General features: G+C 42.0%; 7 protein-coding genes across 10 annotated transcripts; 3 read left to right on the forward strand and 4 right to left on the reverse strand.

The window, feature by feature from the left end:
• Positions 1–1530: 1530 nt before the first annotated feature.
• On the forward strand, positions 1531–2911 carry lhfpl5b (LHFPL tetraspan subfamily member 5b; the record flags this gene model as incomplete). Its single annotated transcript, XM_080534570.1, has 3 exons — positions 1531–1948; positions 2561–2800; positions 2901–2911. 3 exons carry the CDS (start codon positions 1531–1533, stop codon positions 2909–2911), a joined length of 669 nt encoding a protein of 222 aa, XP_080390696.1.
• A 575-nt stretch (positions 2912–3486) lies between these two features.
• srpk1a (SRSF protein kinase 1a) lies at positions 3487–14888 on the reverse strand (the record flags this gene model as incomplete). Of its 2 annotated transcripts, none has more annotated exons than XM_080535195.1 (16): positions 3487–4697; positions 5067–5159; positions 6680–6749; positions 6963–7070; positions 7286–7386; positions 7588–8001; positions 8515–8749; positions 8903–8928; positions 9022–9187; positions 9364–9470; positions 11312–11399; positions 11576–11663; positions 11789–11897; positions 12071–12201; positions 14133–14187; positions 14858–14888. In XM_080535195.1, 16 exons carry the CDS (start codon positions 14868–14870, stop codon positions 4513–4515), a joined length of 1989 nt encoding a protein of 662 aa, XP_080391321.1. In that variant the 3' UTR covers positions 3487–4512. The 2 variants fall into 2 exon arrangements, with proteins under 2 accessions (XP_080391321.1, XP_080391320.1); XM_080535194.1 differs by having other exon boundaries at positions 12071–12273; positions 14858–14870.
• A 2364-nt stretch (positions 14889–17252) lies between these two features.
• On the reverse strand, positions 17253–32093 carry mapk14a (mitogen-activated protein kinase 14a). Of its 3 annotated transcripts, XM_080535203.1 has the most exons (13): positions 31734–32093; positions 29288–29417; positions 29031–29089; positions 23300–23411; positions 23077–23106; positions 22695–22742; positions 22461–22575; positions 22188–22259; positions 21145–21224; positions 19593–19671; positions 19292–19465; positions 19075–19094; positions 17253–18723 (listed from the first exon to the last, which is right to left on the reverse strand). In XM_080535203.1, the coding sequence occupies exons 1-13, from the start codon at positions 31853–31855 to the stop codon at positions 18712–18714; spliced, it is 1053 nt and encodes a 350-aa protein (XP_080391329.1). In that variant the 5' UTR covers positions 31856–32093; the 3' UTR covers positions 17253–18711. The 3 variants fall into 3 exon arrangements, with proteins under 3 accessions (XP_080391329.1, XP_080391328.1, XP_080391327.1); XM_080535202.1 differs by lacking the exon at positions 21145–21224 and adding an exon at positions 20591–20670 and having other exon boundaries at positions 17253–19094; XM_080535201.1 differs by having other exon boundaries at positions 17253–19094.
• Positions 32094–34693: 2600 nt separating this feature from the next.
• Positions 34694–45663, reverse strand: elapor1 (endosome-lysosome associated apoptosis and autophagy regulator 1; the record flags this gene model as incomplete). The annotated part of the gene is made up of 22 exons (XM_080534571.1): positions 34694–34762; positions 36116–36281; positions 36459–36637; positions 36809–36935; positions 37170–37271; positions 37396–37489; positions 37711–37861; positions 38114–38290; positions 38595–38855; positions 39085–39228; positions 39337–39442; positions 39668–39758; positions 39914–40042; positions 40417–40594; positions 40866–40954; positions 41258–41407; positions 41629–41737; positions 41951–42031; positions 42196–42343; positions 42524–42704; positions 42868–42988; positions 45625–45663. The coding sequence occupies 22 exons, from the start codon at positions 45661–45663 to the stop codon at positions 34694–34696; spliced, it is 2892 nt and encodes a 963-aa protein (XP_080390697.1).
• A 741-nt stretch (positions 45664–46404) lies between these two features.
• cfap276 (cilia and flagella associated protein 276) lies at positions 46405–47920 on the forward strand (the record flags this gene model as incomplete). The annotated part of the gene is made up of 5 exons (XM_080534040.1): positions 46405–46482; positions 46682–46798; positions 46927–47042; positions 47147–47256; positions 47850–47920. 5 exons carry the CDS (start codon positions 46405–46407, stop codon positions 47918–47920), a joined length of 492 nt encoding a protein of 163 aa, XP_080390166.1.
• A 1046-nt stretch (positions 47921–48966) lies between these two features.
• LOC308161116 (protein kish-B-like) lies at positions 48967–55651 on the reverse strand. Its single transcript, XM_080535069.1, has 3 exons — positions 55557–55651; positions 49774–49905; positions 48967–49516 (listed from the first exon to the last, which is right to left on the reverse strand). The coding sequence occupies exons 1-3, from the start codon at positions 55564–55566 to the stop codon at positions 49434–49436; spliced, it is 225 nt and encodes a 74-aa protein (XP_080391195.1). The 5' UTR covers positions 55567–55651; the 3' UTR covers positions 48967–49433.
• Positions 55652–58105: 2454 nt separating this feature from the next.
• LOC308160628 (protein FAM107B) lies at positions 58106–60557 on the forward strand (the record flags this gene model as incomplete). The annotated part of the gene is made up of 5 exons (XM_080534572.1): positions 58106–58139; positions 58232–58303; positions 58583–58721; positions 60119–60263; positions 60468–60557. The coding sequence occupies 5 exons, from the start codon at positions 58106–58108 to the stop codon at positions 60555–60557; spliced, it is 480 nt and encodes a 159-aa protein (XP_080390698.1).
• Positions 60558–69317: the final 8760 nt, after the last annotated feature.

The following is a 69317-nucleotide window of genomic DNA, read 5'->3' on the forward strand; positions in this document are numbered from 1 at the left end:
TGCAGAGAACCACCTAGTGGAGCCCTGGGACAACAGTACAACGAGGCATCCCTCCATGCCCTGCTCTATGCCTGGCCCACCCCCCTGTGTGAGGCCCTCCGGCCCCTGACGCACCACACTGATCAGAGGGTGAAAGCTACTGCTGGGTACATGCTCTCCAGGCTGCCATTGCCCACCTCCCCCCATAAGAACCAGGCAAGGGTGTGGCACGGTAGGCTGGATGAGATATGGATGAAGTCTTTCAATGTGGCAGATGATGTTGAGTGATCCCTGTAGTGCATAATTAAATAAACAAATGGGGATTCTAACACATAAGTGAGTACTGTAATGTATGAGTATGTACAATGGGGGAAATAAGTATTTAATATATTCTATATATACAGTATATAAACTCCTGGTATTGTATTTTATATTGTTGGAAAGCCTGATTAGTCACTTTTACAACGAGGTACAACTTGTAAGGATCATGCATTCGTGGAATGAGCAACACAGCTAAACGTGTGGGTAGCGGCCCCCAAAAATTAGCAAAATCATATCTTTATGTCTGACATTCATTGGTCATAGCCTGATCATCTGCTTGCGTCCTTAGGTTGATAATTACACCTTTATCATTAGCAGGACCAGCCAATGCCATCGCCAGAAATCTCAGTGAAAACACCTGTTTAGAGAAACTCAGTCACCTTTTATATCCCTTCTCCCATCATGGACCACTGGTGTGGGAAATTGGCGTAAAGAATTGTAATAGTCTTAAGAACTGGTCTTGGATCAGCAATTATTTTCCTTTTCCCTCAATTCATCAGCCATACCATTGCTCCCAATTCTACATTCAGAGAATGTAAGACACAACTGGTCTGACGTCCAGTGGAAAAGAACAGTCAATAATATTTCAGTGGCTAGTATTGTGGAAAATAATGTGACACAGCATTTGTTCAGTTCTTTATGGTGAACTCTTTCTGACCTTTAAAATGGTCATAATAGAATACAAATGAATACAGTATTCAACAGTAGCAGTAGCATGACAGGACCTGTAGCATGACAGGATATATACTGTACATACATTTAACACATGTATCTTGTATCACAAAGGAGCATTGTCATTACCCTTCTTCACTCTTATCGTCTTACCATTAATAATTCATTCAGTCACACCTTTATTGGTCTCCAGCACCAGGACAAGGAAGGACATCCCGACGTCATCAGGTGTGAAAGGACACTGTCCGTGGTTCTGAAACACTGATCCGCTGTCCCTGACACACATCACATGAGTGACTTCAGCACGAGCTAAGGAAGCCAGAACGTTCTCAGCGCATGCAGCAGATGAGGGGCTTGATTCGAAAGTGTTGTGGATGCAAGATCATGTGAAGTAAAGCGTGACTGACTGCTACATTTAGATATAACGTTTGACAGATGTTTTTGCATTGTAAAGAAGAACTGGCAACATATCAAGAGGAGCATTGAAAAAAAGCTTTAAGACTAAAGAGTTGCTACTACCACATTTATTTTTTCACCGTACGTTCATTTCTGTTCAAGATGGACCAGCCCAAAATGCTACCAGCCCAAGAGGCAGCCAAAATCTACCATACAAATTACGTAAGAAATGCGCGAGCAGTTGGTGTCCTGTGGGCGATATTCACCATTTGTTTTGTCATCATTACCATGGTGGTGTTCATTCAGCCCTACTGGATTGGAGACAGCGTCAACACTCCCCAAGCTGGCTACTTTGGCCTTTTCCACTACTGCATTGGCAACGCGCTGACCTCCGAGTTGACCTGCAAGGGATCTGTCCTTGACTTCAGCTCCATCCCTTCTGGAGCCTTCAGGACTGCCATGTTCTTTGTAGGAACTGCAATGCTGTTGATTGTGGGCACTATGGTCTGCTTTAGTTTGTTCTTTTTCTGCAATGCAGGGAGTGTGTACAAGATTTGTGCTTGGATGCAGCTGGCGTCAGGTAAGATGGGCATTTTTTATGTAGGTGAACCAAAAAAAACTCAGAGCAATCTGGTGTCTAGCTACTTAACACTGCAGCACACACATTTACAGTATAAGACAGAAAAACACAACTCTCTACTTACTGTGTGGTCATCTTCAAACCTTTATTGTTGCGTACATCATGCTTATCACACATCGTAAAGGGCTTGTGGACAGTGATGAGACGACAGAGCACCCCAGCCTTTGGGCCATGCTATACAGAATGTTGAGGTGACAGAATGTTTATCATGCCAAGTGATACCACAACATCTGTGTTTTCAAGGTTGGCATGTGTCCAGTGAGTAAACTGTTGCTCTAGGTGACAATAACACTGTTGACGCCAAAGGATTCAGTTTCAGTCCAGTTTCTGACACCTTCAGGGGAAGATGGGTTACATGTAACATGACACAACTTTATCTAAATTGGTCATGAGACAAATCCTGTAATTGGAAAATAGGCAGGGTATTGTTGTTCTAAGTTATCTGCATGTTAAATAGTTTCTTTTAAATTCTCAGTTTGACAAATAGTTTCTTTTAAATTCTCAGTAACAAAAAAAAGCTTGGACTGTGTTTGTATCCCTCTCCCACCTCAGCTGTCCTGATGGTGATGGGCTGCATGATCTATCCTGACGGCTGGGACGCTCCCGAGGTGAAGCGCATGTGTGGCCAGCGGACAGACAAGTACAGCCTGGGGAACTGCACAGTGCGCTGGGCCTACATCCTGGCTATCATCAGCATCCTGGATGCCCTCATCCTCTCTTTCCTGTCCTTCATCCTGGGAAACCGCCAGGACAAACTGCTGCCAGACGACTTTGAGGTGGAAGGTGGGGCAGGTGAGAGGAGGGGTTTTTGGGTTAATGACCCAAGGGTTTGCAGGTTTGACGTGGTTTCAAACCAACTTTAAAAAATGTATTTCATGCCTTTTCATTTCAGAAAAAAACTGAGCCACCAGAGTAACAAGAGACCACATCTTGAAACAGAAGTATCTTTAGAGAATTCTGGCTCAAAACACTGTCCTCAAGGAAAACAAGCATCCTATGATGTAAGGATGCAGGAACCAAAGCTGGGACATGGCGACGGCGCTATGGCTATTGTTGTTACTGTTTGGGACCAAACTGGTTCGTTCAATATCCTGCTTTCATGTTGTTTTTTGCCTGCTACACCATTATTGTTATACACCATCATTATTATTGTTAATTATTGAGTTATAATACATTTTTGGTATCATAATTTTTGGTATCAATGTAATGTTTCTATACATTATAGTTGTTTAATACACATTGTTTAACATTCATTTGACATTTCTAAGTCTTGGATGTTTTCACAGAAAGAAGCTAGACAGAAACATACCATATTCATAGTATGAACTTCTGTTTTATTGTATGGTGTGTTATACTGTACAAAGTTATATTGTTCTGTAAATTGGCATCTTACATATTAAGTGTGTGACTGACCCTCCCAGTCCCAACAGATCCTAAAAGGATGATACATTTAGGACAGCACTATTTATTTTAATCTTAGGGCTCATTCTAATGAATATAGTGACATTATTGAACAACTTGACATACATACAAATGAGCTTGCACACTTCTTCCAAATGCTTTATTAAAACATTACTATCCAGCTAAATAATTTTAGCTAAGACATAGTAGGATTTGTTAAAAACTGTACATAGCTGTAATATACAGAACAAGGCAAACTCTTTGGCTGACACACACACACCATTTTTTTCTTTTGGATGGCTTTCTTGAAAATATCATGTTGAAATATTTTCAAACATGATGTCTCCTGAATGAATCCATCATGAATCCCACAAAATACATGAGAAAACCAGTCTCCCATGAGAGAATTAATGACCAAAATTCTTCAAATTAAATAAACAAACCAAATACCAGGTGATCCAGATTTTACTGTTGGTTGAATTTGAGCTGCAAGACAGTCTTGGATTTCCTGATAACAACCTAGGAAATCAAACTGACTACAATCCACAAATCTGTTCAAGTTCGTCAGTACAATGAGTGCAACTTCCTAATGCGAAGATAATACCAAAAATGCCTTACATGTGTAACAAGATAATTCTTTGCCTTAATAAACAAAGTCAATAACAAAACGACATTGGATTATTTTACGGAGATAGGGTGGCAAAAGAGGGCAGTAGAGGCTACCTTAGCCTGTTCCAGGTCTTGTATACGGGTGAAATAAAACAAGATTGTAGGAGAGTCACAAGCATTACAAAAAAGGAGTTATAATATGTGGTATATAGGCGAGTGTACAGAGCACAACATCTTCTGCCAACATGACCACAAAGCAACTCAGCCCAGTGAATTGTCAAAACACTTTATCGTTACAATGGAAGAAAAGAAAAAAAGGGGGAAAAAACTAACAAAGCAGACATACAGGAGTATTACTCAATGTTAAATGAATAACATAACAAAACAAAAACAAAACATGAACAAACAGAAATAAATAGTCATCAGATATGCTTGAACTGGAAAGTGATCTGTTGCAGTCTCTTGTAAGGGGTTGCAGTGGGTGGATGACGCCATTAGAGGGCGATCCAGGGGTGGCGAAGGCACTCAGTCGCCGTGGCCCTCTTTTCAGTGACAAGCTCCAGCATGGGGAGCAGGAAGTCAGCGAAGCACTCGGCCTCTTCGCTGGGCCACTCATACTTGTCCACCAGCACCTCCAGCAGGCCCCACGGCTTCAGCTTGGTGATGTGTTTCAGGTCTCCTATACAGACAACAGGCTCAGTCACACAGATCCATATCAAAGTAACAAACAAATATCCAACATAGCTGAGCCAAGCTGAGCTGTACCGGCTTGGTTGCACATTCAACATAGTTGATAGCACTTCTTGAAAGGACAATGTGAAATGCTCGTCAGCCCTGTAATGTATAAACCCCATAGTGACTCCAGAGGGCAATCACTTGGACCAAAGCAACATCACATTTAGATAAAGATCTAATAACATCCTGATCAACATCCTTCAAAAGCCAAACAAACAAGACATTCAAACAACACATAATAGCACTAAGACATGATTGGAGTTTACACTTAAAGGATGTCATAAAGGATGTCATATATGAAAACCTGCTTTACCTTTCTTGGTGAAAAAATCCCTGGAATATTTCCCAGCCGTTATGAGTTTGCGTGGGACATTCCCCAGCAGCTCAATGATCAATGCAATGTGGTCTGCTCAATTAGAGTCGCCCAGTAGACGAGGAAAGCGGTGGTGAGGGGAGGGCGAGACAAACAACAGATTCATCAGACAGTGTTCCAGTCACAGGCCCACCCTGGGGTGTGGACAGGGGGGGGCGGGGGAGAGGTCAGTCTGACAGCACACAGAGCAGAAGCAGTATCCTAAGGCTTATTCTCATGTTCATCCAACTGCAAAGTTGCAGTGTATATGTGGTATACATGCAATGTATGCTGGGCGTGTGCGGTCAGAGAGACCATGTCCCACCCACCCAACCGCCCGCCATCTTTCCCACTGGTTCCAGGGCAGGCCACAGACACAGAATGGCGTACCTTTCCTGGTGAAGTATTCCTGTGAGAATTTCCCACTCAGAGCATAGTGGCGGGGGATTTTACCCAGCAGCTCAATAATGAGAGCAAGGTGGTCTGTTGACGAGGCACATCACACACACACAGGGAGAGAGATGGGGAGGGGGGGGGGGAGAGAGACAGAAATACACAGAGAGAGAGAAGAGAATGGGGAAGAGGAGGAAGAGGAAAGCCAAGAGGCAGCATATTAAGACAAATGGAGGATGATGATCGAGTACACCATGAAGCACTTGAGAATATGAGAAAGCCATAGTGTATTTACTAACTGCTGGGTAATTGTGTCTATTAAACAGAGTTTTAGATGCAGGGTGAGAGGAGTTACGTTTAATATGTGGCAGTAGCAAAGGGATGGTATTAAATGAAAGACTCAGGGTTGAAGAGTTCAGACACTTCTAATGAAAAAACCCATTACCTTGCTGTGCAAGGTGTGCCAGTTAGCCTGAAGCTCAGCACATACCTACCATGCCACTGAATCAAGTTAATACAAAAACGTAAAAAAGGAAGGCAGCTATATTGTGAGCAGCAAAGCATATACGTTCCCCACAGAAGAGGGGGAAAGGAAGGAGAGGTAAAGAGTGAGTGAAGGAGGAGATTGAGGTAGGGAGATGAGATGGGGTTTGGGAAGGTACACTGTTCAATGTTGACAGAAATATGGCTCCAATTGTTAGAGGAGAAATAGACACAGGAATGCAGGTACTCGCATTACATTAGTTAGTTATACGTTAGGCAGTATCCAAAATATTTACTAACATAAATGTACAAGATGGCTAATCAAATTAATCACTGCAATGGAGCACCAGAAAGTACAGTAGTGTTGAGACTGTGAACTCTACTCTAGCACAATATTGTATCAAAGATATTGCTTAATATTGTAACACATACCGGTACATACACGGCCAACTACAAAAGGCTAAAGAGGGTTATATCTTTCATTTTGGTTGTTTATCACAAAACAGATTAAAAAGCAAATATGACATTAAAAAAATACTTTTCAAAGTAGCCAGTAGTGGATGTACCTACTTGTGTAGCTGCTGAAGCAATTTTCAATAGCATTCATGATAAATAATAATAAATAAAAAATAAATAAAAACATGCTACAGAAGAGAGAGCTACAGCCCTAGATCTAGATCAAGCAGAATGTGTGTTACCTTCATCCCTGGAGTAATCTTCTCCAGAATGGGGTTCAAACAAGTAGTCCCCTGTGGCCAGCTCAAATGCCTGCAGAGACAGGATAAACACAGACGGCTTAATCACAGGAAACAGATAATGTTTTGTGCATAGGGACCAATGTGAGGCAGATAAATTCAGCTATTACAAACATTATCCATCTAAAAAGGCTGCCCTACTCTCAGGTCATAGTTTTGTGATCCTTGTACAGATTTTCAATTAATATTATTTTAGATTTCAACATACAAGTGTGAATTTGCTCACCATGCACGCTGTGCTCCATATATCAGCTGGCGTGTTGTACCCAGAGCCTATCAGGACCTCTAGGGAGCGGTACTGCCGCGTCTGGATGTCTTCTGTAAAGTGCTTGTGCTGAGGGGAGAGACAGGTCAGGTTAATCAGACTGCTAACCCCCGTTTGTACTACAACATCTTAAACATGTAAAAATGTGTAAAAGTCATGCATAAGTGAAAATACTATGAAAGTATAGCTTACAAAACTGACAGAACACAGTGAACCTGCATGTAAAACTGTTGTCTCAAAGACATAAGCAGGAAATCCCTGCGGTCATAAGCTAAAGGACTCACCACCCAGCAGGCGTTCCCCAGGTCTGCAATCTTGACCTTGATCTTGTCTGAGTTGAGCGGTTCAAGGGGGTTGACCAGTAGGTTTCCTGCTGCTAGTTTGGCTGCCTCAGCATAGAGAGATAAAAGCAAACTCAGCAACCAAAACTCACAGATGAGGGACCTGCTTCATTTTTATATTAATATTCTAACCCTTCATGAGTCTGATCATGAAGACAAAATCATCCACTGGTTGTCTCACTTCAATAATACATACACATACAGCCATATACACATCCACCGAGGGATCATGGTTGTTGACTGACCGTTCCTCAGGCTTTCCTGCTCTCCATACTGGCAATCAGGCCTCTCCTCTGTGGTCTCCTCCTGACTCCTGTCCTGTTCCTCCTCCTGTAGCTCTCCCTCCTCCCGTCCAGTAGAGGGCCCTGTCTCAGTCTCCGTCAGCCCACTGGTCAGAGCTTCACTCTCCAGGGCCCCAGGCTCCTCAGGCTCAGGAGACACCAGACCGTTGCATACAGGATGGAGGGACTCCTTGTCATGGAGCTCCTGAGTGGAGTGTTCGTCTGTTGGCTCGGCATTGCCATTGTGTTGATCTTCCTCTGTCCACAGAAGAAGAAGAAGCCTTTCTTCTTCTTCTCCCTCCAGGTGGAGACCGTTACAGTTCACCTCTGTCACCACCTCCGGTCCCATTCGCGCCACCTCAGCATTTGCACTGCACCCTGGGAAAACCAGACATGGACACATTAATCTTTTGGGGCAGCTGTGGAACAGGAGGTAGAGCTGCCGTCTAATGATCGCAAGGTTGGCAGATTGGCGGTTCAAGCCCCGAAGTGTCCTTGGGCAAGACACTGAACCCCAAATTGCTCCCAGCGAGCGGGCCGGCGCCTTGCATGGTAGCTTGCCGCCCTTGTGTGTGAATGAGAGGCCGTTGTAATGCGCTTTGGATAAAGGCGCTATATAAGTGGAGTCCATTTACCATATCTTGGAATTTATGGTTAATGCGATCGGAATGATGGTGCTACTTCTATCGGCTACTATGTATTATTGTTATAATTCTCCACCCCTTTTCCTGAAGTGCCCACTTGGGCACTACCCCTCATGGACTCTGGTATAAGCAATGGCTCTTACACCAATCCTATGCTTTTCATTTTGTGTAAGGGAGTGCACAAGTACACGTTTCAGATAAAGGGAGAATTGAGACACAGGGTTTATCTCTAACATCTAAACCTCACCAGCTGTTTCCTTGTTTCCCATCTCCTGTAAGGACACCTGTCTCAAGGGTGCACATGATCGCTCCTTTGGAGACCCTGGAGATGCTGGGTCCTCTTCCTCATCGTCATCGTCCTCGCGTGTCTCTGGTGCCTTTTCCATTTCCTCCAGGTCCAGGATACACTTGTCCAGCAGCTCGGCCTGCCGCTTCTGCTTCTTCTTTAGCTTCTTTTTCTTGTTCTTGGACATTTTTTGTGCCTGAGGAGGAACAGACAGGCACAACACACAATTGTAGGATTTGTTAACAATGGTGGTTCAACCATAACTATTAGAGGTTTGTGGACTACCACTACAACTTTGGATTGATGACATCTTAAGCAAAGGCAATAAATGAAGATGGGGGGGACTCACTGTTTTTGGAGCTGGCGCTGTGCTCACTGAAGAGAGAATAGAGCAAAGAGATCAAAATGCAACGTTAATTTCTGCTGTTTGTAAAGGTAGGTGTGTATATCAGGTAGAACTGGCAGTACCTGCTGATCCTGAGGGAGGGGGAGCGCCAGCTTTCTGCCACTCTGTGGCCTCTGCTGCCAGCCTCCTCACGTAGGGCTCATTCACTGTCAACAGGATGTTCTCTGGCTTGATATCTGTGTGGATGATCTGACATTTCGTGTGCAGGTAATCCAGGCCTTGGAGAACCTGAATAATAGTTACAAATACACACACCTATGAGTGACATTTCACTATAACTCATTAAAATATATATATTTATTACACCAAAATCTGACTATTCATTAAGACCAACAGATGGATTAGCAGAACAGTATACTTTAGTTTGAAAGGCCATGGTATGAGGACGTGTGTCGACAAGTTACCTGTCGAATGATGCTCTTGACACATGGCAGAGGCAACCCCTGATAGTTGGACTTGATGATCCACTTTAGTAGGTGATAGCCCAGGACTTCAAACACCATACACACATCTCAGGAAAACAGCAGTCAAGGAGCAATAAACTGGAATAGAAGTTCGGCCTCGCTGACAACTCAGTAAAGGACCTTGTTCATGTGTCACTCCAAATTCCATTCCACTGTGTCAAATTGAGCCAGACATTTTCCTGTGCTTCTCTGAGACCTACCTTGGAGCTCACCAGAAAGGTTCTCAAAAGCCCCTTTCACACATACAAGCCTTCCCAGTAGATTCTATGAAATTTCCCGTGTCTGCGTATGTCTGAATGCGACTGACCAGGGAAATCAGCCCGGGCAATTACCCTGGTCGAGACCATGTATAATTCCATGGAAAGTCCCAGGTTGCGGTAAGTGTGATGCCTGAAGATTGCCTGGTCAGTCTCCTTTCACAGTTGTCCTGCATCACGCAGTCAGAAGGTCAGAGCGCATAAGAACTGCCCCAGACTCCGAATATCGCTACTACTAAATATAATTCCACAACTGGACACTACTTCATTTCCAATCATAGTGGAGGTATGATATGGCAGATATATATATACAGTACGGTATATATATATATGGTATATGGCCTTTCTACCAAAGAACCGTGGTGCCATGAAGCAAATGTCAAAACAATTTACATATAGAAAATCAATGTTTACATACATGAACGTATGGTGAAACCGTAAGCCTATAATATACAAATACATAGCAATATGTCTACACATCACATCAGCCAAAGTAGTCAATAATATAATTCTACATTGATTGATCATTGTATGACAGCAAACCTCATCCCATGCAGAAAATATAACAGGTTTCCGAAGTTTGCGACCATCCACCACGATGAAACCCCCGTCTTCCCCCGGCGAGTGACCGACCCTCCCGGGCAGCCTGCTTACACGCTGCGGCTCCATGGTTCTTTGGTGGAAAGCCATTTTTAACGAACTCCCAGCGAAGTCAAAACACGAAAATCTGCTCTCACTACCTTTTCCAGTTGAACGTAAACTAAACTATTTCAATGCTGCATTGTTTGCGAAGTTACAAGATCCTTACATCCCGCCATGTTTCAAAGGATGCAAAGTTCTAATGTACTGGAGACACGACAAGCGTGTGAGACTATACCATATATATCTGCCATATATCATACCTCCGTTTTATATCTATTCATCATCATATTTTTCTATATAAAACAGAGGTATGATATGTGGCAGATATGGTATATGGCAGTCTCTGCGTGATTTAAGACCCGGGTCGTAGCCATATGTGTGAAAGGGAGAAACCAGGCAATTGCCAGCTAATTCGGTCATGTGTGAACGGTGAAAATGCCCGGCTGACACGGGTCGGGATTCCATGCCATTTACAGGGAACTGTGTGAAAGGGGCTTAAGAAATGCTGCATTGCTGGAAGTAGTGTCCCAATATCAGAGGCAAGTATGCTATAGGACTGGGGAAACTAAATGTACTTAGGGGAGGATCATCTTTCAACTCCCCATGGTGTCAGGGCAGCTGGAACAGTAGAGGTCTCGTTCAGTGTCATGTCTTCCTAACTAGGTGCAGAGAGTAAGAGGTTAAATGATTATTGGGGTCTGTTTAGGATAATTGATGTTCCATTCAGCCTGCTTCATAACCTGTTGTTTACTTTCAAGAAAGAAGGTTTCCAGCTACAAATCTCTGAATTGAATAGGTTAAATGCTTTGCTCTAGGAAAAACCACATTCAAAATTAATCATAATAATGCATCTATTATTATACTCGAGTCATAGAAATATAATGAATGGAATGGATGTATCCAATGAACATTCTGAACCTACTGAGCAAGGACATTTCAAATAAGTTTCATAGAATGCTTTTGATGATCAATGATCATCTGGAGGATACGAGTTCCATTGACACCAGAGATCTTGAAGTCATCTAACAGCTGGACCACCATCTCCCTATTTGGGTCATCAGGATCTGTGTTTCTTACCTACACACAAATCAAGGTAAGAAATCAGATCAGAATATAATACTTAAATATAATATATAATAAATATAATACTTAAAAATAAAAAAATAAAAAATAAAATCAAAGGGACATTTTATAAATCAGACAGATGGATTAATAGCAAAATATGGACAGACACTCCCTTAACAGCTACTCACAGATCTCAGCAGCTTGATCTCATCCACGGCCGTCTCTGTATAGTGCTCAGCACTCTTCACCACCTTCATGGCCACAAACCGCTTCACCCTGCAAACACAGTCAGACAGTCTAGCTGATACAGGATTTACAGTACACAGAAAACTAAACACATCCATCTATGCAGGTCTAATATCTCAGGCCTTTACAGAGCTACAGATGAGAACAGTTCTTACTGGATGTCCCAAGCCAGCCACACAGTGGAGAAGTGTCCCCAGCCCAGCTTCCGGATCACATGGTATTTCCCATTGAAGAGGTCTCCAATTTTCACGTGGTGATAGCCACCTGGAGACACAGAGCGAGATTATGTGACAATAGAAGGGCAAGATCATCAAGAGTTGACTGAAGAACACTAGATCTTCTCCTCCCATGCATTTTGAGTAGGAAGTGAGTGGAGGACAAAGGACAGGACGCAAGGAATCACATTTCTAGCAATTGAGAAAGGGTCATAAGCTAACCCTTGGTGTAGTCGTTGGGGTCCTCCTGCTCCTCATCATCAGAGCCCAGGATCTCCTCATCAGGCTCCTGGGGCGAGGCCTCTGGCTGGGGCTGCTGCTGCTGGGCTGCTCCTCTAGGATGAGCTGCCTGCCTGGAGGACAAACACACCACAGATCCATGAATGGTCACAGGCCTCCTCATCAGGACTACTGTTGAAATGCCTCTGAAAAAGTATACATGAACATTATCTAACACATTAGTAGCAATCGAATTGAGAACTATTGTTTTCTACTAGCCACCTCTTTCACAGAAGAATAACTTTTTCCATGGTTGATGTTTATGGACGTTTTTCCATGGATGATGACACTTGCATGACATTTATGGTAAATTCTGCATTTGTGGGAAACTCAGAGATACGAGTTCTAGAGAAATCACTAGAATGACACTCCAAGCCGGAGTTCAAAGTGGGAAACTCAGACCAGTGTGATGATACTAGAGTTTATGAGTTGTGACATATCCACTGTAACCTTTCACCTTCTTGTCAGAAAATAGACGCCGATTTAGACAGTAAATGTCAACAGTATTCATCCTTCTGTAAAACGTTTACATAATCAGTATGTGTAATGTATGTTTGTAAACATTCATTACGGATTGCAAACATAATTTCATTGGTTGAAGAGTTGTCCCTTCTCCAAAATCACTCGAATGCATTCATGTCGTTGTTATGACTTCACCAACTGGTAGCTATGAGTTTCCAAGAACCAAACGAACATACCATTACACTGATATTTGATACAGATCTTTTGCCCTTTAAATTCAAGATGGTATGGCAGCTTTCTTGCTCTTTTATAAATAAAGTTAATAACATAAAATGACATCTGCGTAGAGCCATTGTTTGTTTTGTTTTTATATAAGAATTTGAATTACTGTTCAGGTCATCAAGATAAAAATAGATATGTCAAGGAATATCTTCAAGGGCAGGCCATTTTCACCAAGATGTCATGCTATAGTGGTCCAAGATATGGGCTTCATCATACTCCTGTTTTATATATAGCACAGAGGCATTATATAACATTCAAGAGGCATGGGTAGACTGTTAGTTAAACCTCAACAATCAATTCTACAACAGTAGAAACACTGATCACATGGAGCAACAAACAACTTCCCCCGTTTACTCCCATTCTAACTCCAAGTTGAGGGGTCACAGCTGCTTTAGACTTAAAAAGCTAACAGGTAATCACTGGGGTCATTCGTTAATATGGGAGATATATAAAATATATATATATATTATAATAATAATGCAAGTGTCAAAATAGTAAACCATCTCTTTAATGTTGATGAGTATGTTTGACAAAGGCCTATCTATACCATTCATGAGATCAGTACACAGCCATTAGGCCTACTACGGTATATTTGTCTATATCCGCCTTGAACACGAGTCACTCCTTCACACTGACTAGCCTACTGGCCACTTGTATTTTTTTATCAGAATATCATCACAATTAGAATAGCAATACACCAGATGACTATACGTTTTCATAGAAACTCCTACACGACATTATACAGTGCATCACAAAACAACACAACACATTTCTTGGCACTTCAATTCCAAAATAATGTCTGAAGCAAATCATTGTCTGTCACAGCAGGTGAAGCTTGTCCATTAGAGAAGGCCATTGCAGCTCGGGGCCAAAACGTGTTTGCCTTTCCACACATGGAATAAATATATCATGGATTGCGGAGGAGAAAAAAAACAGCAACAACAATAGCGAATGTCGAAAACAGCCAATGTTAGTCTTGATTCTCGATCTAACAAACGTTAGGTGTTATTATATCACGATCTCGTGGTATATCAAGACAAATATAATGCTGACCACTTAAAACACAGCTTTACCCTCAAGCAACAACACAAACGAGTGCATCCAACCAACGTCTAGACCAGTCGCAGACGAGACTGTCAGGCTCATTCAAACCCAAATGTCCATTACATGTCAACGAGATGTAGGCTAATAATATAAGCATTGAGGGCTAATTGCAATAGAAACACCCCGTGTAGTGCTGCTGAATTGAATTATTACTCACTTCTTGCTGGACTTCTTCGCTTTCGCCCTCTTCTTCCTCGCTTGGAGTGCCAGAACTGTTGTTAAATGCAGAGAGCACATTATGAAAGATCTAGCTCGCTAGATAGTGATCTACTAGCATGCTTAGTATTGTGTCTAGTATAATAAAGCATGACCACCATGCTTTATCTGCTATCTAACATTTCATTTGTAAGATGGCTGAGTTAGCTAGTGTGGGGTGGTGTTGTTAGGAAGCAGGTCATTTAATAAAAATGTATTTTGTTTGCTAGGCTAACAGTAGAACTCGTATCTAATGGTGCAACCTTCGTCTACCAGACCAAAACCAGCACATGCAAGTCAGTGACAAATGAAATTAATGCAGAATTTCCTGGCTACGTGTTCTCAATACTATGTCAAGGATGTCACATGAAAAATGATTTGGTACTAGTAAGCAATTACATATTTCACTAACATTCAAAAATGTTGCAAAGGCATTGGCTAGAAGATCAAGCTAGCTTAGCTAGCAGGCTAGTTTTTTTTTTTTTTTTTTTTACAGTGCTTGAGTGACGTTTCGCTGCTTAGCTAGCTTGAAGAGACATGCAATTCCACAACACATTTTATATACTGGTGATTGCCTTGAGAGAGAACTTCAAATTCGAAACTACATCGAATCCAATTCTTTAAAATAGCTTATGTCTATGCAAAACTGCGTTTTAATCATCAATGATTTGTCTTTGAGAAGATTACCTTTTCTCTCCATGTTGACCGGGTATGTAGTTCGCAGCTAGCTGGATTGAATGGTCCACGCATGCGTGTTAAATGACACCTTCCAGCACACCACACACTGTACCAAAGACTGTACCACACTGCACCATAGACCGAACTTGCCCTAGACAGCCAGAGTGGAGTCAATATACATACAGGTGCATCTAAAAATATATATATATACCGTGGAAAAGTTCATTATTTTCCGTAATTTAATTTAAAAAGTGAAACTTTTATATATTCTAGATTCATTACACATGAAGTGAAATATTTCAAGCCTTTTTAGTTTTAATGTTGATGACTATATACAACTCGTGAAAATCAAAAATCCAGTATCCCAAAATATAATAATAACATAAGACCAATAAAAGGATTTATAAAACAGAAATGTTGACCTTCTGAAAAGTATGTTAATGTATGCACTCAATACTTGGTCTGGGCTCCTTTTGCATGAATTACTGCATCATTGCGACGTGGTATGGAGGCAATCAGCCTGTGGCACTGCTGAGGTGTTAGGGAAGCCCAGGTTGCTTTGATAGCGGCCTTCAGCTTGTCTGCATATCCATGGAAAGTTCATTGGAAGGGAGAAGTGTGGTAGGAAAAGGTGCACAAGCAACAGGGATGACCGCAGCCTTGCGAGGATTGTCAAGCAAGGCCAATTCAAGAACTTGGGGGAGCTTCACGAGGAGTGGACTGAGGCTGGAGTCAGTGCATCAAGAGCCACCACGCACAGACGTATCCAGGGCGTCAAGTGTTGCATTCCTAGTGTTAAGCCACTCCTGAACCAGAGACAACATCAGAAGTGTCTTACCTGGGCTAAGGAGAAAAATAACTGGACCGTTAGTCAGTTGTCCAAAGTCCTCTTTTCAGATGAAAGTAAATGTTGCATTTCATTTGGAAATCAAGGTCCCAGAGTCTGGAGGAAGACTTGAGAGGCACAGAATCCAAGTTGCTTTAAGTCCAGTGTGATGTTTCCACAGTGAGTGATGATTTGGGGTGCCATGTCATCTGCTGGTGTTGGTCCACTGTGTTTTATCAAGGCCAGAGTCAACTAGGACATTTTAGAGTACTTCATGCTTCCGTTTGCTCACAAGCTTTATGGAGATGCTGATTTCATTTTCCAGCAGGACATGGCACCTGCCCACAGTGCCAAAACGACTAGTAACTGGTTTAATTACCGTGGTAGTACTGTGCTTGATTGGCCAGCCAACTTGCCTGACCTGAAGCCCACAGAGAATCTATGGGGTATTGTCAAGGGGAAGATGAGAGACACCAGACCCAACAATGCAGACGAGCTGAAGGCTGCCATCAAAGCAACCTGGGCTTCCATAACACCTCAGCAGTGCCACAGGCTGATTACCTCCATGCCACACCACATTGATGCAGTCATTTGTGCAAAAAAGAGCCCAGACCAAGTATTGAGTGCATAAATTATCATACTTTTTAGAAGGTCGACATTTCTGTATTATAAATCCTTTTTTTGATTGGTCTTATTCTTATTCTAATATTTTGAGATACTGGATTTTTGATTTTCATGAGCTGTAAGCCATAATCAACATTAAAGCAAAAAAGGCTTGAAATATTTAACTTAAATGTGTAATGAATCTAGAATATTTCACTTTTTAAATTAAATTACAGAAAATAATCCATGATATTCACAAATGTTTAGATGCACCTGTACATACACTCCAGCTGAGAACGCCCAGCCCCTGATCGAAGGATAATTATATATTTGTTAGCACTATAAGTGAACAAAAAATTAGGATGACCAGGGAAAGTCTGTCAACTTCTTCTTAGGTCATGTTTTCACGTGAAAATCCGAATCATGACACAGAGCAAGCACCCTTTTCAAGCGGAGCATCCGTTGGTTGTTTGCTCCGGGAGTGACTTCGAATGCGCGTTCTCACAGCTCCAAACGACGCAAATGTTATCCTAAACTCTAATTCCAAGTGAAGCAAATGTTCTAGTGAGAACACACCCTCGGTGTGACAGATTATGGAATACTATAATGTGGCTTGGATGTGAATTAACTCACCTTCGTATCTTCTCCAATTGTGATTGGTAGCCTATTGCAAGACAATGCCTGGATGAAATCATAACTCTCTCAAAGTACTCTCATTAGCAAATGAGACTAGTTCCATCTAGTGGCTATTCATTCAGCGAGTCCTGCCTGGGTAAATTATATTACATATTTGTGGCAAGCAAAAGAGGAATTATGCCATTAGGTTTCAGATGTAGATGACATTGTAAGAAATGCTAGTATATAGAAGTCAAACTAGTAGGGTATGGTGTGAAACAAAACACCAAACAGACATGCACTCTTAAAAATAACTGTCTTTATTTATTTATAAACAAAGGCATAATGATACCATAGTTACTCTGCTGGACTGTTAACAGTCTGGTGCGGGTTTGCTGTAACAAGTATCTCTTCAGTTTATAAATATCACCTCAACAAAGTATAAATATATCTAATTCCCTCATTCTTTTAGACATTCATGTAATATGCCTATTTGCATGACACTTCAAATTCCTGTAAACACACATATTCAAAACTCACTCACACACACACACGCATAAAATGATGTACATGCTGATAAAGAGATTGCTTAATGGAATAACAAACCATGTCATGAAGATTTAAAAAATAAAATATAGAACAGATATTTACATACATTTGAGTTAAATTTGTACCCACAAATACATATTCTTTTCCAAGTGTTATGCCTTATTGATTGGCACTTTAAATGACAACCCATAGTGGCTCTGATTATTCAATCTGGTTTAAATATGTAAATACATGAAGTAGTCTTCTGAGTCCTGGGGCTATCATGGTTACCTATTAGACTAGTCCTTATAGTTCTCTTCTACTGTCTCCTGTCAGGGAGAGCATAGGGGAAGAACCTGGACCTAGATATTAGACTGGGAGCTACATTTAAAACAAAGAAAATAAACAATGTCTGAATCTACCAGACCTACATCATTTAGATATTCACTGCACTGAATAATGATTTGGGATTTGTGAGCATTCAATGGTCAAACATCTTATAGTCAAGCATTGAACCAAACAATAGTATGACTGACTTTAGAGAATGGAGTGTCCTACTAATAAGTCCCTAATGCGATACTCTTCTCATAGCAAAACATGTCAAAAGTAAAGAAATCCCTATGTTTTTTTAACAGATAAAGTGAAGCAAATCAAGTGACACAATGCTGTGATTGACAGATTGGCAGAGTGAGTGACAGACAAGCATTATTCCATATTTCAGTTGATAAGACACTACAAACGATTCAATCATAACACATAATAGCACAGCTATATTTCCGGACATTTCAGCATCTACTTTTTTGAATGTCACAGTGATGAGTCATAGAAGTCTCAAAACTTCTGAGGAATACAAAACTATTTCAAATATCAATAACAGAAGCATGACATTTTCCAGCAATGGACCAAGTGGTTGGTTTTGCTTGCCTCTGAGTCTCCCTTCAACACACAAATAGATAATGATAATCAATATTTGTTAACAGGGACAAGATTTTTAAATGTCTATTCCTATCCCCATTTTGGTTATGTTCCCCTTGAAACCCCTAACTGAGTCAAATGGTGGAAGAGAGTGCTTGCCATGTAATTTTAACAATAAACGGTCAGATGATACTTAAGCAGATCCTCAAGGTTGGGAGGACTGGTAGGATGCTGGGATGGGCTATGTAGGTGCCAGGTATGGGTTGTACTGTTGTCTGTTGTTTGTTGTTCGCTGTTGGATTGTTGGTCACATGCAGGGATTCGAATCACATGGTGTTGGTGGTACGTCAGTATTACGTCAGTAGTAGTAGTGAAATCAGCTGTTCACCTGTTGGAATTGTGTGAATGGATGGAGAGGGGGTGAGTGGGGAAGTCCTACTTTTGCTGACCGCTTTGACACCGCTGTAATAAGTCACTGTTTAATTATCTTGGGACGCTGTTTTAATGTTTTGTGATACCGTTTCACCTTTTGTTTTTATCTGCAATAAATATACAAAAGTATTTTCGGAACAGTGATTCATTGACAGCCAGCGCGTCGGGCAGGTATTTTTCCCCTACTTAGCCTCTCGGCGACAAAGTTTGTTTTTGATAGTCGCCTTACAGGCTATATCTGGAAAAAATAAACCAGGTCTCACGACTCCATGTCATCTCCATCAAAGATCGGTGGATCAAAACTTACCACCTCCTCCCAGGTAAGTCCTGTAATAAGAAATAGAGAAAGTGCTGGAAACATACACAAACTGTGGCATAATACATTATGTGTTCCATTGATCGTTCTAATGCATCACATTTAAAACCACAAGAGAAATTTTATAGTCATACAGTATCACATAGTATCAGTATTCACACATCCAATATATACAATCTTAACCTAGCTCAGGCTATTTGATACATACGTTTCCATTCCTCGATGTCCAGCTCGCGGCTCTCAAAGCTCTGGTCATAGGGGTCAGCCTCAGGCTCATCATCTGGGTCATGGTACTGGGAAAAGTAAGCGTGCGCCAGCGCCTCGGACGCTGTGATCCTCTTATCTGTGTCCAGAACCAGCATCTTCTCCAACAGATCCACAGCTACAACATAAACACAATGAACAGGTCAGGCAGGTCAGGCACTGAATTAGCAGGATTTCTTTTTGCCACCTGCGGATCAATGTCTTCCTTAATTACTGCCCCAACTCTTTATTCATGCTGGCTTTACCTTGGGGGTTGGCTCCGATAAACACATCAGCAAAATTCCTTTTGGGCATTTGTGGCATAGCGTTGATGTAATTTCTCGCCTGTGAAGAGATGTGATTTAATGGTCAAACCCCTCAAGAGCCACAAGCTTTATATCTCTATAGGTTATAGTTATACATTTGGAAAGTGGTGACACTTGTTGGTACCATTATATGACACAAAGAGATTAGACAGAGACATTTATCAGAAGGATGCAGGTAGATTTACTCAAACACATTGGCCCTGTCAATTGTTCAAATAAGAATGTGGTGTTGAGAGAAGCTTTGTTTACAAATTGTATATATGTGCAGACAGACAGAGGGCAGAAGGAAGAGTATTTCCCACAGCTGATATTACTTTCTTTGTTGCAGTACCTCATCATGTATCGTCGTCACCAACCAGGACTGTAGTCCTGAGTTTTTAGGACGACTTTCACATGCAATTGAGGGTCCAGTGTTGATTATTACCACACTGAGTTGAGTAAGTGTTTCAAGCAAAGTCTGTTGCAGACAATGTGCCAGAGCTTGTTAGTGTATAATGCTTGGCATATTAATGTTTAATAAGGCGTATCTAAGACCATGCTGTTTTACCAAACAAACAGTTAGGAGCCAGAGGTAGTTTCTGCTTTCATTAATTTCATGCAGCAAGCAGATCATTATGCCACTCAATTGTCATAGTGCAGGTTTTAGGTAGGGAAGAGAAGAGGCCCTTAATTTACCATTTTAATGGTGCCATGACAAAATATATAGGAATATATGTTATAAATAGTCTTTCCACTATCACTAAGATGAGTGTTGTCTGTGCCTGGAGTCAAGCAATTGACTACACTTTGGGAGACTTGCCATGGAGGGGATGGGTTAACTTGCAGTTACAGCACTTATGGTGGGTGATACCACCAGGCCAGCACAGTACAGCGGTGGTCCTGGGTCTGTGGGCTGTAGCTCTGGGCTACAGAGAAAGCATTACGTGGGTCCTGCTCACCTCCATGCTCCAAATCCTGCTTAATAGAGATGCTGGGGGCGTTCCTGTGAGGCGCAATATCTTCTGAAGCTGGTTTATATCTATGAGGTTCAGGTCAAGGGGGATACAGCAGGACAGCAGAGACGGTTAACAAGCAGCTGTTTAATAGGAGTACTGTGGTCAACTCCTAAAACCCCAAGAACCTCTGCAAAAAAGGGAACTGTCCCTTTCGAGGGTATGGTGTAAAAAGAGGTGTGAAGAGGGCAGATTTAGGACAGATAAGACAGTAACATGGGTTAAGTTAGGAGAATAAAGAAGTGAAGCTTCAGTCAGGAAAAAACAAACAAGTTAATCAGTCGCAGTGTAAGCAAGCTTTGATCTGAGAGAAATCATGATCATTTTCCGTGCAATGAATCAGTTACCAAATGAACAGGTCTTGTATTTGAACCCAGTCCACAAACATGAAGTTGATCAGATGTGAACAAAACATGCTGTAATTTATAGCTGAATTGCAAAACAAACAAACAAGGCTTTCAGCAAATTAACAACAGAAGACCTTGCATAACGGAACTCACAGACTCTGAAGATATTTTCATCAAGAGCTCGGGCCCTGGTGTTCCGACGAGAAGCATTATGAGCTTCAACTGATCAATATCTACCATCGGAGTGTAAAGGAAGAACAAACGCTTAACATGGGAGCGGGCCAGCCTGGGGCTGACCTGTTCGTCAAGATCATCCCTGGGAGATCACAACAGCTTGAGGACTATGGCCAAGAGCAGTGACATTGAATTCTGTGTTTCACACCAAATGCTTAAAAGTCTTATGATAAATGATCTCCATTGACATTTCACAATGTCTGTTTAGCAGCTACTCTGTGAAGGAGGAAAGTCAACAGCAAGATCTGATAATACTTATCAATATAATTATTATGAGTCACTGGTGCTGGATAAGCAGCAACCTGCAAATGAAAAACAAACTGGAGAAAATAGGCAGGGTATGCATACTTCAAAAGCATTGCTGTGAAAACACTGGCAAACAGAAGAAAAAACAAACAGAACACTGGTCCAGAGACAAAAACATGTCCATAAGATCAGGATCACACAGTAGGTGTGTTATTGGAGCAGGTCAGAGCTTGATGCCAAGGGTGCATGCTGGTAGATAATGGAAGGGGGGTTTAAAAGCCAGGGGAAACAGAAGTAAAGCAGTTCTAGAGGCAGGGCAAGTCCAGGGGCAGATATGAGTGTGACATGGAGAACCATTTTGTGTAGACAGACTCTGTAGACAACTCTGTAAGACAACAGTGTCAGCCTCATCACATGCTGGAGGAGAGAGGTAGAGGGCAGCAGAAGCATCCGGAGGCATTACAGGTAGGACTTAGTGCAAGACAAGTTAGGAATTAAAGGATGAAGGAGAGAGCAAACACACACAGTCAACCACTTTTTAAAACTGAACCTGCAAAAAGCTGTGAGCATCAAAAAGGTCAGTACACCTACAATCATGTGAAATGTATCTCTCATCCTGTGTGATTCTGCAGGCAAATATTGTGTACTAGGAATAGTGGAAGAGGACTTCAGTTTAGGGCCACAAAAAAATAATAGTGGGGTAAATTAAAGGATACGGTCAGTACCAGGAAACAGAGCCTTTCCAGTGAGGAGTTCAGCCATTATGCATCCCACGGACCAAATGTCCACTGATTACATACAGAAGGAAAACATAACATTCAGAATAACATTAAGAGAGTTGAGTCCAATCCAATCACTCTGTTATAATGACACCCATAAGGACAGAGAGAATAGTAATAGCTGGCCCAGTTCCTAAGTAAATCAACAATCTATAAGCATTTCCCTATTGAGCAGATGTATGGCTGTGTACTTAGCGGCTGCGCCTCTACCTGTCATGTTGTAGTGCATCCAGTTCAACATGATCTCCGGAGCACGGTACCAGCGGGTGGCAACGTAACCAGTCATCTCATCGTCAGTGAGCCGTGCCAGACCAAAGTCCAGGATCTGAGGAGGTCAGAGGAAGCTAGTATGGTACTGGGCAGGAGTGTTATGCTAACAGGCACACTGTGTCCCACTGCCGAACATTTAAGACACATTTAAATGACTTGGCCTATCCCTCTTACCTTCAGCTCACAGTCCTCATTCACAGCTATATTACCGGGTTTCAGGTCCTAAAGAGAGAGGTGGGAGACATTTCAGTAAGACTAGCCTCTGACTACCTGTAAACACCTTACAGCTACAACTCTGTCTAATACAGAGTGCCTACGATGTTTCTGTTTTTTGAAAACAGCAGCAGTCTCCCACAATGTCCAAAATAAAGGTCTGTTTATTCCTTTTCCATTATTTTATTTTTTTAACAGTGTTTGCACAAGATGCGAGCCTGGGCCTGCCATGTGGAAGAGCCCATAAACCAATAAGACTCACTGTTTTGATTCTGGGTCACAAAGGGATTGTTTTCCATTTCAACACTAAACCACAGTGGACATAATCAAACGGGGGACTTACTCTGTGAATGATGTCTGCTGAGTGGATGTACTGAGAGGAGAGAAGGGAACACCAGTATTAGATTACATGAACATCAACTGAGTCGTAATGATCTGCAACCTGGTATGGGGATCATAAGCCCTTAGCTAGGTGGTTTGTGGCTTTAAAGTACAATTTACTCAACTCTTGTCTACAGCCTCCAGGTGCAATTATCATACTTATATAGAGTATTCAGGTACTTCACCTTCAACCCCCTGAGGATCTGGTAGATGAGGAACTGAACATGGTCGTCTGTGAGTTTCTGACACTTCACTATGTTGTTGAGGTCCGCCCCCATCAAGTGAGTCACCAGGTACCTGTTAATGACACCAGACAAGACAGAGGCTCAAACAACAACAACAACAACAACAACTTTGTGAAGACAAACCATCTGTTTCCCACCTCTACAGACCTCTGACAGGCAGGAAAGGCTGCCTCGTTTGTTACCAGGTCAGTGTTTTGCCCTACGGCTGTGTGAGTCAGCTCAAACCGGTTGAGCGGCTGCTCCTCTCCTTCCTCCCCGTGGCCTGGCCTCTCCAGAGGCCCCAAAGGGCCAAAACCCTCCACAAATGGAATGTCATTAAACAACACAGGCTTAATGGGTCCTACTGCAGTGTGTAATTCAAATCTAATCCCCATCACCGTTTAAAAAGTAAGCACTTCTGGGGGAAGATGTGGCCCACATTATTTGAAGCATAAATATACAGCACATGGAGCGAGTCTGTTTGCCCATGGTTAGACTCCGGTGGCTCTACTCCCACACAGGACATCTTAAAGTAACCCCTGGTTAAGCTGACCTTGTCCTTACTGCCCCTCTTCTATACGAGATCAAAGACACAAACAACGAGGCAGAAACACTCTCCATGGGGTTCATGAGGCAACTCATCCCTCTTGATCCATGGATTCTTCTCTCCCTCCGTTCCTCCCCCTCTCTCCCCCCTCCCTATTGAAACAGTAGTAGATGCAAAGTTATGAAAAGCCTTGCCATGGCCATGTGAGTCACACTGTATTTTTGGACCCGAGGGAACCACAGTTACAGTACCTGCATATCCTAGACTTTGAAACCCCTCCCTATGTTCCAGCAGCCGTGCGTGGACAGATGTGTGTGTGTGCACAGATATGTGTGAACATAAAATAGCAGCCTTGAATGTTCCGGAATGATTCCATGTTTATTATTCTGAGTGAGGGAGGAGCTCTTCTTCTGAGGCAGTGCAGGTTTCTGGACACCCCCCACCCCCACACCTCTCTATGGGCCTACGACCTCACATTCCTCCCAATCCTCTATGCATGGTGTTAATCTGGGACAGAGGGGCAACAAGAGCACAGTGGTGGAGCCCCCAGAGTAGAGAGAGCTTATTCTATATTAGGGCTGCAACTAACGATTATTTTGATAATTGATTAATCTGCCAATTATTTTTTCGATTAATCGATTAATCTGATACAAATAATAATTGTTATTAAAAAAGAATACATAATATAAATTAAAAAAGGCTTTGCTACATCAAATAGGTTTAACAACAGGCCATGGACTATGGCGGTAGATTGTTTCAATAAAGTAATTGAACTCTAGCTCAATACATGCATTGTTTTAGGTAATAACTTAATGTAATGTAAAGGTCAGTAACCCAAAGTGCAATATAGGCTACAGACAAGACACTAATGTTTTTATATAACAGATATGCTCCAAAACAATGCAATGTGTCCTCTCACTCCATACTAGGCTACAGTCAGTGCCTCACTCTAACTCACGGGTAGCTTGGTAGGCTACCACTAGCTAGCCTTTAGCTTATCACCCTGGGGCCCATTCCACTAAGGTCGATTATCTTCTAAGCCTCAATAAAGTTCTAAGCCTCGATAATGTTAGCTTGCGTTCGGTTCCATCAATGTGGCTCAAATAATTTGCTGCTTGGTTGAGCTCCTTCTGAGTCAGATATAATTAGTAGTGTTGTTCCGATACCATTTTTTTATCCCGATACCGATACCGATACCTGACCGTGCAGTACTTGCCGATACCGAGTACCGATCCGATACCACGGCGTTTGAAAAAACAAAACAAAAAAACAAGTTTTTTGAGCCGCATACTCACCTCGATGTCAAATTATTGCTAACACTTAGTCTGGCATCGGGTGTTTGGTATCGTGAAAAGTATCAACAAAAATCAATTAACCAACTCAATCAAGGTACCATTTGGTTCTGTAACTAATCATAACAGCAGGGCCGGCCTGTGGGACTGGGGAGTGAAGGCGGTGTCGCCCATCAAAAGAAGAATGTGGCCAGGTACTAATATATGTGAAGGCACACGATTTGTCAAAGTGCAGTTCAATGAATTCGACTAGGTTTGACACGGAGACTGGCCCAGACTTCTTCCGAGTTATTCCATCCGGGTAGTTTTGAAGCCTGACAAGCAAAGAATGCTGCTAGGGTTTAAACCTTCTAGTCGGAGACTCCTAGCAAAGTTTCTAGCTAAACGCAAGTAGACTTAAAAGTTCTAGACACTGGTTTTTATAACTTTGACAGTCCGGTGTGTGCTTCATGAAACGGGGTTGGTTTTTTAGCTACCATGCATTGGCCAACAGAATTAGTTACCCTGGTGAAATTGGGCAAACGTGGCACCATTGTTGAAATCAAAAGTCAAGAACGATAGCTAGTTATTAGTTACGCGTATAACATTACATAGCTCTTCATCCCCAGCAGTGCCTGTCGCTTTGCATGTTGTGTTCATTGAACAGTAGCAGCAACTCAACCACACACTGTCTGTATGAGTAACGCCGGTAAAACAAAACGTACCTTTCTCTGCCACATAATCCTTAGGGGCCATGCTTGCCGATCACAGGTGATGATATACTTGTTAACGGGACTTGTAAAATCCTATTTACTTTGCTCAACTTTAAAAATGGAATGTTTCTCGTGTCTTCACAACGTCACCGGAGACAATTCATTCACCGAGTTGCGGGACGCTGTGGGTGCGTTCGTAAATTCGCTCTGGAAATCTGATCACCACTCAAGGAATGCCTCTTGTCCAATCAAATTGCTTGGTCCCTTTATGACGTTGATACCACTGTGCGCTCCAGCGTTCTAAGAGCGAATTACGAATGCAGCCTGTGCAAAACGCGCATCACAAGTTTGGTATCGGGTGTTATTATTTGTTAGTACTCGCCGATACCGATACCAGCATTTTTGTGCGTATCGGTGGCCATGCCGATACTAGTATCGGTATCGGAACAACACTAATAATTAGCCTGGTCGCGACCAGGCTAAAACACTGGCTAAAGTAAGACGTGCGTCAAAAAAGGCTCACAGGCGGAAACTACATCCCGAACGACAGTTCCTCTTTTAGGAAATATTAGTTCCCACTTCACACAAGATAGATAGATGGATAGGTTGACTGTGTGATGGATCGATAGATAGTTTGATTGTGTGATAGATAACTTGATATTTTGAAAGTGTGATAGATAGATCGATAGATCAATAAATAAAAGAGTGTAAAAAAAAAAAATGTGTCTGTACTTGCATTGCTGTCATCACAGTGGTTAAGGCAGCCAGCTAGAGATCCAAAGGTTGCGAGTTCGAGACTTGACTAAGTGATTATTATTATTTTTTTACATTTAACCGAAGATTTCATGCAAAGGCTTCAAACACCATTGTAATCGTGTCAGTTCTTGTAAATTAGCCTGCACCATAATTTTATAGCCTACATACTTTTTTAGATGAGATTTTAGATTAGATTCAGACAACGAAATGCAGTAAAAAGTGTGTCCGAAGAGGGATTCGAACCACCGTCTAAAAATGACGAATAAATCCTATGGCAGCGGTCGATACCACTAGGCCATTGTGGCGATATGACGGTTTGTAGCCTGCTGCTGATATATAATTTCATTATCGATTTTTATCGATTTCATCGATTCGTTGTTGCAGCCCTATTCTATATGCCATGTTAGAATCAAGCCCCTTGACGAAATGTGTTCCTCTGCTCAAATAGCTTTCAACTTCCAGGGTATTTGTTGCTCAAAATGAAGCCCTTCGGTCCAAATGGGGAATCTAGGCATGCATTCCACATTGTAGTCAGATGGTAAATGAGATGTTGAATGAGTCTGGGCATAGCAAAACCCTTCAACACACCCAGGCTTGTGTGTCTGACACTCAGGCATCCACACACAGCTACAAGAGGTAGTCAGCACTGAGTCACGGTCTGACCACTTGAGTGTTGTCACGATACCAACATTTTGACTTTGATACCGATACCACCAGCTTCAGTATTTAAGTATCACGCTTTAGATTCTTAATAACCTTTTAAGCTGCAATGGGCCCAATCTCTGCTTTCATTTGATATGTTTAGATGTCTGATCAGTTAGTCATAACAGTAAAACTGCATAGGGCAAAGGGCCCTTTTCCTTTTTTATAATTTAAAAACTTGCTTTAAAGAAAGAAACCTTGCTTTAAGATTTGCAGAAAGGTGTCATGTTTAACTTCGTAGCATTTAGTGTTCAGGTTTGCTTTCAATCACTTGGAGATTAATTGTAAGAGTAAGAGACATTTAAACCTGGGGTGGCCACATTTTTGCACCCCACTGTAAGTAGCATCAATGTTGTTTTCTGTGAAAGTCAAGTGAATCTACAGCCCAAGTGCCACTGTCAAGATGTTGATTTTGCGTTTCATTTTCTCAACAAACATGTCATAAGTCACCGTACAGGTCCCTGTGTTTGATCAGACCTCATATGTATGGTATGTAGTTATGATGTTCTCCATGTTGAAGTAATGGGGGAGGGGCGAGTTCGAATCAGGACGTGTAAAGGATATATAGTTGATTTATGTGTTGTTGGTCATACAGAATGTTCTACAGTTGGGTGGATTGATAGGTTGTGTTGTCTTTCCCAGCCACACATGCCCAACTACTACACATGCTGAGCCCCCTGCACCCATGAGCATAAAGATCATATTTCGCACAGCTCATAGTCAGACATTTACGGTAAGAAAACAACAACATAGTTTTACTTTTGTAGAACCGGTATATTGTGCAATACTAGTACTACTTCCTCGTCTCAATGACATTTAGTATCAACAGAAACTTTTTTCTTTTCTTTTTTTAAATGAAGGAAGTTGGTGTTGACACTGAAAAGCCACGCATGACCAGTTAATTTATTACTGGATGTCCAAAGTTATCCAGTGAAACATTCCATTGAGTTTAGTATTTTGGATGGACTCCAGGTGATTCCCAGACAGGATTTTTTGTTTCATTTCTGATTAATAAAAGCCACTACTGAGTAGGGCTGGGTTCAAAAAATCGATTTCCCGATTCTGAATCGATCTTCATTGAATGAGCGATTTATCGATTCATAAATCCCGAGATCGATTTTATTTTTTGCTTGCAGCTTCAACCCGCAACGAGATCTCGCGCTACAAGAATTTATCATATCTCACGCAACGAGAGGTCTCAACACTAAATCTAAAAACATGGCGATGGCAGGGACACTCAAGTCACCACCAGGCTTAAAGTCAGATGTCTGGGTGCATTTTGGATTAGCAAAATGTTGGTCAATGATGTTCATTTATGTTCCAATAAAAAGTACATTCATGTAACTGCTTTGGAGTCAATTCTTAATGTAAACATTGATATGTTTAACAATGCTACATGTTATAGGGTTCCTTGAACCATTTATAGCATTAGTTCTGAGAATCTCTTTCATATTCAAGCAAAAAATTTATATTGTAACTAGATCGAATCGGAATCGAATTGAATCGAATCGTGAATCGAATCGAATTGTGAGCTGTGAATCGGAATTGAATCGTTTTGGGAAATCAGTGGCGATACCCAGCCCTACTACTGAGCAGAAATAGTGTTGGAGTGAAGCTACTTTGCCTATCTTTAGGCATTTGACAGAGTGAATAAAGGTTATTTATTTACAGTAGTTAAATGATAGTACGGGTGTTTAACTCACACATCTTTAAACTCCTCCAAACGAGTAGCAGGTGTGAAGACATCTAGAAGCCCGATCACCTGTGACAAAGGGAGGCCAATGGTCAAGTAAATAATGCTACTTCATTCATGACTAGAATGAGTTGGAGAGCAGAGAGGCTCTCAGGCATGAGACCAAAGACATGCTCAACATACTGTATATCTAGAGTTTTCACATCAGCATGATTAATTTAGCCAACATAGTTCTGCAGCTTGAGAGAGAGAGAGAGAGAGACTCACATTCTCATGTTTCATGTGCTTCAGCAGCCGCAGCTCTCTGTATGTTCTTTTGGCATGGATAATGGACTGGAATGGCCGTGAGAGTTTCTTCACTGCTATCTTCTGGCATATCTCCTCATCGTATGACGAACTGTGAAGAGACAAATGTAATTATGGATTTGAGTATGTGCAATTAAAACAAGGGTGTAAAAGAACGACCCAACCCTTTTTCAATTTCATTCAATCCTTACTGTCTTATCTGAATACTCATCATTGCATAAAGAGACACAAACAATGCACAACCAACATCTGAACTTGAACATGAACAGTCTTGCTGCATTAAATGGCTGGTTTCAGCTATTATCTGTACCTGCCAGGAACTGAGAGAATGTGTGCACTACTAGTTCTGCCTAAAATGGGAGTAATGTTAAATTATATATTATTTGTTTGAGTTTTACAACCCAGAGCATGCTATTAAGAGTATAACATGAGCAGGTTGTGGTGACCAACACATAGGCAGATAGGCTAGGTCTAAATGTGGCATTTGAGGGAGAGTAGCAGGACTACATTTTTACATAAAGTGTACTGACAAACAGCAGAAACCTAATTTTCTATATTTTCAGCTGAAGCTAAAATTCAAACCAAAACACTGGGAATTTGATTTTTCACTTAAGTCGGCCTTTAAGTAGCCCACTTAGGGCTGAGTTTGCTTGACCAAGAATCAAATTATATAAGAAGTGCTGAGGTGAGGAAAAAGTATCATCAGCAGAAAATTGAATGAGCACAGTCTCCTTCTCACTTCCCTTCCCTGTGAATCTCAGCTAACCACATTCATGGGCGGTAGGACTGGTTCCAACAACGAAGTCAATGCACGCAGTAAGATGGAACAGAGAAGGCTATGCCAAGATTATCAAAGCCAATGGACATTTTTCTGAATGATGTCGACACTGTTGTAGACAATAGACTCATATCTTCAAATTGTGCAGGAAGGCATCCGTTAAGTTAAGTGTCAGAATTGGAAATGAAACGCACCATGGAAGCACCATATATTGGAGTTTAGAAAGATGGCTTAGCAAGACGCTTTGTAGTAATGTCAATCAAATGTACTGTAACATTACATTTACATTCCCCTCCCCCTGGTTTCATAATTTATTCAACCGTACAATAATAATCTGATTTTGGTCAGATTATCCTCTACTGCCCAGCAGCAGTACATCTGGCTGATTTATGGTGCAAAACAAGCATCTGTTTAATCAGACAATTTCCAGATGATACTGATGACCTTGCCTACTAAGGCCTATTTTTATCAGCAAAGGCATGGAAACCATTGACTAATGTGATGTCTGCAGTTAATCCTGTTGCCTAGCAGCATCATATAAATCTGACTTTTTGTGGAAAAACAAACATCTGCCCATTCACAGAATCGGTCCCTCCATTTCAGAAAACAAGCACCATCAGTGCACATTAAATCAGTATGAATGAATGAATGAATGAATGGTCTTTATTGTCATTGCTATAGTACAGGTACCATACAACGACATTTAGGAGGGGGGGCTCCCCTGGTGCTAGGAAAAAAAGAAGAAAAAAAAGGGAAAAGAGCTGGTTTACATAAATAAAGGCTATGTACACTATCCACTATACTATACAAATAAAACACTGTGCTGTACTCTATGCTATGCTACATTATGTATACACTACAGTATGCCAATTCATCAGTTAGGCCATCTTGTGAAAGGTGTAAAAAGTAAGATAATATAATGTGTATTAATCTCTGCCTCTCTATGGAACTTCGCAATACAGTGAAAAGTAACCATCCATACTAGAGTTTGACCTATTCTGGGCTACGAGTCATGGCATCTAAAATGATGGTGACATCACTCTGTGGAGGTTTACCAACCGATGGAGACTAGAATACTACACAAGCGCGATGGGTCCAAATGCATCGGAATAAAGACCGGCTGAGAAGGAAAGCGCACACATAGCCACCACAACAACACTCACACGACATCAAATGCATCATTTGCAGAATACGCTGGTCTGTAAACGACTAATTTGACTGTTTTGCAAACATATTCATCAACATGGTTTGAATGCATACAAGTTTGCAATTACAGAGATAGTATGTTGCAACAGTGTTAGTTAGTAGCTAGTTTATCTACCTCTCCTGCTTGACTATATTTGTATACCTGTGCAGTTAGAGTTGAACATTTCACAATGCAACATTTTAGCAATCTACACATCAGGCGATTGGCAAACAATGTAGCAGGCGAGCACGTAGGGCAGCAGGATGAGTTCGCGTGCTCGCTAAAGTTGATCGAGGGCCCTTTGGCATGTACGGTAGTTCGTGTTCTGCTCAAACTACAAAGCTAACTTTAGCATCAATGTAGGCCTCATAGAAATGAATGGGGTAGCTAGGCTATGCTAACCAGCTCTCTGCGCAGACATCAGGACTAAAAGCGTGATTTACCACACTGATCCATAGGCCCCGGACCCGACTGGAGAGAGCATCTGGTAGCGTTCTGGGACCTCCCAAATTGTCTTGTTGACCTCCCGTCGGTAGAACTTGGGTCTCTCTTTTTTCCGCGACATTCCTGCACCACAACCCTCAGCAAGTTGTGACTTCTGCTTTTTCTTGGTCAAAGGTGGCAGCGGTGGATTCGTGCAGCTAACGCAAGTTAGCTAACTAGGAAAAGAAAACGCAAATAAACTGTGGTGTGGCTAGTCTGGGTGCCAATTATTATATCATTTCAACGCAAGGTGAAAAGTCCTCGAATTTATGCACGTTTTGAAGATTTAAGTAGGAGGTTCCTATGACATTTCTGGGCAGCTCCCGGGATTCTCACGATGTCACCCACTCTCAGCATGCACCCACCCAGTGCTGCAACATTGCTATCGCGAGACGACCTCAAAATCTCGAATCACAAAGGACAAACATGGTAAAGAAATCTTTCCACATTATTTTTAAAGCTTATTTATTCATAAGGAAAGATAAACACCAGGACATACAACTCTGAAAAGAAATCTGATGCAAGAATCCATCAATTAAAAAAAAAAAAATATATATATTGATTTGATTTGATTTGATTTGATTTGATTTGATTTGATTTGATTAATTCATGCTTGCAGTGGAGCCAAGGCCCCACTGAAAAACTGCAGAACTTACATAGATATGACACACAATATTAGCAGCACAACAATTTACACAACAATTTTAAAGTTTAAAAATATTTCAAGGCGGCAAAGCAAGGGCAGGTAGCAGTCATGGTAGCCAATGTATTTCTTCGAATCTATTTTGTGTGTGTGTGTGTGTGTGTGTGTGTGTGTGTGTGTGAGAGAGAGGTGTGTGAGGTGTTTTCCAGTAGCGCTCCCGTGCCCTCCCAGAATGAGGAAGTCCTGTGCTGTGCATACTAGACATTTTACACATTTCTGAATCTCTTCCTTGAGTCAGACGAAACTCCCAACTTCCTTGAGTCATATGCCAGGCTCCAGGCTCCAGGCTCCAGGCTCCAGGGTCCAGGGTCCAGGGTCCAGGGTCCAGGCTCCAGGCTCCAGGGTCCAGGCTCCAGGGCTGAGTGTGTGTCTGAGTGTGTGTCTGGGCATCTCTGGCACCGCACACTCCTGGTTTTCTTCCTACAGGTCCCTGTGTTTGATCAGACCTCATATGTATGGTATGTAGTTATGATGTTCTCCATGTTGAAGTAATGGGGGAGGGGCGAGTTCGAATCAGGACGTGTAAAGGATATATAGTTGATTTATGTGTTGTTGGTCATACAGAATGTTCTACAGTTGGGTGGATTGATAGGTTGTGTTGTCTTTCCCAGCCACACATGCCCAACTACTACACATGCTGAGCCCCCTGCACCCATGAGCATAAAGATAATATTTCGCACAGCTCATAGTCAGACATTTACGGTAAGAAAACAAAAAAAACAAAAAAAATATATATATATATATAGTTTTACTTTTGTAGAACCGGTATATTGTGCAATACTAGTACTACTTCCTCGTCTCAATGACATTTAGTATCAACAGAAACTTTTTTCTTTTCTTTTTTTAAATGAAGGAAGTTGGTGTTGACACTGAAAAGCCACGCATGACCAGTTAATTTATTACTGGATGTCCAAAGTTATCCAGTGAAACATTCCATTGAGTTTAGTATTTTGGATGGACTCCAGGTGATTCCCAGACAGGATTTTTTGTTTCATTTCTGATTAATAAAAGCCACTACTGAGCAGAAATAGTGTTGGAGTGAAGCTACTTTGCCTATCTTTAGGCATTTGACAGAGTGAATAAAGGTTATTGAACAATGTTACAGTAGTTAAAGGATAGTACGGGTGTTTAACTCACACATCATTAAACTCCTCCAAACGAGTAGCAGGTGTGAAGACATCTAGAAGCCCGATCACCTGTGACAAAGGGAGGCCAATGGTCAAGTAAATAATGCTACTTCATTCATGACTAGAATGAGTTGGAGAGCAGAGAGGCTCTCAGGCATGAGACCAAAGACATGCTCAACATACTGTATATCTGAGTGCTGCAACATTGCTATCGCGAGACCACCTCAAAATATCGAATCACAAAGGACAAACATGGTAAAGAAATCTTTCCACATTATTTTTAAAGCTTATTTATTCATAAGGAAAGATAAACACCAGGACATACAACTCTGAAAAGAAATCTGATGCAAGAATCCATCAATTAAAACAACAACAACAAAATAGATTGATAAATTGATTTCTTCGAATCTATTTGAATGATGAGAACTTGATTTGTAATAGTTTGGCAACAATAGCCTACCTTGTCGAAAATAATGTTAAAAGGTAGACCCATGATGGCACATAAATAATATTGAAACATGAAGATGCAAAAGTTACATTGTAAAGTATATGACACAATCGTTTCAAGAGCACATGGTTCTCACAGTACGAAAATATACGCTAGAAATATAGGCCAAATGTTCCAGGAAGTAAACAAAAAAATCCTGAAGAAAGATAAGGCCCCATTGAGGTTGAATTTTGGCATTTCCGTCCATATTGCCATTGGGAGAGGATGACATTGTTCTATGAACCAGACTTTTGAAGAAATAGGAAACATTCTTTTGTTTTGATATGACCAAATAAATATTGCAGACACTACACAAACATCTTTAATTTGTATAACTACTACTAATCTTGTGTAATAACAATTTACGGAAGAAAAAACACAACAACAACATTTACACTACAAATAGTCAGCAATTCAGAATTTGAAAGACCATAAGACCAAAACCTTTCTGCTGGTCTATACTCTATGGACTTATAAAATACATCTGTGGTGAGTGCATAGGATGTTTCTAGTTGGTCCATCGATTCATGTTCTTCAATCCTGTCCTTTGGTACTATGCAGGCAGATTTGTCCCTCCTCTGAGCTCAAGAGGTGTATGGTGCTCTAGTTCATCTCCATCTCGAGACCTGACGATGATTTCAGAGGCACAGAGTCAAATCCATCTGATGTTCTCTGTGAAAACACATCAAATGACATCAAATGATTAGATTAGATTAGATTCAACTGTATTGTCATTGCAGATGTTGGATCTACTGGGGTTTTCTAAAACATATATATTCTCATGTCACACACACACACACACACACACACACACACACACACACACACACACTCTCTCTATTCTCATGTCACTCACACACACACACACACACACACACACACACACACACACACACACACACACACACACTCTCTCTATTCTCATGTCACACACACACACACACACACACACACACACACACACACACACACACACTCTCTCTATTCTCATGTCACACACACACACACACACACACACACACACACACACACACACACACTCTCTATTCTCATGTCACTCACACACACACACACATACACACACACACACACACACACACACACACACACACACTCTCTCTCTCTCTTTAGTTCTCTCTTAACAGAAGTATCAGGCTGAGGTCAGGATGAACTACAAATAGGCAGATTCGGGGGTGTTATCTGAAGGAGCGGAGACTAAGACCTTGGGTGTCGTAGGCGCCAGAGATGGGCAGGGGATGGTGAGCTAATTCACAAACTCAACATCTGAGATAACATGAAAGGTATGTAAGTCTGCCTGTATTCAGAATGAGTTGTCTAATGCTTGTACTCTGTTGGGAGCACCAGATTTGAAGGACTAAAGTTGTCTAAATAAATCTCTAGAGTAATCATTACGATCCGTGTTGAAGTTCTATTCCTTGTCAAATCGTGTCTGCTGCACACCTAATATATCGAGATGACACAACGCATTTAAGATCACAAAATCCTCAATAGATTGATCCATTCCATCTTTACCGACGAGAAGATTCTTCACAGAGTACAAGTACCAGACAACGAAATGCTGTTTAGCGTCTAACCAGAAGTGGAAATAGTCATATAAAACATGATAGTGATAGGTACAGTATGGCAATGGTATACAGACGAGGATAGTAGTAAGCTATGTACAGTTAAGGTAGCTATGTGCAGTATGGTGAATACAGATGTATTTGTAAACAGCTGTAGTGCAATAATATAATTGAGGTAATTGAGTGTTCACATTGACCAGGGGTGTGTTTAACCAGCAGTAGTGCAAAGGCTAAATTGGTTGTCCACAGTGACCGGGTGGGGGGGGGGGGATACTGAGAGTCAGTGTACCCCAAATCAACTAACGTGTAGTAGGCCTACAAACTTTGAACTCAATCAAAGGAAAACATCTCTTGGAGTGATGATATAGATGATATATGCAACCCAGCAAATCCAGGGTATTGCAAAAAAAAAAAAAAAAGAAGCTTTTTAAGGTGAACTGACCTCTCTCGAGAATGACTTGATTTTGGTGAAGAAGGATTTCTTGGTGAGGTAGATGAGGTCATCCTCTGCATCCTCTCCCTCCATGATGGCACAGCTGTCGGCTGCAGGCAGCTCACACTCTTTATCCCCGGAGCTCAGCATCAGCTTGGAATACTTATACTGCAGCCTGAGGAGACATTCATCATAGCTTAGCCACCATACATACACCTTGTGCTATTTTAGTGAAACAAAAAAAGATTGAGAGAAATGTAAATGCACTTCCACTGGATAACATAATCACTGAGGATTTGTATTTTAATGCTACTTAGAATGCAGTAGCTAGCAGGCACAGGGAACTTCTTACTTGCGTGTCTTTTTCCAGAAATAACAGCTGATGCTGATGAGCAACAGGGCTGCAACCGTTCCCGTGGACACACCAAACCTGAGCCAGAAATCCAGTGTCACGCAGGCACTGACCGTCTGGGCTGGCAGGGTCACCCCACCAGTACACTGCAGGGACTGCTGCCACACGTATGTGGTTCTCTGAGAGACACACATATGCACATACAAGTGCACGCAAATGGACACACACACACACACACACACACACACACACACACACACAGTCACACACACACTTAATTTGGCATTTGTATTCTTAGTGTCAAGTTTATATTGTGGTATGTGCTCAGTAGACTACAATGCCAACCTTACCTGTATACCCTGGATGCAGGCACTCACTATCTCTCTGTAGTTACTCTCCGTGCAGAGTGGGCATGCATACCGAGACCGCCACAAGAAGTGGAAAGAGCAGCCATCACACGTCCCCTCTGAACAGTTGCTGATGACAAAAACAAAAACACAGAGAAAGATTTAAAGTCAAATAATTTAGTCATGTCCTACTTGGCAAATTAGTTGCAGTCCCATAGTGTGTCCACAGGGCGTCAGTCTGCTCAAACCTTAGAGAGCACTGCAGATGCAAAGTCCCATCTAATTTCAGAAGTGTAGCTACTCTATGGTCCTTGTACTCCTTAGAAGTCAATAGTTTACTAAAGTCAGTCATCTGCAACAGTACCTTGGGAGTGTAATCTGGTCTTTGGCTGTCATTGTAGGATCACATCTTAGCCTGATGGTCGTCGATCTTCCCTTTTTGCACGCCTGGGTTGTCTCACTTCCCCTGCAAACACCAAAATCAACTGATTGTATCTTAGCCTTAATGCTAATGACGATTTACTGTTTATATATTTGAATATGTTGCTTGTTAAACCACTCACATTGAGAGAAGGTGGGTGTTACTGTACCTGTAGTAAAATATGACATCAGGCAGGTCGGTTTTAGTGGGGAAGGAGCGCTCCAGAGAGGAGATCTGATTCAGGGTAGAGTCAACAGTAACCCCTTCAGGGACAGACAGAAGGATAGTTATCAAATAGATACAGTATGATAGCTATGAAAAGTATCAATCATTGAAATTGACAACCTAGTCTAAAGAAAAGAGATAATAAGCATTTGAAGTCAGTCATAATCCCACATAGCAGGCCCCTAAACCAAGAGTCAATATTTATTTATTTGTCCATTTTTGCTATTTGAGGGAGATGGCTCAATGCTTTAGTTCTTACCGATGAGTGTGTCTCCAATAGTAAAGGGCTGGGAGGCCACCACGCTCTGACCCCTCACATCAGAGGGCACCACAGTGGACTGGCAGGTGTAACCTTTGACCTCCTTCCTACTCTCAGTTACGTTGTCCACACATGTCGCCAACTCTCTGCCCTACAGGGGGAGACAGAGAATCACCAGGATGTCTTCGGAACTATGAAACTATGATCCACACAACATACACCAACGTACACTAGTACATATGTAATTTAATTTAAGTGAGGGAATGGGCATCTACTGTATGGTTTTGAGGGGATTCATGTATTGGGATGTATTGCTATGCGTGAAGTCATCATTGTGAATTGTTTGTATTACTGTGATCAAAGTGTATTCTAAATAGAATAATTTCCATCAATAAGCCCATACCTCTGTCCCACAGAGGCCAACACTGAATTGGTGAAAGTATCTGAGGCCTTTACTGGTGAAGCGGGGGCTGCTCTGGAAGCTGGTGACGTTGGCCAGAGGGGAGAAGTCATAGTGCAGGACCTCCCCTCTACTGAGCTGCAGATCCAGTCTACAATCACTTATGCAAGCCGAGTGGGCCTGGGAGAGGCAGAAAGAAACACATGACTTAGGCCTAGATGTACTGTATGTACAAAAAACTATTCAACTGTCATTACATCTTACATGACCAAGCTAAACTCTGTCTATATCTAAAAGCCTAGTCATCTTGGCCATTAGCTTTCTTTATCACAGCCCTTCTGCTTTCCTTATCAGTTTTTAAAAAAATATATTTTATTTTCAGTTTTTCAGCTGAAAACAAACAAACAAACAAACAACAATAAACATTCCTATGGTTTTGTGTGTTGCATTGTTCTATAGTGGAAGGGGCTGCCTGCTGCCATACCTTGTTGCTAATAGTGTTGGGTCCACAGTGAATACAGGCAGCCTCCCCGATAGGCTGCTCGGCCCTGATAAATGTGTTTGGAGGGCAGCTCTTACACCTGCCTGTGCCATTGATCATGTAGTGTCCCGGTGGGCAGGGCACACAGGTGGAGCCTGTCTGGGTGGAGCCCAGAGCACAGTGGCGACACTGGGAGGCCACACCACCCATCACGTTGGTGATCTGGACAGAGTAGATCTTGGCAAAGACAGCACTGTACTGTCTCTTTTAGGGTAAAAAAAAAAAAGTTTCCATTCAAAAGCTACGCCACTCTCACATAGAAACAGACATTAAATAAAACAGAAAAGTATCAATGTAGGGTAACTTAGTTATTTAAAAGTGAACAGAATTATCTCCCAGAGTACATCACAGTAAGGTGGAAAAAGCTTTGGCAGAGACTGAGCTTAGGGGATGCAGTGTTTGACATTGTGTGGAAGTAGGCAATCCTTCTCACCGAAGAGATGGTCTCGTTGGAAGTGCGTTGGAAGGCCCAGGTGAAGCTGACAGTGCTGTTGCTCTTGATCAGGTAGGAATAGGACTGTTTCCTGTTGGTGCCACTCCAGTGCTCCACTACATCATTGTGTCTCTCATTGTAGCCCTGCAAGAAAGATACACTAGCGTCACTGTTCTGTAGGAGTGGTCTGACTGAAGGCCTTATAGTAGTAAATGTTTAACAGCATGACAGGTATGTAATATTCTCTCTCACCGCCATAAAGTAAAGTGTACAATCAGTAGTACACTTGGTCTCAAAGACAAAGGAGATTCTGGCCAATTCACTTCTCTCATCATCTTTGGCCATGGAATGAGGCAACCTAGGGAGACATTTTGACATTTGAGGCAACCACTACTAGCCTTGTAAAACCAGTCAGATATAACGTTAAGTCGGTCTGCTTGGCCAGGCTAAACTCTTCTTTTGCTACTGCCACATCAAATACATTACATGTATAATACTTACAATGACATATAATAATGAATACTGTTAAATAAAAGGGATAGAATTGTCGCTTGTCCCAGTTAGTTGACCCATTGAGCCCCACCTGTATCCGGGGACATTGAGGGAGAGCATCATGTAGTCTGAGTCCAGATCCCCAGGGGTGGTGTAGATGTACTCCCCTGCCACCTCCCATGCTGTCACAACCAATCAACAATCAATAAGAGCACATGGCAGGTTCATGCAGCCTGACACACTGCAATATATTCTCTTCCTATCATCCTTTAATAACAATAGTTCATCTATCAGTGCTAGTCATTGATAATACATAATGGTACCAGTAGACTCTCACCTGTGCTCCTGTCTGAGTCGCTGTACTCGCGGCTGAAGACAGAGCTCCTCATGTTGCTGGGCATCTTGTTCCACCACTTGTATTCAAAGCCAACCACAGGCTCTGTGCCAACAGGGCACTCGGCGCAGACTGTCAATACATGAAGGTTAAAAAGCAGATGGCCGTTAATGTTTCAGCTTTCACATACAAAAAGATCTGACTTCATAAAAGCTTGAGCGTTAGCCTGGTAAAGGTAAAGCTTGTGTGTTTCTACAGGACAAGTCATGCATAATGTGTAATGTGCCTTACCTTGCACTCAACCATCAAAAGACACCATAATAATAACCTCTTCTTTCATTATTTTTATGATGACTGTATCAGTCTTCCGTTTAATCCACATGCATACTCATAACTATCACCATAAAATATGAATGAATCATGAATCATTTGCTTTCTTGTTCTCCACTGTTTCTATCTCTGTTGTTAGTCATGTTGTGTGGTGGTGGGGGGGTCTGGACCTGCACCTGTTCCATTGGAGTAGGAGCCATGAGGGCAGGGTTCACAGGCCGAGATGTTGGTGACAGAGAAACCAGGGTTACAGGGAGGACAGGTCTCCATCTTCCCTGAGGCAGGCAGCTTCACTGCCCCATCAGCATTCTCACTACAGATCTTTGGCTCGATCCATTTGTACATTAGCTGGGTCTGAAAAAACACAGCAAGACAATCATAAAAAAATATATACATTTCACTGATAACGACAAGAGTCGCAAGCGGTTAAACAGAGCCTGCCAGGACTGAACAGCTAATAAATATGTACAGGAAATTGATACCGATGACAGATGGTGATAACCGCAGTGCTCCAATTCAAACAGCATTGTCAGATGTCAACACTCTCTTAACCTTGATATACTTCCTCACACATTATCTACAGTTTATAGCCTGTTATGTGTTCTATGTACACTTCCCACGGTACCTGTCCTTTGGAGTCACATGGGGTGTGAGTGTAGAAGTAGTCACTGGTTGTACATGCAGGCCGTTGTTTGCAGATCCCAGATCCAGGTTCTGGAAACACAGGAGAAGCAAGGGGAAACAGCCAGCAGGCAGGAGGGAAAACACAGCCCACATTAAGATCCAGTGATACAGACCAGTCACAGAACCCAAGACTAAGTAAACGACACAGGCTATGCATTAATGAAGTCAGCACATATACATTAACATATACATTGCTTTTGCTTGTGTTCATGTATATGATCTAAACTGTGGTAAGTTTGGTTAAAATATATGTGCAGTAGCACATACGGTATATGAGGAGAGGTTTATGCAGGGACATTCCCTTGTGGTTTGAGTGGTAGACTGCAAACATACCTGCGTATTTGTCCTTTTCACACTGTTGGCACACAATGGCACCCTTATTAGAATAGGAGTCAGCAGGGCAGGTGGCACAGTGGGCAGATCCTGGTGTTGCACTATAAGTGCCAGGCTTACAGTGGAAACATTCTGATGTATAGGCAACCCCTGGAGGACAGTCGTCAGTTCATTTGTAATTTTTAACAATAATGACAGTAAGAGGTGTGCAGACATTAAAGAAATCTTTGTTTTACATAATCTTTACAAATACTACATTACTACATTGTTTTGAATGATGAAAACGTTATAGACACAAAAATTCAATTCCTAACAGGGAAAGAAGCCATTCAGTTGACCAACACTTCCACCAGGCAGAAAAAGACGCATACCTGAGATGGCGATGTTCCGAAGAAGCACGGGTTTGACAGTAGCACTGCCCACCAGTGCGAATGCAGTGGTTCTCCAGTACAGCACGTTGTTGCCACTATTCAGCTGAACCTGCAGAGACAGGGGGTGGAGGGGGGGGATTTGAGGGTCACTCATGAGCACCAACCACCACACATCAGCAGCTCCTATCTCTATTCCTCCACTGTTCAAAAGCCAACATAAGGCTTGTGAGGTGTGTTATGTGTTGGACCATGACTTTATTCCTGACTAAATGTGACCTGATCAGGAAACCTAGAGGGGTCCTAGTTGTGCATTGAAGCTCACATTGTAGGATCTCCAGTCACTCTCAGTGGTTTTCATCCAGCGGCTCTCTGTGTCTGTGGACTGGCACTGGTCATTTTGAACCTGTTAGGAAGATATCATCACACGCATCATAAAAAACATGGCTGCCACACACATTTCAGTCAATGGTCTGGGTTTCTGAGAGATTACAGTATTGCTAGTAGAATCTGAAAACTCAGTGTCAAAATGGTCCATGCTAAGAGATTATTTTGTAGTTCAATACTCACAAAAAACTCAAAGAAGATGCTGTTATCAGGGTAGAAATACTCAAATGACAATGTGCCAGGTTTCTTCAGGCTGACTGCATAGGACAAGGTAGAGGTGCACTCATCTACATTTGAGGCAATGTAGTCACCCTTCGGTATCCAAGTCGAGCTACGTGAAAACATAGCAAAGAGTACAAATTAAACATAGAAATAACAGGGTTAGAGGCAACAGTTAGAGGTTCATAGAAAACATAAATAACTGTTTACTTAATAACAGTTTAACAACCTTGTTGTACATTTACAAAACAATGCAAACATCCTTTACAGCCAAAGCTTGAGGCATACTGACTTAGAGCAGTTAGTGTAGACTTCTCCAAAATTCATATTCATCCCAAGGGTGACAAAGCCAGTTGGCATGCTGTCCCACTCATCGAATGCCACGCCTGTCCCCAAGGAGTAGGTCCCTGCCGCACACTTCTGACAGTCCTGGCTACTCATGTCAAGGAACTCCCCGTCACTACAGGAGAACGCTGGAAAAAGAGTATCTGTCACTAGAGTAGGGAGCCACACTCTGTGCTCATATAGACATTGTGTAGAGTAGAAGGTTGTCATGACCAGTCTATGACTGACATTTGATATAATATTGGGTACTTATGTATTCAAAGTAATATAGTAGGAGAGTAGAGTACTCACTGCACTGAGTGCCTTTGACAGGGTCTGGGAGGCCTGTGCAAGTGTCAGGCTTGTTGGGCACAGCCACTCTCCAGCGAGACCCAAGGACATCGCAGTCTGTGTACTCAAAGTGGTAATCGGACTGCAAGGAAAACACACACAATTACTCAGAGACAGAGTTGACACTGAACAATAGAGGAAGTAGGATACTTACAAGACAGACCACTTGCCTTTAATGTACTTAATTTGAGAGTAGTGCATGGGGCTTTGTCTAGAAAAAGGTGTAATTGGTGTAAATGTAATATTATAAAACACATATGAGAGAACAAGCAGCTAGTTAATGACATTCACAGATACTTCCAAACAAATACCCATACAGATTATTCTCAATCTATTTTAACTGCTAAATAGCTCAAATCAATTACCATCAGTTTTAGGAATGTTGCTCATTTTACCATAATTATGAAATTAAATCATAAATTGTGACGAATGTAACTGACTAAATAGTGTACCGACTACAATAGGCTCTCAATAGGATATAATGCATTCTGCAGAATTGCTTACTGAACTACACCAACCCCCTCTTCAAATATAGGGAGGGGGGGGGGGGGGTCGGGAGTATTTGTACAGGAGGCTGTTTTACCTGTTGTCTTAATCTCACTCAATCAAGGATGTACAGTAATTCTTGTTGTCAATAGTTTCTGGATTATTTACTTATCAAGAGGCCATGGAAAAAGCTGTTGACTACCCTTTTGTAAACAATGATCACAATCTTGTCTCAAGTCATTAGTTACCAACAGACACCAGCAGAAAGGGGATGTTTCAGGTGGCATTGCTGAAGGTGTGAGATAAATAAATCCATTAACAAAGTTTACCCCTCCCTTTACAATTTCATGTGGATATTGTTCAAAGATGTGAGCAGTTAAATAAATGTATTAGGTGGCAAAGCTTAACTTAACCACCTCTTCCTGTCAACTAATGCATACTGAGCTACAAAGGTTTTCCTTTACTCAATCTATTGTTAATGTCATGTTTATAAAGTGACCAAGAACACTTAGCAGAGTACACCTAACCCCCCACCGGGACACGTAGGATTAATAGTTAACAAAAGAACAAAAGCATACAAATGTTCCTCCAAGCATCTGTTTTTTATTAGTTCTGCTACATTAGGTTTTGTTTGGATGTGAGATAGAGGGAGTGAAAGGAGAAGAGAGAGAGAGGTTGATGTAAAATGGCATCAAATTGGAGATGCGCTCTAGGTTAATCCCCCTCTTCATATAAACATGAGGAAACCTAGGTAACAGGACATTGTGCCCCTCTTTCGTCATGGTCATAGGGGTGGTTGTGGCAGCAAACCAATCCATCTGATGAATTAGCCTGCCACAGTGTCCCCTTCCCTACATCTGTCTCTAAACTCCCTCACCTTGAAATGAAGGTGCCATTGGTTTAATGTGATAAATTGTCCCCACAGTAGGCCTATGTTATATCAACACCACAGATATGGCACAACCATGGTATCAGTCTGTCACAGAGGGCCATTCACACCCAGCCAAAGAACTATGTAAATTGATAACCATTTTTAAAAATTATCTGACACCACAGTTGCTAAGCAAATATAAAGAGAAGATTGGGCTATGGGAGGGTTGTTAACAGGACAACTTGCTGAAGGCCTATTAGGAGGCTGCTGTTGTTGAGACAGGGGAAACACATATGCACATGACTATACTGACTAGAATGACTATAACGCATAACCTTTGTGGTAAGCAAAAAAAAGGTCTGATGTAAGACTTCAATCCTCTGACGTATGACACATGTTGATTTCCCACAGGTACAGGCACTTGTGATGTATGTGAGGTAGACCAGAGTGTTTGTCAACTCTTGATAAGAAGAATATTGTGAGCAGCTGCTTCTACTGAATTCTGTTAACCATTTAGGGCCAACCACCACCAGAGTAATGGCTAGTCAAATTCAAACCAGTCCCTGCCTTTCTTTGAGGCACGGTCCCATATAGGTCTTGTATTTGTAATCTCTCCCTATTGCATTTGTAAAGAGGTTTACCAAGTGACTAGTCATTTGTAATTCCAGCCAAGTAATTAAGAGTTTCCTGGTAATTAGCACCCCATCAAACATGTGACTAACTTTGTGTGTTTTGGATCACAACATGGAGAACAGTTCCACGGAGGTTCAGCAAAGTGCATACCCCGGGCTGAAATGACTGATACATAATAAACTGGGAAGGACATTTCTCCTCTCCTCTGCCTGGCCATTCCGCATTTGTGGCTGTTTTGAATATGGTTCTGATATCTTCACCATTAGCCTACTGTAGCATGAAATGTCCCACCACAACAAACTACCACTCTTTCTTCTTATCGAATTATAAATGTGATATAGGTTATGAGACACTGACAGACTATTTCATCCAGTTATGAGTAGTATACTCTCTATATATAGTAACGCAATACTGTATATTACGTAGCTCAATAGTCTACTCACAAAAACATGTTTACATTGACACACAAATGTGAATTTGTCAGTATGCATTTAATTCATTAGTGCATGAAGCAGCCTGTACAAAGGATCGATCTGTCATTTCAGTTTAATTTATCCTTACTGATGAATACATTCAAAACCACACAGCATATGTACACATATGTATTACAGTACATATTTTCATTGAATATGAATATACTAGCCATAATGTCATAATCCACTTGCCATCATGTGTGACAATTGTATTACATGGTATCAAATAATCATCCCAACACATACGCTCCTTACCTCTTTACACAGCGGTAAATCCCTGGATGATGCATCCATTTGAACAAAACATAACCACAGAAAGTGAAAGAAGCGGTATGGACCTCGGTTCATCATTGCCGCCACCTACGTTGAACACGGGATTGTAACTCCGCTCCTCACTGAAGGTAAACCTCATGTGGGTTGACTTTATGCCACGACTACTGTCGTTATCAGCTGATTAGCAGTCTCTCACGAGTATGAGGCAATGTTTCCGCTTGAATTTCTTTGAGCTTTCTTTGAGAATAGAGTGCTATAAGGGTGCTCCTTATTAAAAAAAAATCGTTATAACATGGATGTCTGAAATTTTTTGGGGAGGAAGAAAGAACAGGTGCTACTGTCACTGTCCAGTCAGTTGAATATAATGAAAACGTACGTAGGCTACTTGTATACAAAACCCTGGACCATAAAAAATAAAATAAACGCAACAATGCAAATATGAAATTGTTGTGTAATTTTTATATACTGTTATATTTATTATGGAAGACAAATAATCTGAACAATTTCCCTTTTTACAGGCTATCCGTGATATTTTCACACAATATTGTCTTTATTTGTTAAAATACATTAACTTACGAGCAAACTCATAAATAAAAAAAAGTACGGGGTTCACCAAAGAGTCACAATGGGTCTCCTAGCAACCAGTGTAGTAAACATTCGAGACTGCGACAAGGAGAAACAATTGTGTTTGTTACCATTTTTTTGGGCAAGTCTTTTCCATCTTTATCAGACAATAATATTGTAACATCTCTAGTTGTTGTAATGCCACAAAAACGAGATCCCTTTCCCTTTCCAAAATATGAGAATGACTACACATTCACTGGAACAAGGCAATGTCAGGTAGGCACTTATCTTTAGCCCATATGCCTACTGGCATTATTAGCTACCTGTATCCGTACGGTAATGAACCTAGGCCTCCTATGTCTACATACAATATAATATATATATAGCTTTATTAATTGCATGAAGTAGTCTATTAGGCCTACGAATACTCAAATGTACTAAAATTACCGTAACCTGCACTCTCCTCTCTGAACAGAAAGAGCCATTCAATAAACCAACTCACATTGCGCAAAATGACCAACCCTGGAGTCGTCTAAATGACAGGCCTACTTTGGCTAGCATCAGACGGAATGTGCTGTATCATGATCTGGAGGTAATCTATACCATAGTTTAGATCTAAAGCCAAGCACAAAAAAACAACAACATATGTAGTATATAACATATAAGGAAGCTGTCTAACTGGGCATTGATTGATTCAAATACCCTCTCTTTTCAACCAAGACCCCAAAAGACAGCCTAGACTTCAATCTAAAATCAACATATGACCACCACCTGGAGTTTCTCCGCAGTAGGAACCAGACCTTATACCAGAGGGAAACCATTACTGATGACCATGGGTGAGTATGGGGGGGTTCATAGAAATCAAGGGAGATGTAACCTTGATGTATACTGATGATCACTGTACTGTATGCTTCTTATTCTGGACTAACATTACTTGTAGGAGGACTTTGAAGAACCATGGCAAACATGAAACCCCACCATGTGATGTTGAGAAACGCAATGTGAAAGTATGGATGAACTCACAGAAGTCTTCCATTCACAGTGAGATCGGTGAGATTAATTGCCATGCTGAATGTGAAGCCTTTTCAAATGTTTCTTATTCCACCCTTTCATATACATAAACACCGTACTACTTAAGGCTACTCTTATACCTGATGAACACTGACATAACTAACATTCAGCTAAAGAAACCTATACAATAATTGTTTTATAATGAAACTTCATCATCTTATTATTATTAAAAGGTGGAACATAGACTACCGGTATTTCCATTTCCACGTGTCTCCAAATGTAACAATATTACTATAGCATTGCAGGGCAATTACAACATTGCTGGGACATTTTTAGACTAGTTGTTTGAATTACCGAGACCTGGGGGGTATTCCATCAACATCGCTAAAAGAAAATCCAGGTTTAGTCTGACAAGTCTCGCGAGAGTTCCTAAAAATATCCAGGTATATTCTGATAGGTCTCGCGAGAGCCAGGATTTTCTTTTAGCGACGTTGACGGAATACCCTCCAGGTGTTGGTAAACATAGTGGTTCCAAACATTTACATTTTGGTCAAGCTTGCCTTGGCTTTGGAGGACAAAGAATGGCGTGTTACTAATCAAGTGTCGTCGTCACACTCCTTTTCTTTTCACAGAATCTCCCCATAACACCGCTACTAACCGGGGCTACTCCAGGAAGCATGATGGCGGCTTCTTCTCAGCCTAATGTCCGACTCAATTTACTAAATAAAAAGGGACAGAGCAACCACGACCTAACTTGGCTCACTTGCAGGCCTCCTCTTCAAATACTATCCACTTTGTAAGCCTATTGCCTAAAATAACTCCCCTGACTAGTAGCTATACAACAAAGTTAGCTCGCTTGCAAACGTGGTTAACTCAAGATTGCTTGCTAGCAGTGACGCTTTGTCTCAGGGGCACCAAAATGATATCGTGGTTAGATCAGAATCGCTGTTATACTCATTGGCCGTGATAAGAGATTGAGGTTAACCCCAAATCCCTTCGGCACTAGTATATCTGATCAAATCATCATTTCTGACCACAATTTCACTTGTGGAAGCCCAGGAGTTTGTGAGATGCCTCTGCACACCGCCATAAAGACTAGCAAGTCGGGTTCTATCATCTCCGAACCGGAGCAAGGCCAGACTCCGACCAGATCAAATAAGATCACTGTGTAGTTTTTTTTAAATACATACAGACAAAGACACACATATACACATACATATACACACACACACACACGGCAAACACTCAACTCACTCATTCATTCATCCACTCGCTCAAGCGCCCAACACAATACAAACGCACGACAAACAAGAAAGTGGAAACATCCGGGTTGGTATTTATACGGCTCCGGGCATCCTGGGAAATATCGAGGGTGACTTGGGGAAGTGATTCCCTCAAGTGGCCATAAAAGGTATTACATATTATGATGTCTGGAATACAGGACGGGCAAATATCCGATATAGATATCTATAGTCTTAAAACATTGTATAATGAAACAGACACATCATTACAAATCAATGATTACATTTTATTAAGTCATTTCATAACCACCACTGCTTTCCCTATATACATCTTAGAAAATAATTAAAACTTTTAATAAAACTTCATCAAGGCAACCTGTGAAAAAACTAGTAAATGCAATAAGACATTGGAACTTTTTAACAGATCATGAGCAAGTCACAGTGATTTCTAGAAGATAGCCTACGCCCTACACCATCTTTTACTCCTCTGTTAGAATGATGTGCTGTGTTTGTGTTGGTCATGAGTCAGGACTCCTGTCTCCAAAGGCACTTAACTCAAAACAGGATAGCACTCACTCAAGTAACCAGCAAAAAAGAAAACTACATTGGTCGATAGATACTTGTCCTATTTTTTTTTTTTTGTAAAAACCATGACAACCCTGTTTGAATGCACACGAACAAACACAACCACCCATTCCGTTAATAATTGCGACCTCTAGGGAGAAACATCACCAATAGGAAGAAACATCTCGTAGTTTGACCTGTTGTACCAAAGTCATGGCATTCTCATCTTGTAACAATGACATTTTTAGAAAAATCAGTAAGTGCAGAGTGTGTTCCATTGTAGCAGAGACCAGACCCTTATTGGAAACGTATAGTCCTGTCCTCTTCCCTCACCAATGTCCATTGTTGGTCCTTGGGAACTGAGCAAATCAGTGTCCATGAGGTGTGTCACTGTAAACTAGAAAGACTGTGTCACTTCAAGAAGAGGACATGGAATGCCATTAACATGCAGGACAATGCCACTGCCAGGTGAAGTCTTGTCCCGATCACAGCAGCTAAAAACAAAAAATGAGAATTTCTGAATCAACTGAAAAGCAGGACAGAGCTCAAACAAACAGCTATATTTCATACAGATGCACAACCCAAATATGACAAAGCAGGTGCATAGGTTATCATTACTGTATGTGTTGGTGACAGGTTCTCTGATGTAACTCTCAAAACTCTAGTTTTTGAAAAGTTGATAGGCATTGCTGTGACTTTCCACGTATCCTTTGTCTAATAGTGCAGAACACTAGATATTGTTCCCATTTACCTTTGTTGAACACCCCCCAGACGCCTCTCTTTTCAGACAGAAACCAGCCCTTTACTCGAGGAATTGTCTTGAGGTATGCACATGTGCAGACGAATAGCAACCCGAACACCAGTAATCCATCGAATGAATACACTGCTCAAAAATAAAACAGTATCATGCATTAATATAAACATGTCAGAACTATAATAGCTGACTCTCATCCAGATCAAATCAAATCAAATTTTATTTGTATAGCGCATTTCTTACAAGATGCAACTCAATGCGCTTCACACAATGAAAATGTTCAGTCAATCAGTCAATCAATCAATCAATACTGACAGAGCCGCGAGCAGGCAAAAGTAAAAAACCTGTATACTATGTAGCCAGGAAAAAATTCCCTTGCAGCCCTCTACCAATAGAGCGACTACTAGCCAGTTTGCTTACCAGTACCCAGCGGTCCCCCAGGGGAGGCCAGGACCACCGGCACAAAGCAAGCAAGCAAGGGCAAAAACCTGTACACCATGTATCCAGGAAAAATTCCTTGCATATTATCGGCGTACACACTGTCCATAAATTTTGTGTTGTATTTACATCGTTCTGCATCCAGTATGGTCACAGGTCCTGCCAAAAGAGGAACTTAAGCACAGTTATAATGCAACAACACAATAGAGACAGTAAAGATGACAGCAATACAACCTGATGGTGGTCCTGGTACACTCTTGTACCGGTTCCAGTACTGCTCTAGGTGCTATTTGGAGCTGACAGTGCCTCATCAGCACCCGGGTCCATTTTCCTGTCAATACAAATCTCAAAAACACGAGTATGGTGTAGTGGCCTAGTGATCCTAGTTCTATAATGTCCAATGTCTCCCTTAGTATCAAAAGGCGACATTGAATAAGTAGGTTTTGAGGTCACGCTTAAAAATGTCCTGAGTTTTAGACAACCTCAGGCCCTCAGGTAGGGTGTTCCACAATCTAGGAGCATATATGCTAAAAGCTGATCCTCCAAATCTCTTTGTCCTAGCCTCTGGCACTATTAAAAGTTCCGTGCCACTAGACCGTAAGGGTCTAGCTGGTGTGTATCTTATGAGCATGTCCACCATGTAATTGGGTGCATCACAGTGAAGTGATTTATAAACAAGTAAAAGGATCTTGAAGTCTATTCTATGACTGACAGGGAGCCAGTGTAGTGATCTCAAGACAGGTGTGATGTGCGCTCTCCGTTTGGTCCTAGTAAGGACACGAGCAGCAGCATTTTGAACCATTTGTAGTCTATTTATCATTTTTTTGGGGAGACCTGTCAGGAGAGCATTACAGTAATCTAGCCTACTAGTAACAAACGCATGCATTAATTTTTCAGTGTCTGCCTGGGAGAGAAATGATTGTACCTTAGTGATGTTTCTTAGATGGTAGAAGGATGTTTTAATAGTGTTATTTATATGAGTTTCAAAATTTAGATCTGGGTCAATTATGACACCAAGATTCCTGGCCTGACACTTAGTGTTAAGAGCTAGTGTTTTCAAGTGTGCAGATAATTTCTCTCTCCCAGTTTTCTCGCCAATGATCAATACCTCTGTTTTTTCTTGATTGAGTTGGAGAAAGTTTTGTGTCATCCAAATATTAATATCGGCAATACAGTCTATCAGGTGGTCGATCATCTTGTAGTCGTTGGGAGTTACTGAGATATAAAGCTGAGTGTCGTCAGCATAGCTGTGGTAGTTAACGCTATGCTTCTTGATAACAGAACTGAGGGGTAGCATGTATAGGCTAAAAAGCAACGGTCCTAAAATGGACCCCTGGGGAACTCCACAGGTTGTGCTATAATTTTTTGACTTATGGTCACCAAGGGCTACAAAGTAGTCACGGTCAGCCAGGTAGGTCCTGAACCAGTTTAAGACCGGACCTGAGAGGCCAACCCAGTTTTCAAGTCTCTCAATAAGTATGGAGTGGTCTACCGTATCAAAGGCTGCACTTAAGTCTAAGAGTACAAGAATCGAGAGTTTTTTCGAGTCTGCATTTATCCTAAGGTCATTAGTTACTTTAAGCAAAGCGGTTTCTGTGCTGTGGTATGATCGGAAACCTGACTGAAGTGGGTCATACCTATTATTTAGGACTAAGAATTCATGAAGCTGTCTATACGCTGCCTTTTCTAAAATTTTGCTTAGAAAAGTAAGATTGGATATTGGTCTACAGTTTTTTGGATCAGAAGGATCTAGGTTACTTTTCTTCAGGGTGGGTCTAACCAGGGCAGTTTTTAGCGCCGCAGGAAATATCCCTTTAAGTAGGGAGTGATTTACAATGCCTAGTATGTCATCAGACACAGATTCAAAAATGTCCTTAAAAAAGGTGGTAGGAATAGGGTCAAGAGGACACGTAGACGGTTTAAGCTGTGACACAATTTTACCTAGTGTTTCCGTACTAATCATGGTGAACATGCTCATAGTCATGTTCTGTGGTGGCGGATCTGTGGTGCTACACAAACCTAGTCTTTCCTGAGTAATACACATTCTAATATTTGTTATCTTATCCCTGAAGTGGGCTGCAAATTCCTCGCATTTGGTGACAGAGGCTGCGCCGTCTAGAGTCCTAGGAGCAGGGTTTACAAGGCAATCAATTGTCGAGAACAAGACCCTGGGGTTATTCTTGTTTGTAGATATTATCTTTGAGAAGTGATTTTTCCTAGCATTTCGCATTGCCAAGTTAAAGGCAGATAGATGTTCTTTAAAAGTATTCTGATCAATCTGTAGTTTGCTCTTTCTCCATCTGCGCTCAGCTTTTCTACATGTTCTCTTTAAGAGATTTATTTCACTGTTTCGCCATGGTGCTCTCCTCTTGGCTCCAACCTTTTTTAGTTTGGTAGGTGCCAGGGAGTCTAGGGCCATTTTTACTTTATTGTTAAAGGTAATTACTAAGTCGTTTTCACATAACGTGGGAGTTGTGTGATTACTGTTCATTAAAGCTTTGAAATGTTCAGCCACTGCAGGGGTAAGATAACGTTTTTTAACAACACGTTCAGCATTGCTTTCAGCTTTATGTGTTACAATGGTAAAGAAAATACAGAAATGGTCAGAGAGGGCCAGGTCGCTGATACCTGATATTGAGACCTCAAGACCCTTTGTAATCACAAGATCAAGGGTATGGCCATGATTGTGGGTGGGTTCATTGACATGTTGGACAAAATCCATGGATTCCAAGAGGTCAATAAATTCCCTAGCCCTCAAGTCAGCCTCATTATCAACATGAAAGTTAAAATCACCAGTGATAATAATCCTATCATAGTTGGGATGGATAATGGATAGGAACTCAGAGAAGTCAGGTAGGAAGGTAGGGGCTGGTTTCGGCGGCCTGTATACAGTTACCGTAAGAATAGGTGGTTGGCATGCCATAACTGTGGCATGATATTCAAAGGAGGAGAATATATCAAAGGATATGCTCCTGCAGTTTAGGTTATTTGAAGCTATGGTAGCTGTTCCTCCCCCCTTTTTTCCATTTCTGATTGATTGGAAAAAACTGTAGTTGGGGGGAGATGCCTCAATAAGGGCTGCTGCTCCATTTGTATCTAGCCAGGTTTCTGTGAGTAGCATGCAGTCGAGTTTTCTATCACAAATGAGCTCATTTATGATAAATGTTTTTTTGTTAGATAGGGACCTGATATTCAAAATTGCCATGGAGATGTCATTTTGACACTGGGGCTGACTCGTGGGTATACTTAATGAAATGGGTAATAGATTTCTCAAATTTGCGCCATGTATTGCCTTATTTGTGGTGGAGGGAGTCCGATGGGAGACAATAGTCTGGATGGCATGTTTGGTGTTAGAGGAATGGATCGGACTCATCCCACATCAGCGTTGACAGGGCACCGGCCAATGACATCGGATAGCGAGGTCCATGGACATCGACAGCAGGCGGGCACCATACCTGTTTGGGTGAAATCTATCTCTCGCAAACAGCTCACTACGGTTAAAGAACGTGGTGAAATTGTCTATAAATGGGATTTGCATAAGACAGCAGTATCCCTGTAGCCAAAGGTGAAGACTTCGAATTCTACTGTATTTGGTGTCGCCATACCTGGGACTCGGGAAGGGGCCCGAGATGATGCAGGTCTTACCTGTGCCCCTGACGGTGGCGATGAGGGCTCGGAAGTCGACCTTCAGCTCCTCCGACCTCTCCCGTCCGATGTCGTTGGCACCCACGTGGACGATGACGGAGGTGACCTGGGGGGGGGCATCCTTCACCAGCATCGGGACTGCCATGGCGATGTCCCTCACCTTGGCACCTGGGATGCAGTGGGTTTTGGCCTTCGGGACTACAACATGGCGGACCATGGACGAGCCTATTACAAGCACAGAGGGGGGGGGGGGGGGGGAGAAGAGCGGGTGCGGGGGGGGGAGGAGACGCGAACTGTAGTCTCCTCTGCCGGTGGCGTGATGGACCTGTAGGGGGCCCAGGGTGGGAGAGGGGGAGAGAGAGAGGGGGGGCGTGTGGTCTTTGGGGCGGGGGCGGGGCCAGGCATGTGGTCTCTGGGGCGGGGGTGGTGACAGGCGTGTGGTCTCTAGGGGCGGGGGCGGGGCCATGCGTGTGGTCTCTAGGGGCGGGGGCGGGGCCATGCGTGTGGTCTTTAGGGGCGGGGGCGGGGCCAGACGTGTGGTCTCTAGGGGCGGGGGCGGGGCCAGGCGTGTGGTCTCTAGGGGCGGGGGCGGGGTCAGGCGTGTGGTCTCTGGGGGTGGGGGTGCAGGCCCTGGCTCTCTTCGGCTTCGGTGTGGACTGGTGGCTCTGCAGCGCCTCGAAGCTGTTCCGCAGCAGGAGGGCCTCATGGGGGTTGGCGCCAGAGGAGTCGTGGGTACGACTCCTCTTCCTGACGGTGATCCAAGTCTCTGGTGATATAGGGGCAGTGTGAGTTACACCTGGAATTGGGCTTACAGGTGGAGACTTTGATGTTGATGTTGTGGTTTGTGTGCTTTCTATGTCTGTAATTATTATATGGTGTAGATTCGAGATTCGTCCCTTCATCTCCTCAACCTGGAAGCTAAGCTCCAGGCAGCGCTGGCAGGCCATGAAAGAGAAAAATGGTGTTATTTGCAGAGAGAGAGAAAAACAATTTGATAGTGATCAATCAGTGTTTCAGAGATATGTGATATAAAAGTGTATAAGGTTCTAGTAGGGGTAGTGATGGTCTAGTAGAGGTAGTAGTAGGGGTAGTGTTGGTCTAGTGGGGGTAGTGGTGGTCTAGTAGAGGGGTAGTGGTGGTCAAGTAGGGGTAGTAGTGGTCTAGTCAGGGTAGTGGTGGTCTAGTAGGGGTAGTGGTGGTCTAGTGGGGGTAGTTAGTAGTTCGGGGAGGTATCCCGATAGAAAAAAGTCCGTTTAAAAAGTGTAGAGGTGGCTAGCTGGTTAGCCGCGGTAGCTAACTAATAACGTTGGTAATCCCGATTCAGCCTCCCGGCGTCGGATTCGGCGGAACGAGGTCCCGATGTTATATAGGATAGGAAAGCTATTTATTGTAGTTAGTAGTTCGTGGAGGTATCCCAATAGAAAAAAGTCCGTTTAAAAAGTGTAAAGATGGCTAGCTGGTTAGCCGCGGCAGCTAACTAATAACGCTGGTAATCCCGATTTAGCCTCCCGGCGTCGGATTCGGCGGAACGAGGTCCCGATGTTATATAGGATAGGAAAGCTATTTATTTACAGAAAATGCTTTCTCAATAGAGTTTAGTATAGATAGCAGTTTTTAAGATTCTAGCGCTGTCCAGCAGCAGCAGCAAAACAAACATTCGTCTTTTATTTTCACGTAACAGAATGAGCATTTCATACCGTTTGTCATTGTCAACGTTGACAACTAAGTTATTAGTAATCAGTGTGCTGTTTTCCTCATAGGTAATAGAAAGATATCTATGGTTTTCCTGACCTGACAGCATTAAACAGGTCGATTAGTTGCACCAGACTGACGGATTGGAATGCTCCAGCCTAGACCAATCGAGTACCGAGGAACGACGTCACTTCTGGGTCCACACGACGATGTAATGTTATGTGCCCAATCTGTGAGGACTCAACCTGCTATGATGGAGCTGTCGGGGAAAGTGAAGTTGAGTGTGTGTGTGTGTGTGTGTGTGTGTGTGTGTGTGTGTGTGTGTGTGTGTGTGTGTGTGTGTGTGTGTGTGTGTGTGTGTGTGTGTGTGTGTGCGTGCGTGTGTGTGTGTGTGTGTGTGTGTGTGTGTGTGTGTGTGTGTGTGTGATTGTGTGTCCAATTTAAATCCATTTAATTATGGCTACACTATTTCTAACTTCCAAATCAGACAGTAGTGACAGTTGTGATGAAGTTAAACATAGACTGGTCACAAACTACTGAAAGTACTAATTACATTTTTACAGGCCTCAATTTCCTCTTTTAAATTGTGTGAAATGTGTGAATTTCAGTGAATGTGTTAAAGTAACTATCTACTTCTTCTTTAGATTGAGCTGAGATTGTATTAGTTTGCAATAAGGTCAAAGATATATTAGACATGATGGTATCGGAGCGACTGAAAACGACTCCTTTGTTTTATTTACTAGACAGAATTAAAGAGCTCAGTGAACAAGGCGTAGACTCTAAAGCTGCTGATGGGAGTGACATGTTAGCTCAGTTAAAAGCAGCATTGATGTCGTCGACAATTAGCTAATCTGACATCTACTGCCTGGGGGGTTGTTGTGGGTTAATCTTGAAAGGCATGATGAGATCTCAGGGGATATCTACTATCGGTGTTGGCAACAGCTCATTGAAGGATATATTCTCCTCATCAACAGCATGTTGGACTTGGGCGCTGCAAAGAGACAGACAACTGTATGCATAGAGGTGTGTTGCTTTTGACAATGGACTATTGAATGAGACAGAGGCTGTACTGTAGCTGGATAGAATCTGGGGAACCTGGCCACCCTACCATGGAGGGTTCATACGCAAAGAAAGTGAGTTTCGCAGGCTGTTTACTATCGTCTTAAAGTCTGTCTGATGACTGAACTGGCAGAGTGGGTCGTGGTAACAGGTGATTTTGGTCAACACAGTAGAGTATCTGATCTGTGAGTGATCTTTAATTATTAGATTCAAATAGATTATTGGTCCTATCTGGCATTGATTTCTGGATTTTAGATCTTTGAGGGTTGAATTGGAGGCTGATCAACAACTGAACTGTACCTATCAGTACAGTAGCACACCACACACACACGGGATGGAACAATGTAGAATGATCTAGATTAGATTAGAATGATCTACAGACACAATCGTTGACTCTTCTTTAGTTATAAACATATTAGTCTATATAGATGTTTCTTTTTCAATTAAGTGAAAGTAGTTGAGTTTCATTTAGATTAATCTATCAATTGTTGGGTGTCTATAATTTGTTACGCATTTTAATTGTGAATGTATTAAAAACCTTGCATGATCATATGTTCATCTGAATCAATGGTTCTTTTAAATCAAACTGATGTGACCATTGTGGCCTCTAGGTGGCTAAATTGGTGCTGTAAATCAGGAGTGAGGAGTTGGGGAGAAAACACCAGGAGATCAGATTGGTCCAGTCTGGCTGGCACTCGTCCTGTCCCTGGCTGTACCTCTGACTCCGGCTGAAAATGTGCCACTCAGCAGCAGAGATCAGAGTCACCTTATTTATTCTCAATTCCAGATAAACACCCTGCTGAGGCCTGCACTTGGGTACCTGGGGATACAGGTTCCAGAGATGTCAGATCCCTGAAATCATAGTCCTACAGTAACAGATCTTATAAGATAAACAGAGAGCGAGACATGCAAACGGTGTTGACATTGCTTAAGAAATAAATAAAAAGTTTCGTTTTGCCTTTGTCTGTGAGAGTATACTCTCTATAGAGAGTAGGGAGTGCAATCAACCATCTGTTCCCTTAATATGATACTATTCATTTCTTCTCAGGGAGAGCTTGGTTATCTGATTTCAACTGGGAGTGGCATAGGCATCTGCTCTCACAGTAGCTGAATGAGGGGACAATCTGTTATGACAATGTGTCTCCCTTACTAGCTGTGTTAGCTAATACAACACCTTAGTTTCAAATCATCAACAGAATAATTGATGTATTGTATTGTATAAAACATGTATTATTATGTATTACACACTCTCCTTTTATTTGTTCCTTTTGCCATCCTCTAGTTGCTATTATTACCTTGACATTGACTATGCTTTGGTGACTAGGTCAGGAATGACCTTGATTGTACAGCCCAATAGATGATAAGACTCTCTGCCTATAGAGTGATAGAGCTTAAAGCTTATGTAATTATACCCTCAATCCAGTAGGGTGAAAATGCAGCCCAATTATAGTAACACAGGAAGATTCTATCCCACGTCATATCTTTTGATTTAGAAATGCTCTTATTCACTATCCAGCTGTGGTGCAGATGTATGATAACTCATCATAGACCCTAGTGCAGTATTAGGCTACACTTCTATTCAGACCTACTTTGAGCTTTGTACCAGTGTTTGAGTTAACAGGGTATTTCCCCTTTTTTCTCTTGCACCTTTTGGGACAATCTCAGCGGCCAGGATTTCGACACCACAGAAAAGGTACTCCTTTTTTAGCCACTTTTGTACATTATATAGGCTACTGATTAATCATTAGCTTACTTTCAATTTACTTACATTTAATTTAATTGGGGAAATTGTTTGATGTCACTGATTTGGGCCAATTTCACAATATTCGTACAAAAAAGGTAAATCCAAGTGGTAAGTTAATTCGCGTTTCAAGTAGGGCCTGCAGAACATACAATTAAAACTAGTTGAATTCACAAATTATATGATCAAACATTTTATCTGAAAATAAATGTAGCTTTTTCTTTCCATTAGAGAACTATGTCTCTCCCCTGTCCCGCCAATCCACAGAGTGTAGTGAGGAGGTGACCAAACCCAGAAAACTGAACGGCTCCACTGTGGAGTGCCCTAGCCACCAGGACCTGCACCGGGAACTGCTGCTCAGCCACAAAAGGTGGGTACAAAAGTCTTGTAAACAGAATAATTTATAAAGACGATGTAAAATGATTTACCCTATGGTTATCAAACATTATGCCATTACAGTTAACATGATACACATTTTGGAAAGAGGATTATTACTGTAAGCGTAGTGTGACATATGGCGCTTTTCCATTGACCAGACCGGTACGGCTCAGCTCGGCACGCATTTGAAAAGTTTGGTATGGTACGGGTAGGATACGTTCTCCATTATACACAACAGACCAGGAACGAGCGGTGACAGTAGGAGGAGTTAAGTGTCATAAGAGCGCTTCACTTTAATAAGTGCCGGTATACAGCTCAACGGGGGGAAATGCGATAAGAATGATGTCAAAATGCAGCACTATCATGCACAGATCAGCCTTAAAAAATTTAACGTTAGATACGTTAGACAGGGAGCGATGTATTTCTACGGAAAGGCTGTGCTTGACGCTCCCATTGGACTGACGGCGGGGCTCATACAATCTCTGCGTTTGTTATAGATACGATGTCTTGCTGGTAGTCAAATATATTTATTTATACAGCATATGGATGTTACGTGCCTGTTACTTGCCGCTTTCAGTTCTAGTAGTTCTAGTAGATTGCGCAACCAGGGAAACGCTGACATGTGTTAGAGGGAGCAAGACGCGAATCTACCGACATTTGGCTCATGAGTGAACGGCGAAAACGCCTGGTCGGCACAGCTTGGGATTCCATGGAAATTATAGGGAACTATGTATGTGTGAAAGAGGCTTAAATGTTGAAATAACAGTAATATCATGTTCATTGATAAAATGACATATGGGATGAAAAGGGGAGATGGCAGTTTTAGAAGGGGGAAAACGAAGCGCGCTGGACTGAGGAACGGTCTAGCATAGGCACAGCACATCACCATAATAGCGATTTTTTTTTGTTATGCTTGTTGTAAATAAAAGTTCTATGATGCATTGAAATGACATTAAACTAAGATAATAAGATGGTTATCATAATTTTTCAAATCTTTATTAATAAGTTATTACAGAAACAGTAAGTGACATTTTCCGAGAGTGAAATCTGTTGTGGTATTACAAAATTGCGGTTAGCGATAAAGTCTATGAATATGGGATGACGATGTTGACGATTACCATGATTGACCAATCAACGGTCTGCAGCGTCACGCGTCACACACAGCCTGGCATGAAAGTACCGAAAGTACCCCTCTCGAACTGGAACTAAAAACGGCACGGGTACTATGGCCCGGTACAGCTCGGTTGGCAGTGGAGAAAGCAAAACAAACCGGGATCACGCGGCCCGGCACAGTAGTGGAAAAGCGCCATTAGTGGAAAAGCGCCATTAGTGGAAAAGCGCCATTAGTGTATGAGCGGGTGTGTGAGCCCAGTTGTTGTTACCCCACAGAGGCCTGGTGCTGGAGGAGAAGCCAGAGCTACAGCGGGTCCTGGAGCAGCGGAGGCTGGAGCAGCGCAGAGAGCAAGAGCTGGCCCTGCAGCCCCCCTCTGACCTGGAGACAGAGCTCTGCAAGAGGCAGCAGAGACTGCAGCAGGTAAAGACTCAATGTATATGCATACAGTATGCACATACACATAGATGTTTTAATATACTTGCTAGAGAAGTGTTTAGTCAATATTACTACAGCATGTAATAAAAAAGGTAGAAAAGGGGAAGAGAATCTGTAAACCAAAGTAAGATTAACAGATTTTGACCCTTCTTCTTCCAACGCCACTGATCTGTTTTTTAATATGAGCAGGAGATCAAGCGACAAGAGGACCAGGAGAAGGTCCCAGAGTTTGTCCGTGTGAGGGAGAATCTGCGTCGTACACCGGTGTCTGAGCAGTGAGGATCACAACCCCCCCCCTTTCACCACAGTGGCCCTATCCTTCCATATCCCACACTATCAAGTTACTGCAGCAAGTGGTTGAAAGACAAACAACCAAAAAACTCCACTATGGGCAACCCTTGCTAGACGGTCTTTACAGTGAGAAAAAGTAAACTGTAAAATAGTATTGTAGAAAATGTTTAGAAAAACTGGTCATGTATCTTTAGAAAATGTGAATGGAATTAATTATGCTATTAATTATGTTTATCATCTCAAAGAATATCCGTTATTCATAAGTGCTTGATCTTTTTTCTTTTCTTTTTTTCATTTACAAAACCATGTTTTTGTTCCCAAGAGCAGTCCCACTTACCAATGCACTTATTTCTGTTCTCAGTATCACTCATGGTGTGGGATTGTTTCAGAGACATTCTAAATAGAGCTTGTCGCTTATCAATCTATTATTTAAAAAACCCTCATCAGCTATTTTGTTGTAATAATTTGACAGTATGATCTGAAACCCTATCCGTTTAAATGTTTCTTTCTTTCTTTGTATGTATGTTGTTGTCTTTTTGAATTTAGTTTTTTTAGTAGGTGTGTTTATGAAAATAAAGATGTCCATGATTTTCAGAGATTCCCTTTTTAAAATGCGTTGTAGCAGGCCTATAGAGACAATTCGACTGTGAGAATCGATTTGCAAGCAGCTCTGTGGTTAACCCCTGCACAAAACAGTTCCCCACGGGCTTACTAGCGGTCTTTCACATGGATATGGGACTCTGTTTGATTAGCTGATCTTTTCATTCCTTCATGGGATGAGGAAAGAAAGTTGACCATCTGGAGGGTGCTTTCCTGGTCCGGGCAGTAGAGAGATGCCGACTGGTCTGGTCAAGATGCTAAAGTGGCCTCTCCTGTGGTAGGTGGTGGGCCGAACGCGTTTATCGCGAAGTTTATCTTTTTCCATCTACAGAGTAAACGATCTCTTACATACGATATTAAGTAATTATCTTTAGTCTATAACAATTTGTTGGCAGCTGTATTTATGTCTGAGATTTTCACAAACTAGTTTTTTAATCGTCTGTCTGCTCAGGGACATCGCTGGTCGCTCTAGTTGATAAACCAATCAGAATTCGAGTACGGCTTCATTAGGACCCCGAAATGTAAACACTGGCTGTTAACCCTAGCAACTGACTGGATGTTAACCCTAGCAACCACGGGAAAATAACGAGATGTGATGAATTATGGAGTGTTGTATGCATTTAACAAACCGAACGGACAATATTATTGCATTTTCAGATGCAAGTTGGACCAAATTTGTACATTGTTCTCTACAGTGGGTGAATCTTCACACTGCAGAAAGCCAAATTGCAGAAAGGGCTGTAAAAAAATATAACCTAGTAGACAGTTACATTCCAGATGTGCCAGCTACGGTAATATTGGCTACCATAGACAATGCTATATAATAATAATAATAATAATAATAATAATAATAACTTTATTTGTATAGCGCTTTTCCTGCAAACGTTGCAGCTCAAAGTGCTTTAATCATTATATAATCTTAATTTAATTATTTTGTAACTTAAATGCAATATTAAAAGCATGGGTTTTTATAATCTTAATTTAATTATTTAGTCATTTAAAGGCAATATTAAAAAGATGGGTTTTTAGTCTTGACTTGAACATATTTGCTGAGGTTGCATCCCTAATGTATATGCAGTATGCCAACATACGAAACATTGAAAGAGCCCACAAGAGAAGGGAAAAATCAGTAGGCCTACAGGAGGCTGCAGGTTTTTTATAGCAATATAAGTTATTTATAAGAACAAGATGATATAAACAAGCTAAGATATGACATGGACATTATTAACAATATGATATAAACAAGCTAAGATATGACATGAACAAGATATGAACAAGGCATCAATGGGTCAGGGTCAGCCCTGCCAGGTCAGGTCCAGAAGATGTGCAGTGCAGTCCAGGGCTGAGCATCTGGGGTTACCTTGGTAAACAGATTAGGAGAGTTTTAAATAAACTAGGCTATAACTTTGGAAGCTTTACTACTTTTACTATTGTTGTGGGAACAGTGAGGAAGATAGACATAGGGGAAATGCTGGTCTATAGTCTGGGACCCTTTCCTGCAGCAATTGCGAACATAGATGGCTCTCTTGTGAAAACAAAGCCAAATTAATGCACTTTCTAGAAGGATCAGTAAATCCACCAGCCACCGTAGAAATCCCTGATGGCTCAACCTGGGTGTGGGATGCAATGGCACTAGTACAGGCTATGAAACCCCAAGATACATTTGGAAGATTTGCCAACAGTGCACTAATGTACCTGATCAATGCAGCCAAAGTGAGTAAATCTAAAGTGGTGCATTTTGTCCCTGACACCTACAAAACACTGAGTATAAAGAATGCAGAACGAGGTCGACGAGCAACAAAAGGATGTCAGTTGATTGATTGATTGATTGATTGATTATACTTTATTGTCCCCGAGGGGAAACTTGTCTTGGGCATGGTACTTTCATGCTTCAAGTGCAACAGAGACGATACATACAACATACAGTGGGCAAAGTAAACAACAGGACAGCAACAAACATTGAGTGACATTGGCAGCAGTTTCCACCTGGACATGGCATCATTTGGTATAAATATATATTGCACATAACCCTTCAAGTGGTGTTTTCGAATATTGCACATTGCGCAGTTGACAACAATATATTCAGCTGACCAGAAGACTTTGGTCCAAGTTCTTGGCTTGTGGCCAAAACAAAGAAAACCTACAACAGTTTCTTTTTGAGACATGGTCCAAGTCCAGGAAAAACCAAATTCAAGACATCACTTTGATTGTTGGACATGGGTCTGAGTGTCATGTGATCAGAGTCAACAGCAGTGGCACAGAACTTGAGGTTTTACCACTGCTCACACTGTTCTCAATACAGGAGGAGGCAGACACCCTGCTGTTGCTTCACTGTGAACATGCCTCACAGTATAGCTTACATGTTGTGATCAGCAGTCCTGACACAGATGTGTTTGTACTGGCTATCGCTTTCTGTAAGGAAATAGGAGCAAACCTGTACTTCCACACAGGGAAAGGGACAAACAAACACCATACACGTACAGAGAATACACAGCCATCTTGGTGATGAAGTCTCTGATGCGCTCATTGGATTTCACTGTTTCACCGGCTGTGATACTGAGTGCACTGCACGGCAATGGAAAAGTGAAGGCCGTAAAAACACTCCTGTCCAACAAAGAGCATTGTGCTACTTTCCAAAAGTTGGGAACAGCTTTTCAACTGCCAACAGAGCTTTATGAGGAAATTGAGGCATTTACATGCGACCTCTACGACCACAAAGGCTGTAGGGATGTACATTTAGCTAGGTGTCAAATGTTTAAGAGTGGGAAGTGCAATGACCGAAGTCTACCACTAAATAAGGATGCCTTGCACAAACATAGTCAGCGGGCAAACTACCAGGCAGCCATATACAGGAGGTCCCTTAAGAGCCAGCCAGACATCCCTCCGCCAATGAGCCATGGCTGGAAGATAGAGGGAGATTTCTTTGAGATTGACTGGATGTCCCTTCCAGGGCTCTACGCTAACATTTTTCACTAGGAGCACATGTGCTCCTAAATGAAAAATGTTAGGGGCACACAAAGAAATTTAGGAGCACAGTGAAAAATGTAATTATAACACATTTTTATTAGTGATTTTGCAATTTTTGCACCAAAATCACACATTGGCCCATGCCTACAGCCCTACTAGACGCAGAGTTGATGGCATTGTATTATGGTAAGCTGTGTCAAGTTCTCCTGGTTAGCAGCATGTTCATTCATTCATCCATGTCCAGTGTTGCCACAGTTACTTTGAAAAAGTATTCTGATTACTGATTACTGATTACTCCTTTAAAAAGTAATCTAGTTACTTTACTGATTACTTGATTTAAAAAGTAACTAAGTTAGATTACTAGTTACTTTTTTAGTTACTATTGGCAGCTGCCTAGGCACCCGACCCCCCCCCCCCCCCCCCCGCAACATAAAAATGAAAACTGGTTTTGCCAAAACTCACTTTATTTTAACAGTAACTTAAATTACATAATTAAACTTTAAACAATAACTTAAAACAACAAAATAAAGAGTCTTTCTTTGCCTCACCCAACATAAATACTTGTTTTTAAACAATAAAATAAATATAATCTTTATTTAACACAGTAACTAGCAAGGAGTGGTTTCACAAAACCTAAAACCTACCCTGACCATTCAGATATGATCCTAATATAATCCTAATCCTAAACTGGGTGAGTCTGAGTTTATCAATGAAGAGTGAACTCAGCTGTCAAGACTGGAAGGAGGCCATGAACACGCTATGGAGGCCATGAACACGCTATGGAGGCCATGAACACGCTATGGAGGCCATGAACACACTATGAGTGAAACAGTGGAAAGGGGCGAGTAAACCAGTGGTTGTATCTCATTAACAGAAGCTTCTCAAACCTCTTGTCAGAAAGTCTGTTCCTTCTAGGCGTGAGCACCAAACCTCCCAGACTAAAGAGCCGCTCTACAGGAGCGCTAGATGGGGTTGGAGTGTTATACTTCAAGAAAATGTTCTTAATGTTTGGATACTGATTCAGAATCTGAAGCTCATGCCCTGACCTCAAGTAGTCCATGACTTCCTTTTCTGCCGAGTAGGTCTCCTCTGGCTCCGCCTCAAAAGCAAAAAAGTCCATCTCGCCTTGGTTGGCAGTCGTGGTGGGTACACTGGCAGGGCTCTGTGCTGCAGGAGCAGTTTTGCGACATTCTGCTGTGAGAAGCTCCTTTACTTGCTCCCTCCTACCTTCATCTCTCAGCCATCGGAGTTTGAATTTTGGACAACTAGCAGCTGCGAGAAGGGCATCTTTGTTGTCCAGCACACTGGCAAAACGAGTCTGGATAGCCTGAAAGATATAATTTGATATGTTTATTATTATCTAGTTGTAGCCTATAAGGTCTATTATTTATACCTTTATTTACTAATTATGTATGCAATTAGTTTGTGCAACTGACAACCTACATACTGCAGTATGGTGTGACTCTGCTCCATGTTCATGAATAGTGCAATGAAAATGTATTTATTTATCTTTAAGATGGAACAACATAGCATACCTGCACTATGGCATCTGGAAGGCCTGCAGTCATCTTGGATAGGGTGTCTTTCACAGCAAGGGTCTTCTGCATCAGGACTTCAAGTGTGGGCAGTAAAGTCCCATACGGACAGTCACCTTGTAGGATATCCAGTGCTATAGTTAGAGGCTTCATGACGGTACAGTACTCATGCAGGTACTGGTACTCCTGGTCTTTGAAGCACTTCACTCCCAGCTTGTTGCACAGAGTAGTCAGCTCATTCATGGGGATTTCTGCGATTCTCTTTATGGCTTCGTAAAAGGAATTCCACCTTGTGGATGTCGGTACCAGGAGCTTTCTTTTGTTAACCTCCTCCACCGTTTCTGACGCAACGGTAGATCGGCTTGCTTTCGTCCAGAGAGCTGTGCATTTTGCTGTGCTGCTCCTATACACAGCCTTGCTCTCTGGTTTGGAAGTGATGTACTTCTCCACATCACTTGTAGAAATAAGGTTGAGGGTATGTGAAGCACACCTTTGGTGCGGGGGAAGAATCAGCTGGCCATCACTATCATCCTCAGCTGATAGGATTTCTGACACATCTAAAAAAGTGACATCATCCGTGGCCTCCTCCACCGTCTCATCATCGGACTCTGTGACAGCAGGCTGATAGACTTGAAATGCCTTGACAAAGTTAGATCCATTATCTGTCACTGTTGCTACTACTTTGTTGATTAGTCCATATGAAGAGTGAATGTTTTCGATTTCTGCACCAATAACATCATACGTGTGTCTACCGCGGATTCTCCTACACGCCAATGCAGCCTTGTTGCGGTCTAATGTGGATCTACTAATCCAGTGGAGCGTTACTCCCATATAGCTCCTATTGTTAGCTGTCCAAATGTCCGCTGTAGTTGACACATAGTCGACCTCGTTCAGCGCAGCCTTCAGATGTTTTTCCATCTCTGCATACTCCTTCTCCAAGTACGAAGAAAAAGATGTTCTGTGAGGTAGCTCGGCATTGGTAGTAGTGGGGATCTTGTTAATGATGGCACGGAAAGAGGGCGAGTCAACTGTGTTTATGGGCAGCATTTCCTCTACAACATACCGCCCGACCAATTTATTCAACTCTCCCACACTTACAGGTTGTGATTTTGTAGGCCTACTGAAGTCCAGCTTTTGTTGCTTGAGCGGTGTGGGACCTCCCGCAGAAGTCGAGGCCGCGGTCTCTGGGACTTTCTCCGCGAGCTTGACTGTGCTGTGCAGAGATTCCAAATGTTTCTTTAAATTTGATGTTGTGGTTTTACCACAGGACAATATTTTCTTTCCAGCACAGAGTGTACAACGAACATTTATGTTCTTGTCATCCTTTGCTGACACAAACTCAAAATAATCCCTATATTTCCAGCTATTTAACGCATATCTCTGTTCTCGCTCCATTATACGCTTCTGTTTACACTGTGCAATCAGCGTGGTGATACACGTGAGCGATTCTGCTGCACCTCGTGTTGAAAACGTGATCACTGACGTCACTCCCCAAGACGCGAGAAAAGCAATAAATGTTTGTTTACTATCGAACATTACAAAGAAATACTGCATTTAGCCTAAGTTATGAGGTAGTAACGCAATAGTAACGCACAGTCACTCGAATAAGTAACTTTAATCAGATTACTGATTTGGAAATAGTATCGCGATAGAATACTCGTTACTGGGAAAAGTAATCAGATTAGAGTATCGCGATACTTAGTATCGCGTTACCGGCATCACTGTCCATGTCATGCCTGTCAGCTAGCAGCTAGCAGCCCAGCCAGGCTTTAGGGCTAGGTCTGTCAGCTAGCAGCCCAGCCAGGCCATGCAGAGGTCTGTCTCCATGCTGCCCACCTCCCTGCTGCTGGGTCAGGCTACATCAGTCACACACGGTGGCCAGACAACTCCACATCTAGGGGTATTAAACTACCCAACATCCAGATGACCAGTCCCCAGCCCCATGCTGCCCGGGGTGGTGACATGTGGAGGTGGCCAGCCCAGCACGGTGCCTCTGCGGCGGCTAGCTGTTAGCACACCACCATCCCCGGGGGTCCCACCTCTCTGCCACACTCAAGTACAACATGTTGCATTTTCATGCCATTAGGCAACTTGCTTCCTAGGGTTTCCTAGGATTAGAGATGCATTTGGACTTCTGGAGTACCTCCACTACTTTCAATGGGTTCTGAAGGTCTGAGAGCTTTCTACTTTCTAGGCTGGGTAGTTAACCCTGGTTGTAACATTGGGTTCAAATCTGGAGTGTGTGGGACCAAATCTGTAGATGTGGTGAGCTAATGAAGCTAATGAAGCTTGAGATGAGAAAAGGGCGCTTGTCTCTTTAAGGCCCAAAAGGGAGTTAGCGATTAGCGATGTTAGCTTAGCGCCAGTTTAACAGAAGTAACTTCACTTTTAACATGACTTCCCGTGGTCGTAGCGGGCTGGCTGACGGCTTAAAATGTGGCCACACGGTTCGCGCAGATTTATTTTTAGAATTTAAAAAAAAAAAAATCTGTACTCGCACGTGTGCTCGTGAATTTATTTCTCTAGTCGCACAGATGTATTTTTAGTCGCAAATGCGAGTGAAATGGTCGCACTGTAGAGCCCTGCCTTCCCCCAGCCCCAGTCGCAGTTTTAGAGCTTGTATACTGCTCCTGCAAAAAAACAAAATGTGTGAAAGGGAGATGCACATGCAAATCTAACAACCTACCATGTACAGACATGTGTCTGTGTTTGCACTGCGAAAACACACTAGTGTTATAAATGTTCTCTAACACTTTAATCTTTGTCTAGTCTCGTCAATTATAGGCAAGGCAAGTGAAGATACACTTAGGGCCAGTTTCACAGACAAGGCTTAAGCCTAATCCTGGACTAAAAAGCATCTTCAATGGAGATTTTACATTGAAAGTGTGATTTAGTCCAGGACTAGGCTTAAGCCTTGTCTGTGAAACCGGCCCTTAGTCTTGGGTTTTGTCTTACCAGCTCACCTCGTAAAAGTGAGACGATTGACAATATCAAAAACATGCTTGCACACACACATATAACATACTCACACACAAGTTAATGTTACTGGTCCCAATTTGGCACAATTATTATTGACATAATTGAGAATAGACATAGTTGACATTGGTAACTTAGCTATTGTACCCTTTAAAGTTAGATAACTAGCTTGTTAATTAATTAGCTTCACAATCGCGGGTGACGATAGGTCGGATTTTTCACTAAAATAGCATATTAGAACATGTTTGTATTGACACAACATGACATGGACTTGTTCATTAATATGTGATATGAATTAGTATGACATGCACATCTTACCTGAAACATTACTTGACAGTAAAGTTATCCAACTCAGTCTTCTCGTCTTTCCAGATAATACGTTGTTTACGTCTAGTTCCGTATTTTGAAGGAATATCATTGGCAGACGTCAAGTCAGGTGACGCTTTAACGGGTTTTGATTGGTTAGCGGCATAGTAGCCCCAAGCATTCTCCTTATTAACTTATGGATCGTAAGTTTACTTTTCATAAAACGCCGACAGACGGAAACATGTTCAAAAAAACACTATTTAGCTTATATGAAAAAATCAACTAGTCTGTAGTTGTAGATCGATCATTTCACAAACGAAAGCAGATAGACAGCTTCGGCCCACCGCCTATGGATGATTCAAAT

This window comes from Nansenia antarctica, assembly GCF_963989245.1.
Source record: "Nansenia antarctica genome assembly, chromosome: 6".
In the NCBI taxonomy this organism is placed as follows: Eukaryota; Metazoa; Chordata; class Actinopteri; order Argentiniformes; family Microstomatidae; genus Nansenia; species Nansenia antarctica.

What these genes read in the sequence shown, in the direction of transcription:
- LOC308161116 (XM_080535069.1), bottom strand. An exon ending in CTGGGGGGTGTTCAACAAAG is followed by an intron (nt 49,517 to 49,773) that starts GTAAATGGGAAC and finishes TTTTGTTTTTAG; the next exon opens with CTGCTGTGATCGGGACAAGA.
- mapk14a (XM_080535202.1), bottom strand. Translation starts at nt 31,855, where the DNA reads ATGTCGCGGAAAAAAGAGAGACCCAAGTTCTACCGACGGGAGGTCAAC. An exon ending in ATGAGGACTGTGAGCTGAAG is followed by an intron (nt 22,576 to 22,694) that starts GTAAGAGGGATA and finishes TGACCTCCTCAG; the next exon opens with ATCCTGGACTTTGGTCTGGC. An exon ending in GGACATCGAGGAATGGAAAC is followed by an intron (nt 19,095 to 19,291) that starts GTATGTATCAAA and finishes TTCTTATTACAG; the next exon opens with GACTTACCTGGGAGGAGGTG.